The sequence below is a fragment of the Drosophila novamexicana genome, unplaced genomic scaffold (assembly GCF_003285875.2).
Source record: "Drosophila novamexicana strain 15010-1031.04,08,12 unplaced genomic scaffold, DnovRS2.1 tig00000770-arrow-pilon, whole genome shotgun sequence".
Taxonomy (NCBI): domain Eukaryota; kingdom Metazoa; phylum Arthropoda; class Insecta; order Diptera; family Drosophilidae; genus Drosophila; species Drosophila novamexicana.
This window is the reverse complement of record NW_020824821.1, coordinates 422,752-493,017: the sequence shown is the minus strand read 5'-3', so window position 1 is coordinate 493,017 and position 70,266 is coordinate 422,752. Positions and strand designations below refer to the sequence as shown.

The window sequence follows — 70,266 nt, the reverse complement described above, 5'->3', positions numbered from 1 at the left end:
TTATTTTTCTATGCCAAACAGTTGCTTGAGGGTGCCGCTAAATCATTTATTCGTAGCCAGCGGGGTATTAATAACTGGGAAGCGCTAAAGAACGCATTGAAAAATGAACTTGAGGTAAGATTGTCATCAGCAGAAGTTCATAGACATTTGGGAAAGCGACAGCAGAAAAAGGGCGAGACCTTGTTAGAATTTTTATATGCGTTGGTGGAAATAGCAAAATCTATCGATCTCGAGGATGAGAGTTTGATTGACTATTTTATAGAAGGCATACCGGATTCTAAAACTAACAAATCGCTATTGTTTCAAGCTCGAACAATCAAACAGTTGAAAGCTCAGATAGAAACCTATCAGAAAGTTCGTGGTTCTTGCGCACCGCCCAGTAAACCTGGATCGACAATTGCAAAAAGAGAGCCTACCGTGGGTCAATACTTTCAAGAAAATACTTTCACATGTAATAAAGGACTGTCCCAAAAATACTTTTTCTTGTTTTAAATGCGGTAAGCCAGGACACCGTGCCGTGCAGTGTAATGGTGAGAGCCAATATAAAGAAAAGTGGACGAAAAGTGGATGTTAAAGTCATTAAGCACATTCACTTCTTCTGGCTTAGAATAAAAAGATGTCGTTTGTGGCGCAGTGATTTGCAAAGGTTTAGTGGATACCGGAGCGGACCTGTGTCTTATGCGTAGGTGTGTCTATCGGAAGTTAGGAATCAGACAGTTAACCGGATGTTCTAAGACTCTAACGGGGATAGCTGACAGCCAAATTCTGACGTTTGGAAGCTTTGTAACACCCGTCAAGATTGATTACATTCAAATGGAAATAGAATTTCATGTCGTACCAGATGAGGATATAAGTTTGGAGGCAATTCATGGCAGAACCATTTTGGATTATGTTGACTTGCAAGTGACTAAAAAGGGGACTTTATTAAAACCAGTATTTCAGCATCCGAGACGTATAGCCGTGTGTGATCAGAAAATTGTTGTTGAGCAAGTGAAAGAATGGCTAGCGGAGAAAATTATCAAGCCCAGCATGTCAGAGTACGCCTCACCACTTGTTTTAGTGGCCAAAAAGAATGGCAAAAAGCGTTTGTGCTGCGACTACCGTAAGCTAAACGAAAAGGTGATTCGTGATAATTTTCCTATGCCTCAAATGGATAATGTAATTGAGAAGTTGCAAGGTGCGTCAATTTTCACTACACTAGATTTGACAAATGGATTTTTCCATGTACCAGTTGAAACAGGCTCGCAAAAATATACTTCATTTGTGACTCAAAATGGGCAGTATGAATTTTTATACGTGCCTTTCGGAATTTCAAACTCTCCAGCAGTGTTTACTAGATTTATAATGGCAGTTATGCGAGAATTAATCCAAAATAATGATGCGGTCGTTTATATGGACGACGTCATAATTCCAAGCAGCAATGTTGAAGAGGGCCTGGTGAAGCTCAAAAGACTGTTGCACGTTACAGGAAAGAATGGTCTACGCATAAATTGGTCGAAGTGTCAACTGTTGCAAGGGAAAGTTAGCTTCTTAGGGTATATAGTGCAAAAGGGCACTATAACTGCGGACAAGGAAAAGACCCAGGCTGTTGCAAATTTTCCGATACCCCGGGATAAAAAGGATATTCAGCGATTTTTGGGGCTAACATCCTATTTTCGTAGGCTTGTAGAGGGGTACGCAGTAATTGCAAAACCGTTGTCCGACATTTTGCGAAAGGATGCAATGTTTGAATTTAAAGACTTGCAGCATGTCGCATTTGAGCAATTGAAAGCAGCTTTGACCAGTGGACCTGTATTAAAATTGTATAATCCCAAGTTACAAACGGAAATTCACACAGATGCTAACAAGTTTGGTTTTGGTGGAGTATTGTTGCAGAAAGACCCAGAAGACTGTTTGTTTCATCCTGTTCAGTATATGAGCCGTAAGACAAATGCAGGTGAAGAAAAGTACGATTCATACGAATTAGAAGTTCTTGCCGTCATGTCTGCTCGAATAAAATGGCGTGTGTACGTATTAGGCATAAAGTTTAAAATCATAACTGATTGCAATGCGTTTACAATGACGATGAGGAAAAAAAAGTGCCTTTGCGTGTAGCCAGATGGGCAATGTACTTGCAAAACTTCGACTATGACATTGAGCATCGTTCGGGTTCCAAAATGCGTCATGTTGACGCCTTGAGTCGTGTTTCCTGCTATGTGTTGACCGATTGCTTGGTACATCGCTTAAGAGAAGCACAGTTAGGGGATGAATGGACAAAGATAATTGGCCAAATTGTTGAGGAAAAGGGGTATGAAGATTTCTATATTGAAAACAAAATCTTGTATAAAGACCCTAATCGGGAGTTAATTGTTGTGCTGTGTCAAATGGAAATGGAAATCATTCGTATTGCACACAAGCAGGGTCATTTTTCGGCTAAAAGACTCAGGATCTCGTGGAGAAAAACTATTTTATACCAAAACTAAAGGAGAATGTGGCCCGAACTGTAGATAGTTGCATAGAATACATTATTATGAATGCTAAAACTGGGAAAAAGGAAGGATTTCTGACCCCGATAGATAAAGGAAACAAACCGTTGTGTCGATCACGTAGGGACAATGGAGCTAACCAGCAAACGTTATAACCACATTCTAGTGGTGGTAGATGGGTTCTCCAAATTTGTGTGGTTGTACCCCACCCGCAGCACTGGTGTTAATGAAGTTTTAAGCTGCTTAGAAAGGCAATCCGTCACATCTTTTTAAAGACTATTGCAAAAAACAAAGCATAGCGTATCTGCTTATAGCTATCGGAGTACCGCGAGGAAATGGTCAGGTGGAGCGAATGCATAAAATAGTCGTACCAATGCTTTGTAAGTTAAGCTATGATAGTCCTGGCAGTTGGCATAAACATCTGGGAAGAGTTCAGCAAGTGATCAACCGGACTGCACCCAGGAGCACAAAAGTATCCCCTTTTAATATTCTAACAGGTCTGGAAATGCGTATACCAGACGATCTAGAGTTAAATAAACTAGTGAAAGAAAGTTTGATCGACGAGTTGGAAGACGAACGAAGGGTAACGCGTGAGCAGGCGCGGGAAAATATCCAAAAGTTGCAAGATGAAAACAGAAGGCAATTTGATCGAAAAAGGAAAAAGGACATTCAGGACAAAATAAACGATTTGGTAGCTATAAAGTGCACTCAGTATGGTACGGGATTAAAATTAAAGGGAAAATTTTTGGGGCCATATAAGGTGGTAGACGTTAAGAATCATGGTAGATATGAAGTTGAGAAACTAGGCAGTGGAGAAGGACCGTGTAAGACGACAACAGTTTCAGAGTATATGAAGTTGTGGGATTCCTTCGGGTCGAAGGACGTGTCAGGAGGGCCGAATGTGGGAACCCTAGAAGGCGAGAGACAGAGAACAACGCGCAGCGGTCGTTGTTTCTGATCGTTCTCTCTTCGCTCATTTGTAGCTTGGCAGTTTTGCGCAACGCGAAAAAAAAGCAGACACTTTGCATTTGGGAGTTGACTGAAGAACTAAAATCGTCCCATAATAACTATAAAATAATATTAATCAATAATCTTATAATATTAAACATATTTGTAAAAGTTAACCACTTTGAAGCAAATTATAATAAGAAACTTTGTAATTCTATAGTAATAAAGAATCTACATATATATGCATTTGATGTTGGAAGAAGAGGGTTCAGGGTATCCCCTATTCGGGAGCTCCCGACTAGAACCTCTTACTTGTTTAGTCTTTAGTCAGTTCGCATAGTCAGTAAATGCACAAATCTGAACATGTTTTCATGAACACTTTAATTACTTTCCCCAACGCTGCTATTAACATTTTAATGTGTGGATTTTTCCCTCGTATAGCTACATTGACAGCTCCGAGTGGCTGCAATTTGAAACAGAAACATTTGATGAATGTTCCACGGCACGTTACACGGCTTTTTATTTAACACTCGTTGCGATTATGTTGACAGAAGTGCTCTAGTGTTCGAAATGAATAAAATTAGGAACCGGAACTCCGAACTCAGTCATTGGGCACTCGACAACAATTTGGATTTGAAATTAAAACTATGTGGGCTGTTTGCTGGCTGGCTGCTTGGGTTCGAACTGGTGCCTGGGGTTAAATCGTAAATTTTGGCTCTCGTTTAATTAGCAAAGTTGACTCATTGACCGACAATTTAATTAGCTTGATGTGTGAGGAGCTTTTAGAGTGCTGCATTTATGAGATCTGAATTATTTGAGACTTCTTAACTCCTTTTGTTATGGTAATTGAAAAGAGTTACACACAAAATATTAATAGTATTAAAATCATACTGTTATTTTTATATGGGGATAAAAGGTTTCCATGTGGAAAAAAAAAATTATAGTATTTATTGTTCCGTAAACCTGGGGAATCATTTCTAAATAATTCAAAAAAATCAGAGGCAAGCTTTTAAATAAACGCATACTTATATAAAATGCAAATATAATTATATTGTATATTGTTAAATAGTTTTTTGGAATAGTTTATTTCTTAGTGTGAGAATAATATTATACATATTATTTTTATTTGTTTGTTTTTTATACCCTGAACCCATTAAAAATGGGTATAAGGGTATATTGTATTTGTTCAAAATCCAAATGTATATAGCAGGCAGAAGTAAGCTTCTCCGACCCCATAAAGTATATATATTCTTGAACAGCATCAATAGCCGAGTCGATCTAGCCATGTCCGCCTGTCTGTCCGTCCGTCCGTTTGTATGAACGCAAGGATCTCAGAACCTATAAGAGCTAGAGACTTAAAATTTTAGATGTAGATGCTCCTAGTTACTGCGCAGATCGAGTTTGTTTCCGATAATTTATAACTTACTTCGTTTCCAAGCAATCAATAAAAATCGATATCGACATCCTGTTTTTTTTTAGCAAATTGGGTAAATAATAAGAGCTAGAGCCACCAAACATGATATGTTGCTTCTAGAATATTATTGATACTTCAAGTATCTTTCATTTCATACCTATCGCCACATCCCCGCTACCACCACAGAGCTATAAATCAAGTTCATAAACCCAACTTTTATTGCCAACCAATTTAAACCACAATTTGAATGCAATTGACTTTTTAGAATACACAATTATTCTATGGTACAATAAGATATACTGTAGAAAATTTCATAAAGATCGGTAGAAAAACCAAAGTTATATGCAACTACGCAATTGAATGGGGCAGCAGCTTTAAGAATTTCTGTATACATGTACACACACATTCATGCGTGTCTGCTTCGTATTCTAACAGCATGGTAATTGCGACTTTTCTCTGTAATGTTATTTAAGTTCCTTTTTTTATCATAAGTACTTAATTGTTGGTGTGGCTGTTGAGTAGAGGCATAGCAAGTGGTGCGGTCTGTCGCGAGTTCGAGCCCTGCCAAGGGAACATTTTATACCCTGAACCCATTAAAAATGGGTATAAGGGTATATTGTATTTGTGCAAAATCCAAATGTATGTAACAGGCAGAAGGAAGCATCTCGGACCCCATAAAGTATATATATTCTTGATCAGCATCAATAGCCGAGTCGATCTAGCCATGTCCGTCTGTCTGTCCGTCCGTCCATACGTCCGTATGTATGAACGCAAGGATCTCAGAACCCATAAAAGCTAGAGACTTAAAATTTTAGATGTAGATGCTCCTAGCTTCCGCGCAGATCGAGTATGTTTCCGATAATCGATAACTTACTCCGTTTCCAAGCAATCGATAAAAATCTATATCCTGTTATTTGGGCAATTTTGGTAAATAATAAAAGCTAGAGTCACCAAACTTGACATATAGCTTCTAAAATAGAACATATATATACATTTGATGTTGGAAGAAGAGGGTTCAGGGTATCCCCTAGTCGGGAGCTCCCGACTAGAACCTTTTACTTGTTTCAAATTGTCTCTTTCAAAAACTGGGAACAGTTAAATGCATCGAATCGGTTAACAGTGGGCTCTAAATGGGAACAGTCATGCGCAGAGCTGAGGCCATGCAACAGTTTGCCCTTTCATAAAACAAACAAAAAATCGCTAACTTGGGCGCGTGGGCAAAATGGAATACGCTCGGAATCAAAAGTGAGTCCCGCCAGGGAACACGGCCAAGTGAAACAGATTCAATCTCAATAAAACCTTTGGCTGCTGCTGCTACTAGTTGCAGTTACATCATGCGGACTAGGATGACTAAGCCAAAAGTGGGTCTTAGCGAATGGGGATTGAGATTAAGCCATGTCAAATGACGAATGCATGTTCTTTTGAGGTTCTTGTCGGACAACTTAGTTGAGCCACGAATTTTAAATGTCATACCAAATTTGGCAGGCTTCGGTGAAAGCAGAGAAGGTTCTAACGATTACGAAAGCGGGTGAGGGAGGGCGAGGGCGACTAGTAAATGACGCCAAGGGCGTCGCCCAGCTGCGGATAAGGTAGTTGCCGTCAACAACAAGCCTCAAAGCTGGCGCCAATTTTCGCACAAAACACAAGTAAATCCTCGCCATAAAAGGGCTGAATCGACCTGGTAATCAGATCAAGTTTATTTATTTTGGGGACCAAGTCACATTTATTTGCATGCAAAGCTTTTAACCGCAGCATGCGAAGCAGATTAAACGTTTTTTAATTGCCAACATTATAATTAATAGCGCGTCCAATTAAACTGTTACCCAATCAAATTTGTAAAACATTTAATTCAGCTTCATAAAAACGAGTTAAACATATTTTTTTAAGTGTCTCCGCGTTATTTTGCTTTTTGGTTTTTTATTAGACATCAGAACAGCATATGTGCCTGGCTAATGAAAGACGAAGCAAAGTCCTTGACTATATAATTTGCGGGGCGCGGGCAGCAAAGGGTTAGGCAGTATCTGTGACGCATAAAAAATGTGGCAACACTGTCATTCTCTGAAAAGTTTTTGCACTTTTGTTTGAATTTCCTTGGCTTTTTCATGCTTCTGTGGCCGCCAAAGTTTTTTGGCCCCTGTGACATTTTAAGAGCGGTTTCCCGCACTCTTTACAAGAAACGTTTGAAAACTTTTATGCACTCCCCATATAAGCATATATATATAGATATATATATATATATATATATATGTGTGTGTGTAGACGTATATATGTACATGTGTTAGGGTGTAAGCACACATGTAAGTGTGTTCTTAGAGCACCGCAGGGCAAAGTCATGTCTGCGTCTGGCCTGTCTGTCAAAGTTTGTGTCGTTTGACTGGCTAATTTCCTGTGAAAGCTGATTTTCACATTATGGAAACGATTCGCAGCTCTTTTATTTTATCCTAATTGAGGTTAAAGGTTCGAACAAAAGCCTCTTAATTGCCATTAAAAACTTCAGTTTTTTTTTCTATTAATTGCCCATAAATATTAGCTTATAAATGATGATAAAAACGCGCATAAATTTGCTTAAATGCTATTTAAAAACATTGTAGCATAGTTTAATCGGATGATTTCATTTTCCATTCATTCAAACACTTATTTCTATGTATATGTTCGCATTTGTTTGCTTTTGGTAAGAGACGAAAATATAAAAATATTTCAGAATTAAAAACTAAATTATTAACAAAAATATGTTAAAAGTGTATTAAAATATGAGAAACATAAGGTATTTAAGCTTCGAACATAGGATTGAGAGGTTGCCGTTTCAAATCTAGCAGCAGTTTGAAGTTTTTGTATATTTTTATCAATTTTGTTGTTTATGTTAAAAGCAAAGGGAAATTCTTATGATCCTTTTACTTAATAAATTATTTACAAAACGCTGTAAAATGTGCTTGGAAATACCCAAAAAATCGATGGCTTATGTTACTTTTTGGTCTAAAGTCAAAGTGTTCCCCCGCAACCAAATGTTCTTATTTTTGTTTTAATTGAATAAAGAATTATTTGGTTTTAGTATTGAAATTGATGTTGTGCAAAGGAGATTCAATTTATTAACGAAACTCCGACATACTAGAAGATATTTTTGCTTCTATTGGAGTACAGCACATATTTGACTGAGATATATGAATCGAAAATGCGTGAGCGATCAGAAGAAGATTTTGTGCATGCGATGAAATTCAAATTCAATGAAATCAACATCCATCACAACGAGCAGCCCCAACAGCTCAGCTCAGCTCAGTCCAGCTGTTGCTTATTATGGTTATGATGATGCTGATGATGATGCTCTAAGAGTTGAGTATTTGAATGTGTGGTAACTTCTACAGACTCATGGATTTGCATGACGGTGACATATTTGGATGAATCGATGGTTGAGAAGTGCGTGGAAAATAACGTGTATTGAATAATTTATCGCAATGTAAAATATGTGTTTACCCGTAATCATTGCACTGCCAGATTGTTAATGTGCAGGTGTACAAAGTATTAATATGCATAATTTTGTAGGCAGGCGACCTTGCTGGATTTTCGCATTAAAAAAGATATGAACTGGGGGCCCATTGCTCTGGTAACGGAAGTCGATTTGCGCACGCATAAATAATATGAGAACTGTAATAAATTCAATGGGCAACAACAAGACTGCCTGACGACAACTCGGATTATTAATATTTTCCATACTGCTTTTCAGCTTTGCTTGTGCTTTGTTTGAGCACTTGAAATGTGAGCTCCGGCAGCAGCAGGAGCAGGGGCAGGTACAATGGCCAGAGCCCAGGGCGAAGGCAGCAAAATAAATCAGCTCAAGTATAAAAATTCACGTCAACATGCTGCACACATAAAACCCTGCCGCCCACCCGCTGCCTTCTTTTCATTTTGTGCAAGAGTTGGTAGCTGGCAATCGGGCAGGCAACTGGCCAATGCTCCAGGGGGATTTTCGGGGTGGCAAACATTGCTCAGGCATGTTGGCTTAATGAGTGCCGGCCACAATCACGAGTCAAATCTTGTAAAACTGCACAAAAGTCAACCATATATGCCTGCAGCATTAGCCCTCCAGTTCTCTTCTTTCCAAACTCTGCCTACAAACTGTCGACTCTTTTTGTTTGTACAAATTGCTTGCAACTAAAGCTGGTCTCCAAATTTGAGCTAGTGCTAAACAGCCACATTTTTCAATAAACATCGTCCTTTTACACATTCAGATATACCTTAAACTTAGTTTTATGCGTTCCAAATATGAAAATATGAAATATTGATATGGGAATTATTTTGATGTACAAAGCGAACAACTCATTAGCTGACAGCACAATTCATCAGAAATTCGTTTATTATAGTTAAATTAAAATTAATTAAAACCTTTTTTCCGACAACTCGGTTGACAGTTTTCGCAATGGATACTATTATATCTGAATTATTAAGTTGTTCAATTAAAATCATAAAATAGGTCCAATAGTGTTTTTCGTTTTAACGTTAATTTTTTCATAAGTTGCTTTGAAAAGTTTAAAAGGTAAATAAAATTGTATTTTTGTCTGTTAAAAAACAAAAATAATATACATTTTTCCATTTTCCTTAATATCAGGCAAATTTGTCTTGTTATCTTTTAATGTGATAAGTAAAGAATAAACTCATTATAATAAACAAACTCGTTTGCGGCGGCGTTCGCGTTATTTATGATGACTATTTTTATCATAATCCGAATGGCAATTGTTAATAAAGCTTGACATTTAAAGTGAAATCAATTTGTCAATTACATTAAATGCTTTTTTTATTTTTATTTTTTATTTCCTGTTAAAGCACAAACGCGGCATAGTATGTTAAACTTTTAATTCCATTTGGGCATGAAAACCAACAAATAAATCAAAGTCACGCTGTGACCCGCTCTGTCCGGGCCTGGGATATGGGTCTGCAATTGCGGCAGCTGCACTGTCCAATGAATTAAAAGTATAAACAAATATACATCCCACGTTACATACACATATATATATATATATATATATATATATATATGGGAATAGGAATATAACAAAAGTTTTCAATTTTGCTACAGTTGCGACTGTGATTTAAGTGTCGGGGATGCCGTTGGGACGCCGCAGATACTAAAAATAAATTCGTTAAATAAAACAAATGCGAAACAAGTGCGAAGGTTGCTGGCAAATGTCAACGACTTCGTGATTCTCTGTTGAACAATTCCAACAAGTAAGAGGTTCTAGTCGGGAGCATATACATATTCTATTTTAGAAGCTATATTTCAAGTTTGGTGACTCTAGCTCTTATTATTTATCAAAATTTCCCAAAAAAACAGGATATCGATATCGCTTTATCGATATCGATTGCTTGGAGACGGAGAAAGTTATCGATTATCGGAAACAAACTCGATCTGCGCAGGCACTAGGAGCACCTTCATCTAAAATTTCAAGTCTCTAGCTCTTATAGGCTATGAGATTCTTGCGTTCATACATACGGACGGACGGAGAGACAGACGGACATGGCTAGATCGACTCGGGTATTGGTGCTGATCAAGAATATGGGGTCGGAGATGCTTCCTTCTGTCTGTTACATACATTTGGATTTTGCACAAATACAATATACCCTTATACCTATTTTTAATGGCTCTTTTAATAAGTCCAAGGAGTATAGGGAATATAGATAGACCATGCTTATGCCAGAGTATTTTTGTCCAAACTTTATTTTTTATGTTGTTATTATTTTCTTATCTCATATACATACCCTCTCTTCGCTTTGTGCACAGTGTATGCAAAAGAAAATTCATAAATTGTAACCGTGTTGCAGTCGCGCAATCATTTAATCATAAGCATAAATATCAAAAGTATTTATAAAAATTGTTTGCTAGCATCTTATTTGAATATAAACCCAATCGCATTCAATTGATTTCCATTTACGATCAACAATTTAGTTTCAGCTTTTTCACTGCATTTGCGAGCATTGCTTGCATTCGAGTTTAGAAGCGGTTTAATAGCCCAATGCCTGCCAAATTTTTGATACGATGCCATATAGCTAGCACGCTTGGTTTGTTGTGCATTTTTTTTTTTAATCTCTGGGTCGAACATATTTATCATCAAGCGCATTTACAATGGGACTGGTTTTAAATTAATATGCACAGAATTTCTATTGTGCTACAAATATTCGCATTTATTTAAGCTTTGCCAAAGAGTAAATCATCTGTCTCAAAGAGCTTTGACATACTGTCAATTTTTAAGATCGAATCATTTTGCAACACTCGTCCGTTTGTCATATATAAGTAACAGTTTCATGCAATATCAGCAATACATTATATATTTTTATCAATTATTGTACTAGGAACTTTTCAAATTAGTATTATTATTATTATTCACAACAAAGATTCTACTACAGGCAAGGTTGTCATTAATTGTTAAAAAAAATACAATTTACAATATAAATTTTGCAGAACTCATATTCATGGTCAAAATGCGTCGCATAATGTTTTCCCGGAAAAGTAGGCAACATAAATTAACAATTTATTTGAACTCTGAATGTTATTTGCACACTTATGTGGGCCAAGTAACACATACTTTGTTGACAAAATATGTGATTTAATTAGTAAAATATATATAACAAAATATCAAACTTTATAAATATAAATGCATATAACATATATATAAATGTGACTGGCAAGAAAACACTCAACTGATGCCATGGTGCCATGGTGCATGACAGGGAGCGTTATTTATATGCGCAAGTTTACTGCTGCTGCTGTTCGCCTGTTTGTTTGCTGGGCCAAAACACAACACAACAAAAAAAAGAGGAGAATCAAAAATGAGGGTTAAAAAATCGGTGCGGAACACATTTCATAAATCTTGCCCAAGATTGAGCACAACCGCTATTTTTTTTTTACTACTTTGTTTTAATTGTCGTTATTTTTGGCTGCGTTCTTTGGATTTGGTTCTGATTGGGATTCCATTTTTGTTCCATTTTGGTCGCACGGCTGGTTAGCGCGTCCTGTGATGTGTCTGCTGTCAATGGTCAAGGGTGTGTGTGTGTGTGGCGCTATCGTGTGGCTGCGCAGCAGGCGCCACCCGGAACTATAATTCTGTTGGTCCGATAGGGGCCGAGGTATGCCTGAGGATGGCAGGGCTTGCTGAAGGAGATGAATGATCTAGGCGTGGCATTTCTGCATTTTCTTCTGCCACGACCTTGACGCTCGTTATCCTTAAACCTGGGATTCGCAGCGCGTTGCAGCATGCTGTTCAACAGCCAGACCATGGAGCCGACGATGCACAGTGCCAAGCATACGACAAATACAAACAAAACCACACGCCAGGTGGAGTTCAGGTCATTCAATTGCAAGCGAATTTCGGGCGACAAGCTGGCAGCGGAAGTTAACTCGCGTTCGATCTGCTTCCTTAATTTCTGGCAGTCATAGGCGGACATTAGATGCGGCACCTGATAGGCTGGCACTGTTGGCTCGTGCAGCCACCAATCATCCCAGAACTCCAGCTGTTTGTCGACCAACAGCCGATTGCAGTGGGCGAAGACTTCGCTTATCCACTGTTGGCACTCGGCGCTGTTAATGTTTTGCTTGCATATTGGATTCATTGTCGTGTATTTAACGAATATTTATATAAATATTTACATATATAAAATAATAACTAGATTAATGGACGCCTACTTGACTAGACTTGATAATCGTCCCGTTTGCCCCGTCTGAGCCAATTTGCCCAGCGTATTTTTCCGCGGCTTTGAGCATTCGATTGATTCGTAGTCGCCGTTGGCCCATAAGAAGTTGGCATTTTGCCAATGGCTGGATGGCATTTGCGTGCTTCCTGTTGTATATCCATGGTTATTGAGGTCTGATCCTCAGCAGCTGTGCTCCGCTCGGACAGCTGCTCGCCAGTTGAGCTTGTTGTCTCCTCGGACGAATCGGACATGGCCTCGTCTGAGGTTTTTAATACATCAGTTACTAAACTCTCGCTCGATTCAATATCGCTGGATTCATCCGATGCTTCAGTTTCCAGTTCTTTATCAATGTCCAGCTTTGTTTCAGCCTGTGTGTGTTGATCCAAGCTCTTAGATTTCTTACCGAAGCCATTCATCGGAAAAGTATCCCAAAACCTTGTCGGCACATATAGTTCCGCATCCGTCTTGCCGGCCGCAGAGCTGAGCATCTTGGCTGAAGCGCTGCACTTTTCGCGCAGCTGTTGCACGATGTCGTCCACTGAGGCTTGTCCGCCCGACTGCCGATCCTGGCATACTTCAATGCGCTTTGCTGGATGTTTGGGCGGCTTTTTGAACACAAACGCCTTTGCCAGAAGCCAGACGATAATACACATGCAGAAGACCATGAAAAACAATAGCAGCAGCAAGGTCATGGGATTTATGCCGCCGTTGACCCTGAAGAGCGAAGCCTGTAGTTCTCGCTTCAGTCGCTGGCATTCATCGTTTGTCATTAGCTTGTGGGCGGTGCTGCCCTGTTTGTGATCGCCATCGAATTGCCAGTCTGGACACCGGCCGCACACCTCGCGCTGCCAATGATTGCAGGCGGCGCTCTCCGGATTTATTTTGCACATCGAGCTCAGACCCCTCATTTTCAGAGATTATGAGTTTTCAATATATATATATATATGCTATAAATGATAAATATTTCAATTCGAAATGTTTCAGGGAATCATGACATATTGAATTTTATTGAATTCCAGCATGTGGCTGTTCAGATATTCAATTTGTATTTGAGGCATTAAATATTAAATGAATAATGCTTGGCGCAAGGCTGGCAACTCTAGCAACAAGCAACTGCTCATAAATTTTCTTTTTCCGCTTCATGTAGCTGCAAAACTTTGTACACACACACACAGACATATATATCTGTACACATCGTATTCACAAAAAAAAAAACAAAAACTAACCCAACATTATCTGCGCTAGTTCGTAGGCAAGCCTTCCGATGCCCATTAAAATGTATAAAGAGAGTGCTTGGGCATTAAAGAATTGCTTTCCAAAAGTCAGCAGCTCCAACCTTATAAAGTATAATATAGTAGTAAAGTATAGTATAGTAAAGTATAGCTAAGATCTTATTACTCTGAAAGGTAATACAAAATGGATTTGGAAAAGGTTGGTGTAATTCCTCAGCTAACACTAGTTACTAGATTAAAATTGTAAACAATGCCTGAATAGTTAATTAAGATGAAAATTAATTTTTTTTAAATATAAATATTGTTTATTTACAAAACTGAGATTAAGAACCAAGTTGTGCCGGCAGCAAAGCTACAGGGTATATGATAGTTTTTCACTTACAACTTTTGCTTGCTTGTGCTGCCGACTTTGTGGTGGTAAGTGGAAAACTACTTCAACTAAATGTGCAACTAAATTCGCGGCAAAGTTAATGGCAACATTCAGGAAGCAAGTATTTTTCCTCATGGGCAAAGTCTCGACTCTTTGACGTGTCAAAAACTGACATGGAAAAATGGAATTTGCGCTCTCGCCGAGATCCTAATTTCGGGTAACATGCTCGCAACTGACACGCAGTCAGCTTTTTTAAGGGACGGACAGCCCACCAGTCCCCTGCTCAACACCGATGATAATAACCTGTAAACGTGACGCGATGACTTGCCAGATAGCATTGAAATATTATCAGGCACCAGACGCCTCGTTGGTACCGGCAACTGCCAGAAGGACGCATCGGAAATTATAATTAGATATGTGGAGCGCTTTGGGCTAAATTAAAAAGCACGTGGCTGGACGAGCAGCGTACATGGCCAAAAATTGGGTTAAAATGCACCGCAGGCCATGGCGGTCGCTTCAAATTGTTTCTCTTTCAATTGCGCGTTGCATTTTTGGCCACCGCGGCGGCGGCTGCATCTCATTTTGCCCATATTGAAATTTATGCTTCCGACTTGAATTCGCACATCGCACATTTAAGCAACTTTTGGGCGCCCGAACTTTACATTTCAGTGCCAAAATTAAGCGACGTAACTTTTACATCCGCGCCTGCCTGCGGCTGCCGGTCCATCCACAAAACCCGGCAGGAAATTGGTTTATATTATTCCTATAGACTCTCGGTTGGTCGGTCGGTTGGTGTGCGGCTGTCGGCAACATTTGGCAATTTGAAATTCACATGCAATGCGATTTGTTTAGAATTCCAATTAAAAACCATTTTATTGCTCATTTTCGTCGACTGCTGCGCTCAGAATTTAACAATTTCAGTCGAAAAGTTCGTTTTGCGTGGAACATACTTTCGTGGGTTAAGTTGAGCTAGAAGTATCTAACAGATAATGCTAAAGTATCTTAAGTGCGCTATTAAAAAATATAAAGAATATTGAAGATGGTGAAATGAATCAATATAGCACGAAACATTTTATAAAATTTAATAAGGCATAAATGCAACTACTTAAAGAGAACATATTTTCAGCGGCTCATTTGGGGAACAAAGTGAAATAAGAATATGAATTATGCAACCTTAAAGATAGAATGGCCATAAATTCACAAACATAACGAGAAAGAAAGGCTATCTTCGGCACGCCGCAGATCTAATACCCTTGCAGACCCAACCTTTTCATAATGCTTATAGTGCTTTGCTCGTATCTAAGAAGCACCGGGAAAATAGTTAATGCCGAGTTTGGTCAAGATATCTTGATAAACAAAATGTTTTTTCATACAAAAACTAAATTTTCGACCGATCGTTCCTATGGCAGCTATATGATATAGTGGTCCGATCTTAATAGGAATTTGCATATATATGAGGAGCTTAGTAAAACTAATAAATGCCGAGTTTGTTCAAGATATCTTGACAAACAAAATGTTTTTTCATACAAAAACTTAATTTTCAACCGATCGTCCCTATATGATATAGTGGTCCGATCTTAAAAGGATTTTGCATATATATGAGGAGCTTACTAAAACTTATAATTGCCGAGTTTGGTCAAGATATCTTGATAAAGAAAATGTTTTTTCATACAAAAACTTAATTTTCGACCGATCGTTCCTATGGCAACTATATAATATAGTGGTCCGATCTAATAGGATTTTGCATATATATGAGGAGCTTAGTAAAACTAATAATTGCCGAGTTTGGTCAAGACATCTTGATAAACAAAATGTATTTTCATACAAAAACTTAATTTTCGACCGATCGTTCCTATGGCAGCTATATGATGTAGTGGACCGATATTATAGGATTTTGCATATATATGAGGAGTAAAGTAAAACTAATAAATGCCGAGTTTGGTCAAGATATCTTGATAAACAATATGTTTTTTCATACAAAAACTTAATTTTCGACCGATCGTTCCTATGGCAGCTATATGATATAGTGGTCCGATCTTAATAGGATTTTGCGTATATATGAGGAGTAAAGTAAAACTAAAAAATGCCGAGTTTGATCAAGATATCTTGATAAACAAAATGTCTTTTAATACAAAAACTTAATTTTCGACCGATCGTTCCTATGGCAGCTATATGATATAGTAATCCGATCCAGCTGGTTTTCACATATGTGTTGCGTGCAACCGAAAGACGGACTTCTGCAAAATTTCATTAAGATAGCTTTAAAACTGAGAGACTAGTTGGCATAGAAACAGACAGACGGACAGACGGACATGGCTAGATCGACTCGGCTATTGGTGCTAATCAAGAATATATATACTTTATGGGGTCGGAGATGCTTCCTTCTGCCTGTTACATACATTTGGCTTTCGCACAAATACAAAAGAAACCCCTATTCCAAGAATACAAACAAGTAAGAGGTTGTAGTCGCGAGCTCCCGACTAGGGGATACTCTGAACCCTCTTCTTCCAACATGAAATGCACATATATATTATATTTTAGAAGCTATATGTCAAGTTTGGTGACTCTAGCTCTTATTATTTACCAAAATTGCCCAATAAACAGGATATGAATGTCGATTTGTATCGATTGCTTGGAAACGGAGTAAGTTATCAATTATCGGAAACAAACTCGATCTGCGCGGGAACTAGGAGCACCTACATCTAAAATTTTAAGTCTCTAGCTCTTATAGGTTCTGAGATCCTTGCGTTCATGCATACGGACGGACGGACGGGCGGACGGACGGACAGACAGACGGACATAGCTAGATCGACTCGACTATTGATGCTGATCAAGAATATATATAATTTATGGGGTCGGAGATGCTTCCTTCTGCCTGTTACATACATTTGGCTTTCGCACAAATACAATATACCCTTGTACCCATTTTTAATGGGTTCAGGGTATAAAAAGATGCCCAATATTTAAATTCTTCTACTTATTACGTCAAACAGGTAGAAACAAATTGAATCAACCTTTGCAACTTCGATTATTACCTGCAATTGCTTGCATTCGGCATTTGTGCCTGTTATTTGTGCGTTGATTGAGCAATTTCCTGTTAACTGTTCAATCGACCGACAGCAGATGCCATCCAGTGGCTATGGTTAGCTGCTAGTTAGCTGCAGTACATCTGCAGTTGATGATAGCTTTTGGCCGAAATCAGATATGGCCAACACCTAATATGCGAGTATGCCCAAATGTAGCAGCACTCGCTGCCCCGAAGCCACGGGGCCATGGCCCTAATGAAAACGGAAAACACGAGCGCACACCACATGAACTTGGGCAATGCATGTGGTTAGTCCTTTGCCAGAGTCCAGTGCGGGTGTTGCGTCTGTTTTGGAGCACATATATTTTGAATGCAATGAGACAGAGCTAGGGTAAGAACGAGTGAACGCGAAGAATGAATGAACTGGAGTCATGAATGGCGAGCAACAGCATCTAGTCTCAAAAACCTAAACAAAAATGGGGTGAAATGAGCTCGTTAGTGGCATATCCAAGTTCCCTTTATATCTGTGTGTCTGTGTGTGTGTGCGCATATGAATGCCATAAATTGTGCCACAGACTCCACTTTTGCACCCAAAATCCCATGCCTATAATCATAAAATCCTGTGAGTATTTGATGCATGACTGCATTATAAAATTTCAGCTACCAGGCCGAAACCCAAACAGTTGGCCAAAAGTACGCCTCCATACCATGGAATGCCATTGTTTTTCGCTGTAAATACATTTCCCATTTCCAAAATTTTAAATTACAGCTGGTTTTGTGCGTAGTAAAAGCTTTCATAATCAGCGCATTTGACTACGATAAAATTCAGTTTTTAGTTTTTATTTTAAGTTATTCTAGAAATCCTTTTAGCTAGTTAATTATTGAGTTAATAAATATTATAGGTAACGAGCGACAAGGTAAAATCAGCAAAAGATAACATATTCTATATATTTTTAGCACACTTTCTTAATAATTGAAACACATAAATACTTTTCTTTAAAAAAGTACTTGACTTAACAGCACAACATCCAAGTAGTACTATAGCATATTTCATTTAAAATATGTTGTGATGGCATAGAGTAAATTCAGCAGAAAGGATAATCAGAGCTGTAAAAGTTCCCTTTACTGTTGATATCTGGTGCAACCCCCGTAGAAGTGAGTTCTTTATCCGATTCACCCCTAAGCGAAGTACTGTTAATGCCAACACATTTTCGCATATTTCTCCAGCTTGGCAAATTTAAGCATCCTTCTGATGGCAAAGCGGTGGAGCGGTTGAGCGTGGGGTCTGGCTAAGACATGTTTTAGCATTCACGCCCAGTTGCGCCATCTTCTTTGGCGCCAAGGCACTTTGCGAGCTCGGGCAAATCCATTTGAAGCGAGGGATTTTCATCTTTCAGGTTGCGCTTGATGTGGTTCTAGCTTCACGGCGCACCGGGTCGAAGCGTTGCCAGACCGTTTCCGACTGCAGCGTGTTTACGTGGCAGGACTTATCGGAGTTGTCTGGACTTATGTGGAGGGCAAAATGTGCTGATTACAATGGCAATGTCCAGGCCCTGTCCAAGCCCTGTGCAGGCCGTGTCCACGCCCGGCCTTTGCTCGACTTAGCGGATTAAGAGCGTCGCTTATTCAACCTTAATTTATGGTGACACATAGAAAACGAGATACACGGAATGCGGAATACGGAATGCGGAATAGAAGATTCAAAGGAGCACAGCTGCATATAAATTGAGAACGTCTCGAACTTAAAATTTGGCAACTGATGGGCATCATTTAATTTAAGCAGACTGCTTCTTCTAAACCTTGATTATTGGCGACATAGATTCCCCTTTTCTGCTACGGCGTCTTCAATTCTCTGTTCCGGCTAGACCAACTAGAAATTATCGCCCCTTATTCCTATCTACGTGCACAACAGACTACGCTATGCACAATACTTTTCGCGTGCTATGTAAAAATTATAATAGTTTGCATCACGTTTTCTCTACCGAACTGTCTCTAAACCTAATAAAATCGTTGCTTTCAGGATACCTTCGGGAAGTCGCTGACCATTCCCAGCTATGAGCAGGGGCATAGCTTGCCGGACAGGCTGAAAAATTTTCCCCCACCGGGTCGGTGATTTCCCATTACTTTTCTCTTTGTCCTATCACTCTTTATCTAACTAACATTGCTTTACTTTATTAACAATCTTCTTACTTTCTTTTTTTCCTATTTATTGTATTTTCTTTATTAATATATCAAATTAAGATTGTTTTAATTTTACTTGGGAACACTTTTTTCCTACTTACAACCTTCCGCTTAGATGTAGGCTCTGACAAAATTAGCTGTGAAAAGGGGCACAGCTGGCCGGACTGGCAAATAAAACACCTCCATCGGTCGGTGATGCTATTTAGAAAATTGTATTCTTTAACTAGGCTTTTAGCATATAATTCTATTATCTATTGTATAACCTATTGAATAATGAGAAAGACACTCGGTTTGTCGACCATTAATAAATAATAAATAAATACACAAAAAAAAAAAAATAGAAACTTTCACAGGCCGCAAGCACCGCAAACGTATTGACTTGACTTCTCTCTTTCTCTCTCTATTTTGTCTGTTGAATTTTTATAGATATATTGCCGGTGTCAATACACAGCTGTTTGTATTTCCAGGGCGCGACATTTTCACGCTGCACAAAAAAGAATAGGGAAATTTAATGAAATTTCAAATTGCCATTCGCTTCTATCTCAAGCTGTCAAGCTTCTGTCTGCGTGTCTGTCTCGTTTATGCGTGTGTGTGTGTGCTTGCGTGTCCTGGCCTGTCTGCTCAATGTCATTTGTGCTCCAGTGACAGCTGCTCATTTCACGCTTAGTAATTTCAATGAATTTTTCTAGCGCTATTCGAGCCACATCTCCATCTTATTTGTACGGCGCTGTATTAATTAAATTTTCGTATTTAATTTTGTTTATATAGATAAATGCATAGTTTATGCAGATGCGCCCTTAGACAAAAATGTCGGCCAATGTTTATAAATAGATTGCATAATAAAAACCCTCCTTCCCTTCCCCCTCTCAAGCAAAACTATCGCAAGAATTTTATTATATTTTCGATAATCATAATTAGATAATAAGATTATGTACGTCTCGTATTTGCTTAGAAATCTTCTCATATTTGCTTGAAATCAATAATGTTTTTTAGGAAAATTTCCATTTTATAGCGATTTTTTTATGAACCCTGAACCCATTAAAAATGGAAATAAGGGTATATTGTATTTGTGCAATAGCCAAATGTATGTAACAGGCAGAAGGAAGCATCTCCGACCCCATAAAGAATATATATATTTGATCAGCACCAGTAGCCGAGTCGATCTAGCCACGTCCGTCTGTCTGTCTGTCCGTCTGTCCGTATGTATGAACGCAAGGATCTCAGAACCTGTAAGAGCTAGAGACTTGAAATTTTAGATATAGGTGCTCCTAGTGCCTGCGCAGATCGAGTTTGTTTCCGATAATCGATAACTTACTCCGTTTAAAATCAATCGGTACAAATCGATATCGATAAGGATAACACAGGGATAAACAGGATTTGGGCAATTTTGATAAATAATAAGAGCTACAGTCACCAAACTTGACATATAGCTTATAAAATAGAATATACTTATACATATATGCATTTGATGTTGGAAGAGGGTTCAGGGTTCGGGGGCTCCCGACTAGAACCACTTACTTGTTTAAATTAAAGTAATTTAATTAATTGCGAATTTCAAGCGTCATAAATGGTTAATGTATTTATTTATATCTGTCTTTGGTTTGACTAACAATGAGCTTAGGACTATTATTTGAATCAAGTTGAAATAACGTTCCTAAGCTTATTGTTTGTTCAATCTCAATGCATATATTTAATAGATAATTTTAGCATATAACTTCCATTGTCCTTTACAGCTACTTCTTTTTCCTTTGTGTCCTCAATAACTTACTATATCGAGCGGCTTGATAATGCCTTCTTTTAAGAATCGATTTGCGCCATGCGCGCCAATAGATTTGAATTTTGCGTGCGGCTCGATTCATCCTGTACAACATGATTGCTTGCTGCCTTTTGCGTTCATCTTCTTGTTCGCGTTTTATAACAATATTATTGTAAACTTTTTCTTCTTCTTTGTAGGTCAGGATAAATGCATCGAACAACTTTTTTTTCTCTACCAATTCATTCTCCAAATCCAAATGCTCAATCATTTTTTCGCCGATTACGCGATCGTATTTTTTTATTGCGGCCTCTAACTGGATTTGCAGCTTGTTTCTGTTAATTGGGGATATATTTGTTAAGAGTTTTACTGATATCGTCATTTTCCACTTACCTTTCTTCACGTGCCGATTTCTCCAGCAGCATATTACTCTTGGTTTGATTCTCGTATTCCACACGCAGTTTTTCCAGCTCTATCTCCAGCAGTTTTTGTTTTTCCAAGCTGTTCTTCTGATTCTCATGGATTTGGCGCTGGCAAGCTTCACTGCGAAAAATTAGCGCTTATTTAAACTGAGATATATCAAGCACACATGCACTCGTACCTTTCGTTTTGCATGCGCAACACATTTTTCATTTTCCTCTCTTCCAGCTTCAGTTCGCATTTTTGAAGATAGGCGCCTTTTGCAGCCATTTTCCAGCGCAGCTTCAATTTTTGGCTTTCAAAATAGGCCCTTAGGTGCTTTATGGTATCTTTGATGTGCTCATTTTCTTGGTATATCTTGTGCAACGCATGCTCATTGCTGATCTCCTTCTTTGCGCTACGTTGCAAGTGGTGCTTAGAGATGCCGAACAGCTGCTCAAAGGCGATCAGCAGCCTGCGATCCTCCGGTGTCATGTGATAGTCGGGAAACAGTGTGCATATATCCGGATGGCACTGAAAGTAGTCAATCAGCTTGATCATGCCATGATCCATCAACGGATGTCGTTGCTCCTTCACAATAATGTCACGCCGGCGTATGTAGTCCTCCACCAGCCGTATGGCTGGCTGGTATTCGGTGCCGTGCAAGATCTTTGCCACACTGCTCGGCCTCCTGAGCAGTTTTGGCAATAGGAGCGCACTCTTCACACAATCTACCGAGTCCTGCAGCACACGTATGACACAGCGTATTTGCGTAGAGCGCGCTGTAGATAAATCTGTCAATCAGTTCAGATTTAAGTTAGAAATCAATATTCTATGCTTGTCTAGAGAGATTGTGTTACCCACCAGCACCGACATCTCTTGCCATGCTTGGATGCTTCTCATGCCATTTGCTTGGCAGCACATGGTCCACTTTTCCCGACGATGATGCCCTTAACAAATTCATTTTTTGAAAAAATATAATAACTATTCTGTGCTATAAAAAGTATGTGTGTCTGTCTGTGTAATAAAAACAGATCTGTATTAAGGCATAGCCTGTGATTGCTAGGAACATTATTTATTTGGAAAGGAATACTTAGGAACTATGTGGTTAAGTAAAAAAGTTCAGTTTCTTGAACTGGGAAGCTACTAATATTTCTGGAAAGGTTTAGTTGAAGGAATGCGAATTCTTATTAGTATTTAATGACTAATCTTATCGTGTTTTTCTTAATCCCTAATTTAAGAACATTAGAGGCAATTTTATAAACTCTGTGGAAAATCTACTACGTAGCTTAAAACTCAATTTCCATTAAAATATACGACTATATATTATTGGCTTGCTTTGATTAATTTATTTTTTATTTTGCTAGGCATATAATTTTTGTTAGATTTTGCTGACAAAGTTGCCATTCATGAAAGACGGGCCATTATTTACGTGTGCCACGTTTTTTTTTCTTTTGCAGATGCTTACGCCATGCGCGCCAATATCTTTGAATTTTGCAAGCGGCTCGATGCATCATATAATGTAGAATGGCCTGTTGCTTTTTGCGTTCTTCTTCTTTTTCGCGCTTAACCACAATTTCTTTGTAAATGGCCTGTTCTTTGCGATAGGTTACCATATATTCATTGAGCTTTTGCTTGGCCTCATTCATTAGATCCGTCAGCTCCAGATTCTCGACCAATTTCTCACCGATCACCGTATCATATTTTCGTATAATGCCCTGCAGCTGTATTTGCAATTTATTTCTGTGTAGAAATTTTGTTTGTTAATATATAAAATTATATATTTAAAATTTGATTATTAATTCGTACATACTTTTCATCACGGCCCTCCTTTTCCATTTTTTTGTGATCTCTGTCCAATTTTTCACTTTCGAACCTGACTTTTTCCAACTCTTCAGCCAGTTCAAATTGTTTGTCCAGGCTGTTCTTGACATTAGCTAGCACAGCGCGCCGATAAAGCTCTCTGGAGAAAATGTTGAGTAATATACTAAAAATATTATATATATATTTATTTTTTAGCCCGTCTGACTTACGTTTCCCGTTCGATTTTCTCTTCGTGCAGTTCTTTTTTCACTCTCAACTCTTCAGCGATTTTGGCCATATGTGACGCCTTGGCGACTGCCTTCCAACGCTGCTCGATCCTGTGTGCGGCGATTTTCTCCTCAATTTGTTTTATGTTCTCCTTGAGTTTCTCCTTTTCTGTGTATACACCCTGCAAATAACGTTCCTGCTGTATCTGCGTCTTCGCATCGCGTTTTAAATGAGCCGTGGCCATGTCGATCAGCTTCTGGAAGGCGAAGAGAAGTTTACGCTCATTATCGGACATCGAGTTCATTAATCCGGGAAACAAGGTATAAATCGTTTGGTGACGTTGAAAGTAGTCAATGATCTTAATCATGCCATGATCCATTAGTGGCGATCGGTGTTCCTTCAATATAATATCACGCCTGCGCACAAAGGCATTTATCAGCGGTATGGCCCCCTCAAATTGTGTGCCGGTCACAGCCTTAGCCAACAGTCGACGGTCCTCTATAAGTTTTGGCAATATCAATGAGATCTTAACGCGCTCGTAGGCATCATTCATGGCTCGCAGCACATTTTCTATGATCGTGCTGCGCAGCGAGGAGAAATCTAGGTTGATCTGTGTTAGCTATCGATCTATCCAATATAGTATTTGATTTCTTTTGTACCCACCTAGCTGAGCCATTTGTATGGCTTCGCGCTGTGTCGCATGATCGGCTTCCTTGTTGGTATTCGGCATTTTGAAAATTAAAAATCATAAAACTTTAAAGGATCCTTTAGCTTGTATCTGTCTGTAATTTGTAATCTGTATGTTAATACTAAACAAATAAACGTATCAAATCTAAATATTTCATTAGGTTACTCGGTTGTTTTACAAAAAACAAGTAAGAGCTTCTAGTCGGGAGCTCCCGACTAGGGGATACCCTGAACCCTCTTCTTCCAACATCAAATGAATATATATATTCTATTTTAGAAGCTGTATATCAAGTTTGGTGACTAGCTCTTATTATTTACCAAAATTGCCCAATAAACAGGATATCGATATCAATTTTTATCGATTGCTTGGAAACAGAGTAAGTTATCGGTTACCAGAAACAAACTCGATCTGCGCGGGAACTAGGAGCATCTACATCTAATATTTCAAGTCTCTAGCTCTTACAGGTTCTGAGATCCTTGCGTTCATACATACGGACAGACGGACAGACAGACAGACGGACGTGGCTAGATCGACTCGGCTACTGGTGCTGATCAAGAATATATATACTTTATGGGGTGGGAGATGCTTCCTTCTGCCTGTTACATACATTTGGCTTTCGCACAAATACAATATACCCTTATACCCATTTTTAATGGGTGCAGGGTATAAATAATAATAAGATATACTATAGAAAATTTCATAAAGATCGGTTAAGAAAAACCAAAGTTATATATAACTGCTCAATTGAATGCTCATTCATGCGCGTCTGCTTCGCATTCTAATAGCATGATAATTGCATCGTTTTTATGTAATGTTATTTTAGTTCCTTTTTTATTATAAGTACTTAATTGTTGGTGTGGCTGCTGAGTAGAGGCATAGCAAGTGGTGCGGTCTGTCGCGAGTTCGAGCCCTACCGGGTAAAGTATTATTATTTTTTTTTTTTGCTGGTGTGGCTGTTAAGTTGAGTCGACAGTAAGTAATGCGGTCAGTTGCAAATTCGAGCCCTGCCAAGGGAACTTTTTTTTATTAATTTATTTGGTGTTGGAATAAGAGGTTTCAGGGTATCCCCTAGTCGGGAGCTCCCGACTAGAACCTCTTACTTGTTTATTATTTGCAATGGTAAATAATAAAAGTTGTCATACTGAGCACGAAGTTGAACGAAATATGTCTTAAGTTGCATGTCTTGCATTATTCATCCGAACCGGGCGACGCCAGGCTATTGATACTCGTTTCAGGTGGTCACCTCCTTGAATATCTATTTTAATTATTATCAATTAGATTTTATCAATTTACTATAAGAAACTACATTTTTTTTTTAAATTTCTATTTTTATTTACGATCTATCTTATCGATTATGGGTAAATTATGTGGTTATGAGGTTTTGTGTGTATTGGCATTGTTACATATGTTTGTCGTTAATTGTCGTTTATTTTCTTCAATTAGATTTTATCAATTTACTCTAAATAGCTAAATAATTATAACACTTTTCCTGTTGCCCTTTTTGAAGTCCCCTTTGTCCTTTTGCTGCTTCTTCATGCATTCGTTGGGGTTCTTATGCCCCTAGCTTAGTCAATGCGGTAATATATGTTGTTGTGCGCTTCGATGTAGCCATATTCCATTACAAATGCTGACAATGACGGATTAGTTTAGTCTGATGACATTCATTTAGTCAGTTCATGAAATTTGTTCATATGCTGCGGTCGGGCGTTCCCTGTGGACTAATAACTTTGTGCCCCATCACAGAATGTTGCCCATTCGACTCCAAAACATAATAGAGTCATTTTCTATGTGACTCGACGAGCCAATTGGCTGTCTATCTGCCTGCCTGCATGCTTGCCTGCTGACCATATGTCGCTGCATTTGCACTGAGGAAGGGAAAATCACATAAATTACTTTATGATGGCATCGCATGAATCTGGCAGCGGGTGAGCAAAAAAAAAAGAAAAATGAAGTAAAGAAGAAACTTTTGGAATCACACATGTGGTCACTGAGTGAAAAAGTTAGAAGCTGCCACTGCCGTACAATGCATTATGAGGAAGCAACAGAAGTCATTCCCAAGTTATTACATCCCCATGCAGAACCCACTCCGCCCCCCCCCCCCCCCCCCCCCCCCCCCCCCCGCCCCCGTGCAGGACTCTCCATTGTCTTTTGTGAGTTGCCATTTGCGTGTCGCTTCAAAAAATGAAAAGCGAAAAAAGGAGGCGAGAAAACAAAAGTTTTCAGTTTTTCGACTGCCAACTTTAAGCAACTTTCAGTGACATCCTTATTTTTTTCTGACCTCCACCTCTCTCCTGGACATTTTTGACCATTGCGTATTTTCTTTATAATGTTCTTGTACCCTATGCCGATGCCGGGGCCTACAAATGGGTAGTATGCACAGCTGCGTTCGGCTACAATCTGCAGGCTTGCATATACAAAGCATCCTAAAGGGCAACTCATAGTCGAGTCCACTGCAGTCGGGCATTCTTCTTTGTTTTCCTAAAGTTTGGCATTCTGTGAAATTGTCCAAAATGCAATTGCATATAAATCTAAAAGTTTGCAGTTACTTTTCTCCAAATGTTGTGCAAACTTGTAGGCGTAAGCTGCGTTTCAAGCACAAACGGCAAACTACTTTAATCTTGCAAAATAAGCTCAATGAGATTAAAAATAATAAAAGAGTTTGCCCTAACTGACTGGTTTTTAATGCACAGCCTAAACAAGCGGCAAGTCGCCGGTTCAAATTTGACAGTAATCTTACATAATTTCTATATGTTGTCCGGTTATCTTGTAGCATAGCAAAAAAAAAATAGTATTTGTTGTATCATTTTTCTAATCAATAACTCTAAGATTTGTTAAGCATACACGACTTTTTTTCAATCTTTAATAGTCAGCTGCAAAATTTTCCGTTAGAGCACACCGTAACTCACGCTACCAGGAAATGACAGATAAACAGAGATTAGCCAATGAAGATGATGATGGCGTGGAAGTACCTAAACGCAGAGAGGGAAGGAAACATATTCAAACAAGTAATTGTTTCATAGCTGGAACCTATATGATCCCATACTAAGGAATGTTCGTCTTCGATTGCCTTGTAGGTGAGAGCCATAAAAATACGACGTCTGAAATAGTAGCAATAGCTGTTTCGTGGCTTCTTGTATTGGTCACCTTTCCCATCTCCTTGTTCTTTTGTTTCGCTACGATCGCGGAATTTCATCGGGCGATATTCTTCCGTCTAGGACGTGTCAGGTAATACCTGATGGACAGATTGATTTATTCTTTCGCAAGACCATTTCCTTTCATTTAGACGAGGCGCTCGTGGGCCGGGTCTGATCTGGTATTTGCCGTGCATCGACTCCTACTCTCTAGTGGATCTGCGCACTAGAGTGGAGGTGATTCCAACCCAGGAGATGATAACTAAAGACTCTGTGACGATCAGCGTCGATGCAGTCCTGTTCTATTACATCACAGGCTCATTGCACGCGACAATCCAAATTTCGAATTTGCACGAATCAACTCTTTTTATAGCTCAGACAACGCTGCGTAACGCTGTGGGTTCCAAAACCCTTCATGACCTTCTGATATCCAGGGAAGCTCTGTCTGAGGAAATTGGGCTAGCTGTAGACCGCGCAACCGAGAAGTGGGGTGTGAGGATCGAAAGAGTCGCAATGTAAGATTCAAAATTTCTTGGCTTGAAGTGGATTTCTTTATATATGGTACTTTTTCAGTAAGGATATAAACTTACCAGAAAGTCTTCAGCGAACTATGGCTAGCGAAGCGGAGGCAATGAGGGAAGCTCGTGCCAAAATCATATCTGCGGAGGGAGAGCTCTTGGCCTCAAGGGCTTTGAAGGAGGCATCTGATGTGATGGCTCAAAATAAAATTACCTTACAGGCACGTATTATCCTAAAATCTATAAATATTCATTTAATTTCACTTTTACTTTCACTTTCATGTCGCTCTGAATTATATAGTTGCGACATTTGCAGATCCTTACATCGATTGCTCATGAGCGCTTTGTTAAGATAATATATCCTTTCCCTATGGAGATATTGTCACCATTTGAGGGCCGTAAAAAGGGTGGTGAGGCTGGTTTCGAACCCTTATTAGAATTGTGTGGTATTACAACGGTAAAGGGTTCTGAGGCTGAGTACAGAACAACTTCTAGAGCTACTGAAAATAATATCAATGAAGAACAGAGTCAACCTCAGCTTGAATACCAATGTTAGGAATTGGACGCATATGCTATAGTAGGTATTAAACGAGGATGGAAACACGAATACCTTTTTATTAGTATTTAATATAAATGAAGCTGAATACAATTAAAAAAAAAATTTACAGTTGAAAATATTGGTTTGTGTGGTGAAACATTAAAATATTTTGTACAAGTTTTGTTTTTTTTGAATCAAGATCTCTAAGAATTGTTAAGCATTTAATAGTCTAGTAAATATGTGCTTCCAAATTCACATAAACTACAAAATTTGTCGTTATGGATATTCAACCGAATTCACGTGACCAGACAAATGCAGAGAGGAAAAGTGCTGAAAATGTTAAAAATGGCAACGGAGAAAGATCACCCAATAATAATGAATCCAAGAAACTAAACAGCCGCAGAGAAGGAAGGTCATATATTAAAACAAGTAATTGTAACATAGCTTCGAGTCTATTGGCTCTTATACTAAGGTCCGTTTTGTCTTCGATTCTCTTGTAGGTGAGAGCCAGAAAAACACGACGTCTGAAGTAGTAGCAATAGCTGTTTCATGGTTCTTTGTATTGATCACCTTTCCCATCTCCATACTCTTCTGTTTCATTACGATCGCGGAATTTCATCGGGCGATATTCTTTCGCCTGGGGCGTGTTAGGTAATACTTGATGGAGAGATTACATTTATTCTTTTACACGAACATTTCTTTTCGTTTAGACGAGGCGCACGTGGGCCGGGTCTGGTCTGGTATTTGCCGTGCATCGACTCCTACTCTCTAGTGGATCTGCGCACTAGAGTGGAGGTGATTCCAACCCAGGAGATGATCACTAAAGACTCTGTGACGATCAGCGTCGATGCAGTCCTGTTCTATTACATCACAGGCTCATTGCATGCGACAATCCAAATTTCGAATTTGCACGAATCAACTCTTTTTATAGCTCAGACAACGCTGCGTAACGCTGTGGGTTCCAAAACACTTCATGACCTTCTGATATCCAGGGAAGCTCTGTCAGAAGAAATTGGGCTAGCTGTAGACCGCACAACAGAGAAGTGGGGTGTGAGGATCGAAAGAGTCGCAATGTAAGATTCGCATCTAATTGGCTTTAAGCAGGCATCTTATACTTATTTTCAGTAAGGACATACACCTTCCAGAAAGTCTTCAGAGGTCGTTGGCTAGCGAAGCGGAGGCAATGAGGGAAGCTCGTGCCAAAATCATATCTGCGGAGGGAGAGCTCTTGGCCTCAAGGGCTTTGAAGGAGGCATCTGATGTGATGGCTGAAAATAAAATAACCTTACAGGTAAATACGATGAGAATAGGGCATGAGTATAAGTGAAATATATATTGCATTTTCAGTTGCGGCACTTGCAGATCTTAACATCGATTTCGCATGAACGTCACCTTAAAATATACTATCCCATGCCAATCGAGATGTTGTCAGCGTTTACAGAAACCGGCGGTGGTCAGCGTAAGATACCTGGAAACCCAGATGACGATGACTTGCAAAGAGATTCTTTAAAATCACTTTTCACTGCCATGTTTGAGCCATTCGTTAAAAATCCCGGCGAGCCCGTGACGTCGGACGGTGAATCCTATATGGGCCTGGATAAAGTAAATGAAACCATTTACAAAGACTTTATGAGTATGCACACTGGTCTTCCAGATGCCACAGAAGAGAAACCAAATCCGGGTCAGCAGAAACAAAATCTGTCTGAATCGCAAACTAATTTAACCGATTCCAATTCAAATTACCGTATGTTCTTAATATTAGTTATTGTCCTGCCTATTTATGCCTTATTATTCCTACATTTTAGAAGATCTGAATTCGACAGATGGTAAGGATTCGTCTGCAACAGGATTAGTGCTTTCCGAATCCAAACCCGAACCAAGTAATGATAGTGTGTTTCGATTTTGTTGCAGCCCGACTTATGAATCCTTACTGAAATTCCTCTCTGTTTTTAGAATTTGTAGCCAGTACAGCAACGGGCGAAAATCAGTCTGAAGCGAAACCAGAGACACCCGCTTCTGTACCAGGTAATAAAGGTATAATGCGTATTCCTATTTATTACTTCCTCAACTGTATATGCTCTAAATTATTCTATATTGTTTAAAGATGCTCCAAATACAACCCCACAGCCGCCTGAAGCGCAATCACAGCATATCAGTCCCAGTCGAAATAGTGAGCTCTGAATTCACAGAAAAGATCTTAACTTTCTTTAATTTTGTATTAATTTGTTTTTGAAGATGTTCCCGGTACAGAGGCAACTCAAACATACCGGCGCGCCCATAAGTGAATATCAGGAGCTGCTAAGTAAAAAATTAAAAATTTAATTAATTTACTAGCTGCAAGCAAGAAGTAGTCTAATGAAGTGTCACGAGTTGTTTCCATATTTACTGTAGTGAAAGCAAATTTTCAATGTGCCTTAAACTCAAGTAACCTTTTTATGTAGCTGCTCGAACCTTATAACATGGATATTTTTCTTCAAGTGTCTACAACATGTACAAATTATTGCGTATATTGTGCTTTATTTGTTTTATTTCTGTTTTATTAAATTGTTATACCTTAGTTTTGTTGTGAATGTTATATATTTTGCTTTTAATTTTTATTTGTTGGTATTATTTCCTTTTGTATTGTAAATCCCCCAATTGCACATACTTACTAAATCTTCCCTTCAAACATTACATTACTCTATGCATCACAAATGTACACAAAAGCTTCTTTCTCTCTCTCTTTCTCTCTCTCTCTCTGAAAAAGGCAGGCTAGAGGCCGGGCACAGACTGGCGTGTAACATAAATTGAACTAACGCGTAAGAGACACGACAAATGTGTTTTTAACAATATTAACTTAAATTAATGTTATGTTAAATTTGTATAATTCACAAATATCGGTTGCATCAAAATGTTGCCGCATACTTGTCGCACGTCTCGCACTCGCATGGTTTAATGTAATTATAATACGTTTTTTTTTTGTGTGCATCGTAAATTAGCAAAGAAAGTTTAATCATAACGTGCCAGTCAGTGCAAAGAATACGCCGAGGAAATCACCCAACAAAAATGTCAACACATATATGGGAAATAAAAAACGCAATTTGACAAAATGTGTTAACCGGTTAGTAATAATATTGTAATATTCAATATTTTTTATACCCATTTATACGTGAACCCATTAAAAATGGGTAAAAGGGTACATTGTATTTGTGCGAAATGCAAATGTATGTAACAGAAGGAAGCATCTCCGACCCCATAAAGTATATATATTCTTGATCAGCATCAATAGCCGAGTCGAACTAGCCATGCCCGTCTTTCCGTCCGTCCGGCTCTCAGTTTGTCCGTCCGTCCGTCCGTATGTATGAACGCAAGGAACTCTAAATCTATAAGAGCTAGAGAAATTTTAGATGTAGGTCCTCCTAGTACCTGCGCAGATCGAGTTTGTTTCCGATAATCGATAACTTACTCCGTTTCCAAGCAATCGATAAATATCTATATCGACATCCTGTTTTTTTTTAGCAATTTTTGTAAATTTAAGAGCTAGAGTCACCAAACTTGATATGTTGCTTCTAGAGTATTGTATATATATATATCAAGTATCTTTCATTTTATAACTATTGGCACCTCCCCGCTTATACCACAGTGCTTTAGTCAAGCTAATAACCCAACTTTTATTGCCAACCAATCTAAGCCACAATTTAAATGCAATTGACTTTTTTAGAATACACAAGTATTATATGTGAAAATTTCATTTAGATCGGTTAAGAGAAAACCAAAGTAATATGTAGCTGCTCAGTTGGATGGCACAGATAGCGAAAACATCAAGAATTTGTGTATACATGTACACACACACATTCATGCGCGTCTGCTTCGCATTCTATCGCCTTCTTACATCATTGTAATTACGACTTGTTTCTGTAATGCTATTTAAGTTCGTTTTTTTCTCAATAATATTTAATTTTGGTGTAGCTGTTGAGTAGAAGTATAGCAAGGGTTGAGGTCTGTCGAGAGTTCTAGCCCTACCTGGGAAGCTATTTTTTTTTGTTTTGCTGGTTTGTCTGTTGAGTAGTGTCGTCAGCAAGTAATACGGTCAGTTGCGAGCTCGAACTTTATTTGTTTAATTTATCTTTATGACTTCAAACAAGCGGCGTTGCGCGAACTGCATTTGGTGTCGGAATAAAATTAAATTAATCTATTCAATATGTCGTGAAACGTTATATAAAAATCGAAAAATATTTTTAAAGCTAGATAACGTTTAGTTACGTTTTGTCGGGTGTCTGAATTGTACAGTTTGCTGCTTTGTATTCGCACACACTTTAGCGTTTGCTTGTGTGTGAGCGCGCGAGTGTCCGTAAGTTTGGTGCGTGCTTTTCATATCGTGCGTGTTAGAGGACAGGTGCAGCACAACACCCGCACACACGCACAACACACTCATCCGCGCGCACACACATGTACTTTTGCTGCATGTACGTGTTTGTGCAGCTGTTTTGAGCTTGTAGTCCCGCATCCACCCCCTACATTCGGAACTGGCGCTGCCTGTGTCAGCCAGCGATGCATATTCAAATTTGATTTATGCAAATGGCAAATGCAGCAAGTGGCGAGTGGCGAGTGGCGCTCTCTAAACCAATGTTTGCACATTTGATGCCGCACCGAACCCTTGACTCCCCATAAGAGGCCAACTAGTAGCAAATAAGCCATCTTTCATGTGCCATGCAGCTGTGGACCTTTGGGGAATTCTTTAATTCACATTTAAATCCGGAGAACGAGCAAGCTGTTTCCTTTGCCGGAGAGTTGGTGTGGAGGTATATGTGTGCACTTGACGTTTGGTCATTTCAGTTGTCATTTGGTTTTCTCCATTTTTTACACCCTAGAAAGTGGGCCAAAAGGGTATACTTGTTTTAAAGAATTTAATGAAGCAAACCCATCAAGGTTACTCTAACCCAATAAGCAATAGCTCGAGGTAACGGACACGTCAGATTTTTCGATTCTTTCGTTTTACATGTCCTTTTTCAGGAGCATCTGCTAGTCGTGCGCACTTGAGTGGAGCTCTCGTGCTTGCACAGGAAGACTTATCTAACCCCATAAGATATGGCTGTTGTAGATCATGCATGTTCCAAAAATATCGATAACTATCGGTAATCGATTAAATATCGATAACAACACTCGGTATTGAAAGGATGAGACGTCAGATCTAAGGAATTATTTTCGCTTCTTCTGTTTCAATTATTTCTTTTATGCTCTGCTTATGTAGCATGTGCTAGTCGTGCACACTAGAGTGGAGCACTCTTACTTGTTTTTCCTCCTGCTCTTTGGAATCATTGGTCACCAGATGACACACGGCCACAGTGGCCGTAAATGTTCTGCCATCTGTAAACCTAGACGCTCAGCTCAGCTGTCACTCTGTTGGGTTCATTTTGTTTTAAGGTCTTTTGGTTATCGTTGGGGTTTTGATTTTTTTTTCGCCCACTTTGTTTGGCATTTGACCTCAGCACGATTTCATTTTTCAGCTTTATTTTTATACCCTGAACCCATTAAAAATGGGTATAAGGGTATATTGTATTTGTGCAAAATCCAAATTAATGTAACAGGCAGAAGGAAACATCTCCAACCCCATAAAGAATATATATTCTTGATCAGCATCAAAAGCCGAGTCGATCTAGCCATGTCCGTCTGTCTGTCCGTCCGTCCGTCCGTCCGTATGTTTGAACGCAAGGATCTAAGAACCTATAAGAGCTAGAGACTTGAAATTTTAGATGTAGATGCTCCTAACTCCCGGGCAGATCGAGTTTGTTTCCGATAATTGATAACTTACTTCGTTTCCAAGCAATCGATAAAAATCGATATCGACATCCTGTTTTGTTTTAGCAATTTTGGTAAATAATAAGAGTTAGAGCCGCCAAATATGATATGTTGCTTCTAGAATATTATAGATATTTCAAGTATCTTTAATTTCATACATATCGCCACCTCCCCGCTACCACCCTAGAACTATAAATCAAGTTAATAACCGAACTTTTATTGCCAACCAATTTAAGCCACAATTTAAATGCAATTGACTTTTTCAGAATACACAAATATTCTATAGTACAATAAGATATACTGTAGAAAATTTCATAAAGATCGGTTAAGAAAAACCAAAGTTATATTCAACTGCGCAATTGAATGGGGCAGCAGCTTTAAGAATTTCTGTATACATGTACACACACACATTCATGCGCGTCTACTTCACAATCTAATAGCATGGTAATTGCTTTTTTTTTTCTTTTTATTCTTTTTTTGTAATTTTATTTGAGTTCCTTTTTTTTCATAAGTAATTAATTGTTGGTGTGGCTGTTGAGTAGAGGCATAGCAAGTGGTGCGGTCTGTCGCAAGTTCGATCCCTGCCAAGGGAACATTTCTTATTAATTTATATGGTGTTGGAATAAGAGGGTTCAGGGTATCCCCTAGTCGGGTGCTCCCGATTAGAACCTCTTACTTGTTTGTATTGTGTCCGGAATTGGCATTTTTTCATCATTTTGTTAACCTTACTGCATTCGATTTCATGTTTGTCATTGTCAATCGCATTTATTGACATCCGTTTTATTGCCCGCCCCTAACAATTTGAATGGTAACTGGGCATATTTCTCCCCTTTGTCCCGCCTCGTTTGTTGCCTGATTTATTCAAGGTCGCAGTTCGTCTCTTGGCACTGAAAACTAGTTTCACAAAGTGGATTTATACCAAATTATTTTTTTTCTGTTGTTATTTCAAGCCCCCTTTTGGCAATTACATTGAAAATCTTTTTTGTTGAACGTTTGCCCTGACAAATCTGGAACAATAAGCGCCTCCGGTTAAATATCCTCTGACGTTTGTTTATTGCATTTTGAGAGCCTTAGATGGACACAATGTTAATAAATCTGATGTATTTTTCATCATGTTTGGCTAAATTATATAAGCTATAAAAAAGAAATAAATGAATGCTCATAATTGTCAAAAACGAAAACATATTTGCAGCAAAATATCAAATTAAAGGCAATATCTTGGTCTTCAAATTTTAATTTGAATACATATATACATATAAGCATGAGCATGAATATAAAAAGGAAGAATATGCATCTAATCTTTGTTTTTAATTTTTAAATATTGAACCATTGATTATGTACTTAAAGAAACGGGTCATAATTGATTGGCTTCAGAAACGTTTGGCTATAAAATTCGGAGATTTATTGTCTAGAACTCTGCATAAGAAGCTTAGATTTAGTTTATTTACAAAGCAATCAGCAATTAGCTTTAATAAACCCTCCAGTCTCTTCAGTATGTCTCATTGATGTGCGACACTCAGCTCTTGGCCACACTGTCTGGTAATTGAAGCTGCTATACAGCTGACACAATACCTGTTGTGCATTCCATGCCAAATGGATATCATTGAGCACTCTCCGACACAAAGTAAGCATTGTCGCAGCTTGTCTAAGCCAACAATGGATATGCTGCTGTGCAGTGTTAAGGGGTCGGCCTAGGGGTGGAGCTCAAAGCAGTCGAATGCTAATTGTGTGCTGTCGAATTGTGGAAGCGCATGTTATTAACAAGACAGTTATGCAGGCGCACACAAAGGTGGTCGGCTTTCAGCCAATCTCGGGCTTAGTTCTATGCGGCATAAATTAGCTGCCGCATTGTGTCAGCAGCAGATCCCAACGACTCTGAAAACATGTGTCGTCGCTTGTCAGACACACAGCCAGACAGACAATCGTACCCAGACCTCGACTGAAATAACTTACAAACACTCAAACTTTATTCGTGACAAAGTGCCAGTCGGACGAATGGACTTGGCTGGGGCAGGGGGCTTGGCTCAAAAGGGGCTAAAAGATAACAGGGCGTATACGCAACGCAATCTGTTTACCAGACGTAAGGCAAATGCAAATTGTCTGTATGCTAGTGTGCGCGTATGTGTGTGTGTGTGTATCTGCGCGTTTGCCTGAAAGTTTTGTAGCTGTAACTCGACTTCTGCTGCTGTTACTGTAGCAGCCATAAGAGTTAGTAAAAAATTTGTTTGCCAACAAAATCTCAAGCCTGTTACTTTTGTCGTTTCTTAATGAATGTGGGCGCCACCCAGCCACCACTAGACTCCCACACACGCCCCACACACGCTCACCCTAACACGCACTAAGAATGAGACTTACGAATGTTGTGTCGTCTTAAAATTATGTTGGCTTCCTGTGACTCTTGTTAAAAGTTTATATTAAGCCTCATTTTTTGTAGCTGCACTTTAGGGTTGAGCGCGTGACACGAAATATTATTAAATTATAACTTCAATAAGTTAAGAAATATACATAGATATTTATTTATTCAAAGAAATCAGTAAGATTTAACTAAATTTAATTCAAGTATTTTACACAGTCGATGCTTACATTTAAAAATATAATTTGGTATAATTTCCCATAATCATCAATATCTAGTTTTAATAATAATTACGGTATTTCTTTAATGTTTTTGGTCATTCTTTTTCTTATAAAATATTATATTTAAAGAATAATTATTTATTATTGATTCATGGGTCGTGTTGTGTCTTTCAAACATATATTTCGTGTTCGTGCTCCTGTTCGTGTTCGAGCTGTGTCTGTCACGTACCCATCTCTAGTGCAGACTGTCAACGGGCTCTCCTGCCCGCTGGAAATTGTCATTGACAGCCGTATAAAGTTTGGGAATCGCATGGTCCGGAGTTGAACTACAATTTCATTAACTAAGTGGTCGTAGCAATTAAGTTTGTGCATTTTGGAATAATATAAATTAATTAGAATATGCTAATAAGTTGCTTTTCGCAATATCAACGTGCCTAGCAGCATAAAGAGAGCCCCCGGCCTTCGGACCATCAGCATCTTTGTTGCTAAGACCAACCTCTATTGGGCGCTTGAGTTAATTTACTTGAATAAATTAGTGAGCGATGCAGGCGAATCCTCTGAACCATTTAAAGTTCTCAGTGCTCGACTGTCGTCTGTCGCCTTAGAATCTCTCCAAGTAGTTGGAGCTCTCCCACTTGAATCGAATGGTTCTACAAGCAATCAGCATTCTGCTTGAGAGAATCTCTAGACAAGCAAATGGACTTCAAGTATTTTTGCGCCTCTGTTGGGCAAACTTTTGCGCAACGTACTCAATTAGAATATTTATTACTTGTACACCTAAGTTAATTTCCACTGTGCATGGTCTAGCTTAGAAATGAATGCCGTAGCGTTTATATAGTGAGTGTTCCTTAGCTTGAAGGACATGCTTCCTGGGGTGCTAAGAGATAGATATAGAAGATGCGCAATAAAATAAATAAACTGAATTTGTTGGCTACTCATGTGGGCCAGATGGAGGACGCCAAGGACATGTCAGAAGGAATAAGTAATAGCAAAAGATAAGCGTTAAAATCTATACTTGAAGCAATGTGAATGGAATGCCAACTAGCAGGATATATTTTACATACATACTAAGCGAAAGTTAAAGCTATACATCGTTAATTGAAAGAAGAACAAGGACATGAAGTACGTCAAGAACAGTTTTATACAAATATATTTAACTGGAGACGTTTTAAGTATACCGACAAACTGATTTATGTCCCTTGTTATATTATCTTTATACATTAAAGAGTTTGTACTGACTGTTAATCAGGCCACAGTCCAAACCGTAAGAATTAAGAGACTGAAAATTATACTAAATCTCAATCTTGAGGGTTGAAAATGAACACTAAGTTGAGGCTTAATATTTAAAATCAAACTCATTTGCAAGGAACATCAACATCAATTTGAGTGCTTCGGAAACGTGTGTGCGTCGGACGAATGAATGTGTAATCGCCAGTTCTAATCCAGCAGAGATATAAATATTTTATTATTTAAATTAACTTTATTAGTTAATCCAACAGTAAATGCAGTTCGCGCAACGCGCTCGTTTGTAGTAATAAAAGTTTATTAAAAAAGTTTCCTTGGCAGGACTCGAACTCGCAACTGACCGTGTTACTTGCTGACTACTTTACCAGCCAAAAAAAAGAGACCGAACCACTTCCTATGCCTTTTCTCAACAGCCACAGCAATAATTAAGAATTATTGAAAACCAATTTTAATAGCGGCACAGTCGCAATAACCATGCTATTAGAATGCGATAGAATGCGAAGCAGATGCGCACGAATACACAAATTCTTGATGTTTTCGCCAGCTGTGCCATCCAACTAAGCAGTTACATATAACAAAATTCAATTGCATTCAAATTGTGTCTTAAATTGGTGGTCAATATAAATTGGGTTATTAACTTTATTTATAGCTCTGCGGTGGCAGCTGGGAGGTGGCGGTAGGTATAAAATGAAAGATTCTTGATATATATATAATATTCTTGAAGCAACATATCAAATTTGGTGACTCTAGCTTTGGTGACCCTAATTTTGCCTAATTTGCTCAAAAAATAGGATGCCGATATCGATTCTTATCGATTGCTTGGAAACGGAGTAAGCTATCGATTATCGGAAAACAAACTTGATCTGCGCAGGCACTAGGAGGACCTACATCTAAAATTACAAGGCTCTATCTCTTAAAGGTTCTGAGATCCTTGAGTTCATACATACGGACAGACGGACAGACGGACGGACGGACAGACAGACAGGCGAACATGGCTAGATCGACTCGGCTATTGGTGCTGATCAAGAATATAAAGACTTTATGGGGTCGGAGATGCTTCTTCTGCCTGTTACCCTTATACCCATTTTTAATGGGTTCAGGGTATAACAAGTAAGAGGTTCTAGTCGGGAGCTCCCGACTAGGGGATACCCTGAACCCTCTTCTTCCAACATCAAATGCATACATATATTCTATTTTAGAAGCTATATGTCAAGGTTGGTGACATAGCTCGTATTATTTACCAAAATTGCCCAAAAAACAGGATATCGATATCGATTTTCTGAAACAAACTCGATTTGATAGGAGCACCTACATCTAAAATTTCTCTAGCTCTTATAGGTTCTGAGATCCTTGCGCTCATACATACGGACAGACGGACGGACGGACGAACGGACGGACAGACGGACAGACAGACAGACGGACATGGCCAGATCGACTCGGCTATTGGTGCTGATCAAGAATATATATATTTTATGGGGTCGGAGATGCTTCCTTCTGCCTGTTACATACATTTGCATTTTGCACAAATACAATATACCCTTATACCCATTTTTAATGGGTTCAGGGTATAAAAAGCACAAGAATGGAAACCGGTTAAATGTATTCAACTTAAATGGCTAAGAGCGAAAGCCTCAACTGATGAATGTTATGAATAGCTCGAATAATTGTTCAAGAAACACAACACGTTCTCATGCTCACAGACAAATATTATATTGACACTTTCTCCGTCCTTTTGCGAGTTGAATGCTCCATTCATTTAGGCGATAACCTATCTGATCATAGATGCCAACATGTTGCATCTCATTTGATGCGGGTGTACAATTCATTAGACTCTTGTCGTTTGCATTCCATATTCTATGGAACCTTCCACTAACGGCATCATTTTGATGTCGACATCTATGTCGATGTCGAAAAAGTCATTTGACAAACACGAAATTCTATAAAATTCGCTTGGCTTTTTTTTCTGGCCCCTTTTCCCTATTGCTACACGTGCAGCCCATCAACTCGCTGACTGGCTGACTGGCTGTCCCACTCGTGGTTGCCCCATTGTTGTTGCCGGCGCATCAGTGTGGAACGTTGCACAGCGACGTCATTGGTATTAGCAAGCGAAAAGTGGCAACTGGCAGGGGTGATGGAGTGAGGGCTGCTGGCGGATTGGAAAATGCGAATACTCCTTTAACGATTTAAATCAATTTCAGGCAACTGACGAATTTCATTTCATCTTGTTTTTGCTGGGCCCTAGTTGTTTATCCTTGAGTATTGATTTGCCTGCTGTTGAATTTTGGTATATACTTAGTATATATAAAAAGAAAAGAGAGGAAACGATAGAATACCCCTTATGACAATGGAACTAAGCAAACAGTTGCAAAAATTGACAATCAGGCTTAAAGATTAAAGTGGTAGCTGTTTGATGGAATTTCCACCCTTCTCATTAGCTTCTGGCTTTCATTATGCTTCAGTAGTCGACGCGCCATTTCTTTGGCTAATTATGTGGCAGTCGGAGAATTTTAATAGGAATATTTGCGATAAAGTTATGCGAACTAACTGGTAACAGGAGCGGTTGACGTTGAAAAATGGACGAGACGAGGAATTTGAATTTAATTAAGTCGTTGGGCAGCTACTGAGAAATTATAACAATGTCTGAGTGTTTAAAAAGCAGTGAATGTCTAAAACAGAACAAAATGATTAAAAATTAATTATATTCTATTTCTAGTTAAAATAAATTTAACAAGTACCTAAAAATAGACAAATATATTCAATTGCTGCTAATTGCCGGCTGTGCTTTTAAAGTATCACTTAAAATTATTTATTTTCCATTTGGCTTTAGGCAAGTTGACACTCGCAGGACTTTTTGGCATTAAACGCATTTGTGACTTGGCAATTAAGGCATTCAAATCGCAATTTCCACATGATTTCCACGCATTAAAAATTTGTTTCTCTGCACTTTGACCCCTTTGTTTGACAATCTTAAATTTATGGGACGAACCCAAGTGACAATTAGCTGCGATATGCGTGGACCTTAAGCCTTCGAGAATATTCAATGAATTTTAAGAGGTTGTCAATATTGAATGCTGCTTTTAGGGGTATTAAATCGGTTGCTTTGTAAATTACCCAGAAACTTATCTTAATTAAAAGCGAGTAGAGCAAACAATATATGAATTATTTCTAGTAATCTACAGAAGTGTACACAAATACTCCATTTTGTTATATGAGGTTGATCTTAAGATATGTACATTTATAATTTATAAATTAAATTTTTGCCATTCCAAAGTTGAAACTCAGAAAAAAGTTGTATGCGTAGAAGTCATCAAAGACATTTTTTTTGTATTAACCTAATTATACATTTTTTTTTCCTGATTAAACTACTTTTCAGCTGAGCAAATTCTTGAATTGTAATTTTTGTCTGTTACGTTTTGTTTATTAGACTATAAGACTTTCGAATACTTTGTTAAATACATTTTCAATACTAATCCTGATCAAAAGAAAAAAAATATAGCATTTGGTAGTTCAATGGAAATGCACACTACTAAAAAAAAAAACAAAAGACCAGCCAACAGTTAATCGTCATCATCATCGGTTAGCAGGTCGGATAAACTTAAATCCGAGGACCGTTTCTCGAGGTTGTCATTATCCTTTGATTGCCCTGGCAAGACAATCGGTAGGGCGTACATCCGAAGAAACATGGATACAGTATCACGAAAGTCCTGGTCGGAACGCTTCATAATGGCTGCCGCATGATGATTGAGCGGATCGTGGGGATTCGGATGCCGCAACAATTGCGGCAAGAATGTCTCAAATATATTCACCAGATCATAATTGGCCGACCAGGCCTGCTTAAAGACATTCATGCATACAAGCCCGGTGGTGAACTCAATATTCGGATGCAAAATCTTGGTAACGAAACGTACGCGCGGCGCCTTCAATGGATATTCCTGAGGCATTGACACATTCACCGTCCAGACGCCACCCTCGTAAGCGGTGCCCATCGGTCCCTCAAGGCGCACGTCCAAATTGGTCATGTCGTCGTCAACGGTTGTATGATACCCCGCAGCCAACAGCCTGTTTACGTCGCGGTTCAGACGGCGTCCAGCCATGGGCGAGGTTGTGTTCACGACTACATTGGCCATTTGGTCTCCTGTTATTCTACGTGTGTCTCCGTATCGGAACTACTGAGATTTTGAGTGCACTCGTCTGTTCCCAGCGGTACCTTCAAAAGCATTCATCTGGCAATGATTCGGTTATTCAAATCGACTCTCATTTAGCGCACTTGCATGCGCCACAAGACAACAAAAATATATATAAAAAAAACTAATTAAAAAAAAATATTCCAATACTTACATATAAAAGAAACGAAAATTTTGTTACTAATACATTATAATTTTATTAAACTAAATATCAGTGCCTACTTTGAAAATGTACGTCTACTTAAATGTCAATTGAATATTCCGATTAGAATCAAATCTATTTTTCAGACATTTTCTGGAGTATCCCAAATATTGTTTTTCATAGTTCTCTGCGAAAATCGCGTAACACCCTTTTTAGTTTGTGGTTTATTGGTGTTTTCGTGTTTTTAGCATTGGCGCATTGCGCACAGAAAACGCTTTAGATGCTGTTGCTCGACTCCCGAATACCCTAAGCTTTTGAAGTGGTGGGGTGGGTAATAACTCAAGATTTTCAACTTAATATAATATAAAATTATCTAGATACAACTATGTTATCATTTTATTGTTAAACTTGGAAATGTATAGTAAATTTGAGCTTCATGTGAAACTAATGTATCCAAAACCCTATATACGAAATTGAGCCGTAAAAGCTTCCTCGAAGTCTGATATTATGCTGCTTTTATGATGTAAAAATCAGCTCTAATGCCTTAGCCGTAAATTTTAATAAAATATATAGAATTTATGGAGATTCGTAAACATCTTCTCTCATGTGTCACATGCATTTTCACTCGTTATACATACCCCTTCTACACATATTATAATTACAGGGTGTAGAAAACATTTTGTCAACGCGCCAAAAGTGAATTTCATTAATTGCGCGTGGGTCAGATGCAAATATTTTTGGCTGCCTTGACAAATTATTGTCGCGAGCTCCCAGGGTCAGCAAATAATTACGTATGCATTGCTGGGCTGGCGGGCTGTGGGATGCTGGGATGCTGGGGTATTGTTTTCCAGCCATGTCCGTTATCTATTCTATATTCTAGGAGTACTCACTCAAGCTTGAATCCATTTCTGATTGTCGCCCATAGATAAACATTTCTTCCGACTGCACTTGTGTATCTAAAAGATTGCGAGATAACTTCAAGTGCAGTGCATTAAAGTTAAATGGACTTTGCACTAAATGCTGCAAATTGCTGCCATAGCAAACAGCATACGACGGCCATGTGTACACTCGCACGAAAGTATCTGCAGCTGCCGCTACTGCTGCAGCTGCTACTACAACTGCATTTGTATCTGTGTTCCACTCGCGCTCTCTCTCTGTTCCATTCGCGCTCTCTCTCTGTTTCTGTCTCTCTCTCTCTCTCTCTCTCTCTCTCTCTCTCTCTCTCTATCTCCTCTCTCGTTTTCGCTCTGTCTCTACCCCCACCTCCCCCCCCCCTCCACGGTCTGCAGCTAAAACAATGGTAAATAACGACTAGAAAATTGTTAAAAATGTCAACGATTCTTCCCATTGCTCAAATCCTTGCCCATGACGCGCACCATTCAACCTAGCTCCCCCCAATCCCGTCCCCTTGATGCCATACCCCAAATTCACAACCCTATCGCACCCGTCTGTAATTTCTGCTCGGCTGTTTGTATGCGTCTGGGTCTGAGTCTGGAATGCGCATTGTTGCAGTTTTCACAGTTGAGTGCGTTCATTGTTTTCGCTGTCAGCGCTCTGCGCGTTTACAATGAATAATTAGAATTTGTATACGTATATACCTCGCCATGCCTCCAGCGGGCATGTTAAAAGGAAGAGTACATTAAAATCTAAACAAAATAATTGGTCTTCAGGAATTAAACATAAGAGTATATATAAGTCTTTCTTTTCTTATCTGTTTCTAACGAATTATTGATTATTTTATTTTAGCTCGAAATTAAATATAAATGCATACTAGTTCCATGTTGCAAAACTTTTTTTTATAAGAAATTAACAGGTAGTTCAACAACATCACGGTTCAATCAAAATTTTCAAAACGTTGACTAGTTGAGAATAACAAGCGTCAAGCAATGAAAAAAGTATAGCGTATTTATCAGAGTCCATTATCTATTTGCAACAAATTTTTCCTCTTTGTGAACCAAACAGCGGCCAATTCCAGTAAGGGTATTTTGAAGCTTGGCACTTCCATAAGCAACACTCTTACTTGTTTATCAATTTGTTGACTTGGTTCATGCTACATTTAATTTGAGTGCATGAGTACCAAATAAACATTTCCCCTTTTATATTTTTCGACTCCCATGCCTATATATATACAATATCTTTTATTGGGCAGATTGTAAAATTTAATTTCTTATAAATTGTTGATTCAGTGAAAACTATAACTGTGTAATACAGCTTGTGGAATTGGGTTGTAATCAAATTAAAGTTGATAATCAAATAAAATACGATTCTTTAAGCAGTTAACTGGCAACATTTTAGCACTTGCTGTAAGTGATGCCGACGCGAGCCTAATGTGATTTTCAAGTGTATAAATTAAATGTTTAATAGATGCCATTAAGGACGTTATCCGCCATTAAAACAATATGGAAGCCCAGACTGCGGCAATTATCTGGCCCCGTCCGCCGCGCCAAAGATGGGACGTGAAATGCGATTATCGCGCGAAATAAACGTGAAATTAATGCAAACTACGCGCCAGCCCCGAAGCCAAGCCGAAAACCGATTCGCAAACTGTGAATTGAATGAAACAGAAACTGCGATTGAGACTGAGACTGAAGCGGAAGCTGAGGTTGCCGTCGGCTGGCAATGGCATTAAGAAATAAGCCCACCATGAACGTCAATTTTCGGTATTCTTTTTTATGCCACATTGTTAACTCTCGGTAATGAAGTTGTTTCTGTGTTTAACCAGCGCCGACCATGCAAAAGGCGACCACAAAACCGACAACCAACACTTCAAAACTAAAACAGAAAATAATAAAGTGGGAACTGCTCGCCGAACATTGAATACTCTTTTAGACATATGTCTTGGGGGTTCTTAAATGTGTGCGCGGATTTGTTGCGCTCGTCAGGGTTGAGCGTGCTTTAACTTGTTCTTCCGATTCTTTCTAAAAATATATGTGATGTCTAAGCCAAGGTTTGATTAGAACTTCTTTATAAAATAATTTAGTTCTCGACTAATATGCCTGCGACAGGGACCTTGGGAAAGTTATCGGCTGTTGTTACTGATCAAGAAAACATAGATACATTGATGGCATCGCAGATGACTCCTTCTTAGCGTGACGCTCTACATGGCAAATACATAATACACCCTACAAGTGTATACAAAACGCGAACAAAATTTTCCACTTACCTGCAACAATAGCTTATGGCAAAGAGCAAACAACGCCCAGCAATCCGTTAAACAATGGCCCGAAATACAAAAGGCGAACGTCAAAAGGAAAACTAACAGTGGGGCCTACGAGATGCAGAGACTACTAAAACGTAAATAAAAGCAATGACCACTGTCCATTGCCACCTGGCGTCGGCAGTTTTAATTACTGCAACACACGGAACGACAAATTTGAATACTGCAGAGAAAATTATAAGGAAGTTAACGGAGAAAGATTGAGCTTGAGCAAGTAACCAGCTCATACACTCAGAGAAATATTAGCGAAAAAGAATATTATATAATAATAATATGCATATATTATCCTTTATTTAAAAGTTAATAGAACCCTTGACTTACTTGACATAACAAAAAGCAATGTATTAAGTATTGCAATGGGTGCTGCATAAACCATTTAAAGAACAAACTTTTAGATCTTAGGTTTAAAATTAGAATTTTCTAAAATGTGTCCTTGATTGCAATAGCAAACTTATTTTGAAGCTAATGTTTTCAGCGCAAAGAGCTGAAAGCTAAAAAGCGATATTTATTGCTTGCGCTCAATTTAAATAAGCTCAATTACAGCTTTTGAGAGCTTTAAGAGTTCCTTTCAATTAAAGTGCATGTTTGACCTTGTTGTCAAACTTAAGTTAACCTTTCTAAAACCGTTTCAAAGGGGATTCGCTACAGATTATGCTAAAAACATTGAATAATTAAATATTATTGAATATTTACCAGTTGCAGAGCAGAGTTTGTTACCTTTTTAAGATTTTGTTAGAATAATTTCGTGGGCATAATTAAAGTATGGAATTTAACGGGGCTTAAAATCGGTGGGCGCTGGGCGCAGCATACAAAGTCAATTTGTTGCTGTTCGCTGGTAATAAAATATTTGTCGAGCGCCATTTACAAAGTCATTTGCAAGCTCAATGTGCTTTCACAGTAATGCGCTCCACCTGCTCTTTTAGCGTCAGCCTCCCTATTGCCTCCCAACCCCTCTTCTTTTCGATGGGTATCCAAAGCAGTTGTTGTAGTCTTTATTGCTTACGCTTTTTGGCAGCGCCAGCAAAAGCGTTTACAATTTTATGGTCTCGTTTCAGGTTTTGGTTTTCCTTGGAACCCCAGGAAGCAAAAAATGGTTGAGGTGTGAGTGGTGGGTGCTGCAGCTGCAGGTGGAGATTCAGATGCTGTGCCTTGGGTTTATTTAAAATGTCGTAAATATTTGGCTACTGCTCGCATGGCATAACATAATCTTTCTCATTTAAAATGATCAAATTTCTGGAAATCAGCGTAACAAGAAAAACGCAATAATATAAATAAATTGTTTTTTATAGTCTCCATGCAAGCTCCTTCTGTTACATTATTATTCCAGAGTTTAGTTGTTGTAATCGAAGCCTGTGCTATCGATAAGCATACGTCGTTATATAAATAACAATCATATTTCAGAGTTAACCAGCACTGGTTGCCTGCTTACATTTCAGATTAAATTTAAATCTCAAACAGCCTAAAGGGAATGCATATCGTGAGCTTCACATAATTCTCCCAATTCAATTTTAACAATGCTGACAGTCCAGTAATAAGCGTCGTTCCCACATATCGCATTCAGCTATTTGAGCACAAATGTGCCAAACTTTTATAATAAATCAGAAAATTTGCTACGCATTACAAGCAGGCGAAAACTTTTTGCCACGCCAAATAGAAATTTGTTTACAATGCTGTTTGCAGACAGCTGCCTAAAACTAACTCTGACTGCAGTTCGGATTATTTTTGCAAACTGAAGTATGATATTGAAGTCTTCAGCCAGCTCGATGTTTGTATTTTCTATGAAGTCGGTCATTTGAGGAATCTCCTTTGTTCACATGCGTCTAACAGCAGTAAAGTGCTTCTGTTTTTATACCTTGAACCCTAATGGGTATAAGGGTATATTGCATTTGTGCAAAATCCAAATGTATGTAACAGGCAGAAGGAAGTATCTCCGACCCCATAAAGTATATATATTCTTGATCAGCATCAATAGCCGAGTCGATCTAGCCATGTCCGTCTGTCTGTCCGTCCGTCCGTATGTATGAACGCAAGGATCAGAGAACCTATAAGAGCCAGAGATGTAGGTGCTCCTAGTGCCTGCGCAGATCGAATTTGTTACCGATAATCGATAGCTTACTGCGTTTATAAGCAATCGATAAAAATCGATATCGAAATCCTGTTTTTTGGTCAATTTTGGTAAATAATAGGAGCTAGAGTTACCAAACTTGACACTTGCATTTGATGTTGGAAGAAGAGGGTTTAGGGTATCCCTAGTCGGAAGCTCCCGACTAGAAGTTCTTACTTGTTTTATACACCTGTCGAATATCCTATAATATTTTGGTTCGTTAATCGGGTAAGTTCGACTAAGACTGTTCCTGTTCTCTGCTTGAACAAATTGGCTGTTTTTTGTACAATCCTTATGCAATTTGAAGCTTAGTTGTATATTATAATAATATTCTAATATTTATTATAGACATTAATCTATATAGTTTTGCAGTCGGGATAAATGTGATAAGCTATCGAATACTTTACGCAGTTCCGCAAAAGATTCTTGCATACATATTCAATTGGCTACCTTTGCCTCAAGATACCCTATTCACTTGATAATATTCCCACTAAAGGGCATTAAAACATCAATATTGTATTACTCTGCAAGAGCAGCTTATTGTCAGCTTATTTCACACATTCTACACTCACTCACTCGAGCAGGAGAATCGAAGAATTGTCTGCTTAATGTACACATGTTTAAATTTACAGATTTAAGCAACTAAGACGGATATTTATGTGTCCAAAGTGTTCGTTTAATCAATTATTAAATTGTTTGTTTGCTTGTATACAATTTGTCATGTACACACTGTTCGCATTACACTCAACTGCACACTGTGCACGGCATGTTGGTTACGGTCTGGGGTGGTCGGGGGCTTTTCTGGCCAGGGGGACTCCGTGTGGCAATTCGGTAAGGGAACTCGCCAATAAGTACTGAACCAATGAACACATTCAGTGCGTTCAGCTATAATAAAAACAATGCCCCAGTAGCCAATGCTGAAGGCAGCTTGGGCTAATACAGTGGAATAAATTTGAGCAAATATTAGCTTAAAGTATTTAATAAAATAGAAATTTAGGAAATATTTTTCAGAATGCGAAAAATATATAAAAGGCATTTGCCTTAAAATAAATAATAGAAATTATGATGTGACATAATTTTTGAGTTTGAACAGCAGACTGACGAGAGAGAACACCGGCTCAAACCCAGTAGCAACTAATTTCTTCTAGTATTGCGTAAAAATTGAAATATGTTTAAAGGACTAAAATGTGTGGAGCTGCATATTTGTGCCACGGTGCACATTAGCTTCCAGGTTTTGCTTCAACATTCGCTGGTGGAGCAATCAAAGTCCGTGACGAATGAACTTTAACGATTATGGCGATAAAGAGATTTATCGATGAACAAATAAACTGAAACAATACACACGCACACACTCGGCGCACCGCTGCGCTGAGTGTGTTGCTATTTTACCCTTCCGGCTTTATGTGCCGCCGCCAAAGCTCGTGTGCCTAAGAGTACTCGAGAAGATTGAGAGGACGACAGACTCACCCGTTGCCTGCTGCCCGCACCCCGCACTCAGCAATCGGATTCGCGTGTGTTTTATTGAACTCTTCAGTGCGCACACTTATGGGACGATTAAAATCGATTTAATCCATGCAAGGCATAAATCAGTTGCAAACGAGCCAAAGCCAAAATCCGAGCCAAGCCAAAGCAATCGAACACACTTTGTATCTAACACTTGCCAAGGTCAGTTGGCCATTAATGCGAGTGATGGATGGCCAAGGCCGGAATTAATTTATACCGCAATACTGGACATTACATTAGAATCATCTCTGGCGTCTATTGTGCGGGTTAGGCTATTCAAATTCAAAACTCATTCATCATTTATTTTGATGCATTCACCTACAGCTTAGCGCGGGACATGAAAGTATTTATTGTTGCCAAACTGAATAAATTGAACAATATGCACACGATAAAAGCCTTTTAAATGTGAATATTGTATTTATATTGATGCAAAAATTGTTTATTGATTCACAACATACACAAGCTCGCAAAAAACAGCGTAAACTGCAAAATTGTTGCAATCGGCACGAGCTGTCGAATGAATACAGTTTCAGGCACAAAACATAACAAAGGACTTATCGAACGCCGTAAGATAAATAGATCTACAATGCGAATAGTGTGAAATGTTTACCTTTTTCACAAATAAATATTTAAAATGCAGTTATTATATATGTATATATACTATACCACATACTCTATCGTTTATAACTCAGTGATAGCAAAACAAATAGATATCTGAATGATGAACTGCGCATCGTTTGGTTTATTTTGTTAATCTTTGTTATGGGTGCTTACATAAACAATAAATTCATGTCATATATTTATTTAGAGTATACGCATGGTTTGATTCTGGAATTTTTGTTTTCAATCTCTAATTTAATTAATTAGCATGTGTTTAAAAATTCAGTACAAAGAAAATAGGCATTATTTGCTAGATTAAAAGCGTGCAGCCTTGTTATACCCTGAACCCATTAAAAATGAAATTTTAGATGTAGATGCTCCTAGTTCCCGCGCAGATCGAGTTAGTTTCCGATAACCGATAACTTACTCCGTTTCCAAGCAATCGATAAAAACCAAAAAATCGATAACGACATCCTGTTTTTTTTTAGCAAATTGGGTAAATAATAAGAGCTAGAGCCACCAAACATGATATGTTGCTTCTAGAATATTATAGATATTTCAAGTATCTTTCATTTCATACCTACCTCCCCGCTACCACCCCAGAGCTATAAATCAAGTTAATAACCCAACTTTTATTGCCAACCAATTTAAACCACAATTTAAATGCAATTGAATTTTTTAGAATACATAAATATTTTATGGTACAATAAGATATACTGTAGAAAATTTCATAAAGATCGGTTAAGAAAAACCAAAGTTATATATAACTGCGCAATTGAATGGGGCAGCAGCTTTAGGAATTTCTGTATACATGTACACACACACATTCATGCGCGTCTGTTTCGCATTCTAATAGCATGGTAATTGCATCTTTTTTTTTGTAATGTTATTTTAGTTCCTTTTTTTATCATAAGTACTTAATTGTTGGTGTGGCTGCTGAGTAGAGGCATACCAAGTGGTGCGGTCTGTCGCGAGTTCGAGCCCTACCGGGGCTTTTATTTTTTTTTTTTTGCTGGTGTGGCTGTTGAGTAGAGTCGACAGTAAGTAATGCAGTGAGTTGCAAATTCGAGCCCTGCCAAGGGAACTTTATTTTTATTAATTTATTTGGTGTTGGAATAAGAGGGTTCAGGGTATCCCCTAGTCGGGAGCTACCGACTAGAACCTCTTACTTGTTTTTTTTATTTGTGCTTTGTCTTAGTTTATATAATCCATTAAATGAAATTAATGTAGTAATGGGTTCTGTACTTCAGAAATATACTTTCAGTAGGAAATACAACAGAATTGATAACATAGTAAAACTCTCACAATTAATGGTAAATAACATTAATGGGCTCTGTACGATCTTTTCGATCTTATTTGAGAAAGATACTTACAGTGACAGGCATAACATTTATGGTTTCAGCAGAATGCTTAACATAATTGTAATACTGTTATCATCCCTGTTAAACAATACAACACTACAAGCAGAACTGTATTTCAGACGAATACTTCTAAGCACTATGGTTGCTGTTGAAATTTTAACACAATAATAAACCTTTTACATTAAATGTTAAATAACAGTGTTTCGATCTAAACAAGCTATAGTGATAGTTTTTGTATGTCATAGCGCTGTCTTAAAACTGTAATCAAATCCCCTTTCTATTTGTTCTATACCAAAAATTTCCCTTTATACCCAGTAAATGCCAGAATGTCCTTACTCTAAATTTCCATATCTTAAATAATGAAGTTATCGTTATGACCAACTCATCTAGTAGTTGTGTCCTTCTGCTTGTTGCATGACCCCAAATGAGCATTCAAGGCAGCTGCTGGGTCGCGCTAAAAGCATTAATATTCATATGACCTAATCGGTTTATGGCTGGCAAAAATCGTTTGCATTTGCACTTGGCACGTCTTCTGGACATGCAATTTTCCAGCTTTACCGCATTTGCAACATTTCAGCAACTTTTGCCGTTCGTTGCCATATGGGTGAGTATTTGCATACCGAAACATTTGGAATTCAACAGCTACAAAAAAATAATAATAATAATTTCGGGTGCGTAATATCTATATGCAAATGGGCAGTCACATGTCTAACATGCTTATTCCAGAGTGCATACAGTGAAGCGTCATTAAAGCGACGCCGCTGCAACTTATTAAAGTGTTCGTTTCAATTAACCGCAATTATGCAAATTAACGCCGACAGCGCTTCAGCTTCAGTAAAGCTTGTAAACTTTGTTGCTGGTCGCAAACATTTTTAACCTGTTTGGCTGGTTGCCAATTTCATGTACTCGTGAGTGCGTGTGTGTGACGGTGCGTGTTTGTGTGCTTACCTATATGCGCAGTGTTGATTTCGGAATACTTCCACAAATTTTCACATGCGAAACTAAACCACTGGCCTGATTAATGTACGGACTACACAATGGACGTTAATTGGAAATTTAATATGATACATTCTAGATTTAGTTTATGTCAGAAAATTGATCAATTTCCAATTGCAGCCAACTATTGAACCAACTGAATCTTTCTTTGAATTAAAGTATTATTTTCTCTGCCTTCTTGATTAGAGCCCTGACTTTTAATTGACGGTTATTTCAATATTTAATATTGCTGCATTTTATTTTTTATGAAACTCTGTTGCCTTAAAAGTTAAGCATTAAATTTGTAATAGCCATTCAAAAAAAATTTGTTTTACTTAACAGTTTTTTATTGTCAGTATAAAGAATCTCAAGTTGAGCCTGAGCTCTCAATTTATGTAAACAAGCTTTATAAAAGTAAGGTCACAATTTAAAAGATTAAACTTGAAATATATGAAGCATTTTATATTTATTTAATAGCCTTAAAGAAATACAGTATATTAATTAACAGAATGCAGTTTTTATACATTTTCTCGCCTTTTGAGCTTAAATCAAAAAATCAAATATATTATATATTTGCATGTTTTTTAGTTTTTTTACTTTTAGCTAAAATAATAGTACAATTTCCTCACTTCCTTTTCAATTTTAATATAATTGCGCTCAATAAATACGCCAACCATCAATTGTATCATAGCAAAACTTTAAGGAATTATATAAAAAGCTTCGAATTTAAGCTTGATAGAAGAATTATTGACAAACAAGAACTTGATTTGTTTGCAAAGAGAAAAAGTATTTGCAGCAGTTGGTAATGATTTTTCTTGATAACAAAAAGGAAGAATAAATTGAAGTGTTTTTAATTTTAATTTCGGCTTTACTTTGCTTTGCCTCATCTCTAGATGAATAAATTGAAACAAATAGCAGCACATAGATCACTTCCAGCTGTTGCCGTCTGCGATTTGTGGTGCATGGCATAAAATAGAGGAGGGGTAAGGTGGGGGTACGGATTGGAGCTGTTGAAAACATCACAACCATCACACTGCCCATACAAACACATTTTGTTTTGACGAGCAGTATCTACGGCTGGTCGAACAACCAGGATATTGATTTTGCAGATAGCTTAGAGTCAAGTATTGTTGAGTTGAATTTTGTGTATTGTGTGTTTGTGTGCTTGGTTATGGGACTAAGTAGGTTCATAAGTGGCAGCTGTTGAGGCTATTTATCAAATTTTAGCCACTTACACGTAATAGAAAAGTTGGTATTGTTGCATTGTTAATGATATAAGCCAAGTGTGGAAAAGCAGGCGCAGCAAACGGAAAGTTTCTGTGTATGTACGACAAAATCTTTTGGGCCAAACACAATGATAAATTAATTAATTTTCCGGGGTGGCCGACACGGAACACAAGACGTGCATAGAAATGTGTTAAGTTAATTAAATCGAGCCGAGTGCTAGGGCTGAATCTTTAAGTCAAACATATTGTAGTTGGTTAATTTTGGGCACAGGCTCTGCATTTAATTAGCATATTTAAAGGCTGCTGAAAATCATAATTCGCGGCATTCCAGTAGCCGCAAACAAAAGCCTTTGGGCTTAAGGATAAGCACGGCCAAGCAGGAGGTATTGTTGTAAAGCTAAAGGTTCGGCCTGTAGGCAGATAATTAAGCGCAAATGCCGAGAATAACAACAACTGCAGTCTAATCAAAACTGATTCCGCGAACAATGGCCAACGCGCCGGGACAATGCCACACGGACGGGGGGAATGCCACAGTTTGATATTGGTTTGTTGAGCAGTTTAAATATTCAATTTGCAGCTTTAAGCTGATAGTTTCGTGCCATTCTTAGGACTCATACGCCACGTGGTACGCGCGGCCGTGATGTGCAGCCAACACCTAACATCCGTATTGGCATGCGGGCGCTTTCGGCACGTCTATCGAGCTGTCAGAACGTTTATCACTTGCCATCATCCGATTTGAGCTATTGGCCAAAGTGAGATCCCATCTCACGCACACTCACATACATAGATAATTCATGCAACAGCAAGAAACAGAAAGGGAAGAAATGAAACAACGGACTCATCACTCATCACTCACAATGGGCCTCATCGATTGGGCATCGCCATTTTCATAGATTTTCTGCTGGAAAGCCAAAAGCTAAAAAGTTTTTGCCAGTAAGGTTGTAAGGTTTTCAAGTTTTTATTAAATTTGCAATTCGTTTAAAGAAGGGAAATGAATACTAGAGTATTTAAACCCGATGGGCTCAAAACATAGACGGCGAGCAACAAAATGTTTGTTAAGCACGCTCGACTAACATGCATGCAGCCGAGGCGAACCACCGCGATTCTCAGTCCGCAAATTGCAGTGCATAAAATGGTTTGAGTAATCGCAATTATTTTATCTTTCGGCGCTTTTAGTGCGTTTTGCAAATATTTGTAGGGCTTTAAAATGCAATAAACATGAGTTAGAAATAGCAGAAAAGCAAGTGCAAGAAAACTTAAATAGTTGAGTTTAAAGTCACATTGTGTTCTGTGTCTGTGTCATTTCAGCCGAAAATGAATTCATTAAAAACATAAACAATAATTATATATTTGCAACATCTGCTGCTTGTACGCTGCATTAGCTTATGTCAACATTCGATTATTTTTTAATTAAACTGATATTCAGTTTGATTTCATGAAACGTGTTTTTTTTTAGTAATAAACATTACACATTTAATTAAACAATTAATAAAAGTTATCATCATTTCAACTGGTACGTTTTTAATTGCTTTTAACATAGTTAATCTGTATGATAGCTTTTCCAATTATAAATATCAAACTGACATTGTTCAGCAACAAATGTGTATTTAATTAGTGTCATTGTAAAGCATTGTTTACAAGATTAACAAGGGACAATAGGGATATATAAATATTGCAAAGAGTTTACACACATTGAGAGGGTGTTACTATTGTCAACTTATTGTAAGGTTTGATTGTTAAATTGGCCAAGCCGTAAAGCCTTTGAGGAAACTGCAAACACAAGTCCCCTGTTTCGTATCCCAAGCTGCAGTACGCATGTTTAAGCCGAAGGCCACAGGCAGTTCGACTTTCAATAGTAATTTTCTAAAACGCTTCCTTATGACTTTATTACAGCATTAAACAAATTGCTTGTAAGCTCAGCTCTTAACTGCATGTTAAGAAACACGCCGTTTACAATATTTGCCGGTTATACAAAATATTTTAAATACATTTGAAGTGCTCGGTACTCTGAACTCAATAGTCACTTGAGATACATATATTCTCTGAGATCTGCTAGTAAGTCAATTGCTTTTCCTTCAATAAGTTTACATATTTTTATAAATATTAAAAAAAAATAACTAAAAGGGAACTGGCACTCGTATCTGTCTGCAATCGCGAGTGTAACTGTGTCTGTGCCAAGCCGAAATCATTTCCATAAGGAAAATATAACAAAATGTGGCACTTGAATAGCTGCTTACTTTATATGTGGCCTGAGTATTGAGACCGGGTGGCAGCAAGCCAACTTTTTGAAGGATGAGACGGGGTGCTGCCAACTGTGAACCCGGTTGCTTCGGCTACAGCTTAAAGATCTTTGGCCTTTGTTTAGAGAGGAAGAAATATAATTTTCCTGCGTACTGCAAAACTTTGGCTGCCATTTTTTATATATATATATATATATATATATACATTTTTTTTTTCTTGCTGAACAATATATTGCACATTGTATCTGGTTGTGTGGGGGTTGGAAGACTTCTTGCTAAAGCAACTCAAGTTATTTTGCATATCTTAAAAATAGAGAACATACGCATTTTTCTTCTGAAACCACAACAATGATAACTGCTACTGCGTGCAGAGACGGCGACGCGGCAGCAGAAGCTACTGCTGGCAGAGGCTATTATATAAAAATAACAGACTCTTGGGGGAGACCCATTATCATGAAAACAGCAGCTGCTACAATAAAGTTTGACTACGCGAAAGCTATTGCAGTTATCCTGCCACGGAATTGTGCAATCAGATAAAATATTCTGAAATTTAAGCACTATGTCTACGTAAAAGTGCACTGGCTAAAAGTGGTGGATCTATGAGATCAAGAAAATCATATACAAATTATAAAACTATAAAATAAATACGATGTATTTACCTTATACATAGAAGGTCGTTGGTTCAAATCAAGTACACTTGTCAAGGCTGGACTGTTACGCTCTAATGGTCCAGAACTGTAAATGCAAATCATAAATAATAAATCCCTTAATTGGTTAATTTATTTTGTGAAGAGTTGGCCAGCCCATTTCTCTCAGTGTATGACAGTAGTTACATTGTGTAATATGCGCACTTTTTCAAATTGGCTGAAGTGAGGCACATTAAATGGCCAAAGGCAAACGGCTTGTTGATTGTTTAAAGCCACTTTGTCTAGTTGCTGTTGCTTTCGCTGTTGCAGCTGTTGTTTTATGTGTGTCGCATCTCGTATTTAAATGAAAATGCAGCCGAAAAATTCTCGTTAGCCACATATTTTTTCACAATTTTTAATCTACGAGCGGTCTGGCGAAATGAAACTGAAAACGAATATAAAAAATATGAAAGAAAAAACTGAAAAGATTTTTGCATTACTTTTGTTTTAATATTGCAGCAAATGGTTGAAAGCAAACTTGGCATATGTGCGAAAATTTTATATGAGCTAACACACAAACACAGACATAAGCTCACGCACATATAAAAATCGTCTATTGTTTTTGTGAAAAACGGGACACAAACCACATGAGCGAACCAGAGTGAGGCGGATGTGTTATATTCCCACACTCACAAACATCCTGCCAAACATATTCAACTTTGTATTCCTCTGTTCGACTGTGCGTGCGTGCTTGAGTGTGTGCTAGCTCTGTGTGTATGCGTGTTTGTGTGTACTCTCTCTGTGTATTTGGGCGTTCCTCTGCTGCCCCACAACCAACCGTTAGTCAGACAAGGCCAAAGCCAAAGCGTGCCGTTGCATTTTCAACCAAAACAATTTCAAATTATGTTTAAAAAGCAACAACAACAAACAAGCACACATACACACACACGCACACACACACAGCTGCAATGAAAAAGTTTGTGAGCAATAAAATAACTGTGCGGAAAATAAGTAAGTACCATAGTTGATGCTTTTATTAAAACGTTTTCCAGCATATTTTTTACAGTTTTACAGTTTGTAAAAAATATTATTTTTTCTCTCAACTTTTACCACTCGACGCTCGCTCTCAATGCAATTACTTTATAATGACACAAAATGTAAACCAAATTTAGTTACTGTATGAATATTTAAGAAATAATTATAGAAATATATGCATTAAAACAGCACAAAAAATCAATTGAAAACTTTTAAAGTGTGTTACCCCCTACTACACTCAAGCAAACCAGCATAAAAAAACTTTGCTGTCGAGTAAAAAGTGCGGTTGAAAAGAAGTAAAGGATATATAGGACATATATATTTACTGCATAGAGAAAACTGTAGAAACTTATTATTGTTGTTGTTGATAAGTCCAGTATAGAAATAGTTTCAAACTATCAATCAAACTTTTTTAATAGAACTAGCAGTAAAGGCCTTTCGCTGATTCATGCAAAGCCTTACCTGGAATTTGAACCAGCACCCGCACAAAAACAAGAATCAAGAGCTATTTTATCTAGACACATGCACGTTCTGAAAAGTGGTTTACGTATAATTTCCCTAACTCATATTTCATTACTGTTTGATACTAATTCGTTTTCTAGTTTTTGATATAAAACCTAATCAGAGCAAATGCAACAACATAGTTTTCTATGCCATTTAATAGCTGTGTAGTTTAATTTAGCCATCCCATTGCAATCTAATATAGTTGGGAAATCATTAGTGAAGTGATTTGAATGCTTTTTAGCTGGTAACTGGGTCAACGAAAACTGATTGTGAATTAAAATGTAAGTGCATGGGGTGTATAAGCCCCAATGGTAAGAGATTCAGAACAATCGAAATAAATAGAAATACAGTTTTTTTTTTTGCTTTAGTGAAACGATATGAATATTATACGCTGTTAAGTATATGGATAAATATCGAAATGGAAAGCAATCGCACAAAGGATTCGAAGAGGCATCAATCAGTTGATGGAATGCTTTTAAAAATATGAAAATAATGAGAACTCCGCAATATATTGTTTCTGCACTGGCCATCAGTAGGGGCTGTGTGGGGCAAGGGGCGTGACAATATTAATGTCTTTGATTCGTGGCCCACACTGGGAGTTTGGGGCTGCCGATGGTAATGTGCCAACAGATACAAAACGTCAGCTATGTGCCGCAATTTGATGCATAATTAAATTGATTTCTATTTATTGTTTATCAAGCATAATTGCTATCAAATTTCGCCCATTTTATTTATAACAATGCATTGTTTCATTTTGTTTATCGCCATAATATGGCAGTTTACTGGCAATAATATCTATTAAATTCTAATGGAATTTCGTTGAAATTCGCTCGAATATATTTTAGTTGCTCGTATCTTATACACATTTTACGTAAACATGTTGGTATATTCAGAATTTATTGTTTTAGTCAAATTGATTTTTATTGGAGCTATTTTAAGGTTTCATTGTTAAAAATAATCATGAATAAGTACGCTGGCAATTTTTATGGCATTTACCCAAAAATGGAAAACTAAAATATATTTTCCAAACTCACTATGTAAATTTCTAGGCCGAGAATTTATGAGAATCAAATCAATCTTAATGTTAAGCCGAGTCCCAAAAGGTAATTCATAACCCAAATTCGTTTGACTTTTGACATATACAACTTTGATTTAGGATACAAAAGTATTCTTGGAATTGCTTTAATAATTCGTAGAATAATATTAATTCGAATTCTCGCCCCAATATTCTGTTTAATTTGTATATCAAAGGAAGTTCTGCAAATAGAAAGTTAACATTAGATTAATTACATAAATAAAAATACTAATTAGAGATTGTTAAATATGCCATTACATGCGTGTGCTTGTCTGTGTACTTAACTAACAAATCCCAAGAGCTGGTTGGTAAATATGAACTGTGTTTATAAAGAAATTAAATATGTTTCGTGCAAATGCCCAGAATTATTTAGAAGTTATGCTTATTATTAAAGTAACAGAAATATATAAGCCACACAGGATAGAGAGGCCTTTCCCAAGAGCACTGCTCGAATAAAGCCCAAAAATTCATATAAAATATTTGGGCTAAATTTTTATTTTGGCTGATAAATACTAAATATTTATTAATGCTCAATTATTTTTAAGAAAACTGGAAAATTTTTTTAAAATTAAAATTTATTCAAAATGTTTTTTAACAAAACATATTTTTAACAAATTTGTAAAATTTGATTTTAGTTTGTTTAGTTGAAAAAGTATCTCAGCTTCAGAAGTGTGTCCATGGCACATTTACGAGCTAAGGGCGCGTTGGTGTGTGTGAGTGTGTGTGTGTGTGTGTGTGTGTGTGCGCGTGCTAGTGTGCGTGTTTGTGTGGGCTGTAAAAGTTTTAGAGCAAACAAATTTAAATCATATTTGTTTTCGGCTGGCAAAATTGTTGAGGGGCAGTTGTGGGTGCATGTTGCACGCGGCCCAGGGGGGCGCCTTGGCGGGACAACTATGCATGAAATTGCAAAAATTAAATATCTATTTGTGCACAGCCATTGAGCCTTGCTGCCGTTCATATAACAGGGATATTTTATATTTTTTGTAGTTGTATGTTTGTTTGTTTGCAGTTGGGATTTTGGCACAGTTTTGGACGCATCCTCTTCATATTTGGCGCAATCAAAAAAGTTTGCTTTTAATTAAAATATATTTCAGAACAATTTTTTCGCTTCACTAACAGCCATCAAATGTAAATGAAAGCTCGCCGGGGATTAGCCCAGCAAATGGCCATTCATTCAACTGTGTTTCGCTCTTTGAAATCTGCCTTTTTTGCATTTTATTTTATGTTTTTGTATATTTTAATCCCCATTTACATAGTTTGTATGGTTTTTATGAGCTTTTCGTTTCATTAATTAACATTCAATTAGTCGAAAAATGAATGCGCCTGCAGGCGCATTCAAGTGCCATTTAAGTCATTCATAATAAAATGAGTCAAGTGCATCTTATTCACATCTCTCTGTCAATAGTTTTTGTTAAAATTTCAATCCCATCGCTGAAGGTTGTACTGTACTTATACTGCATCTCCCGCCCATATATCACAGTCAGATAAATTGGGCGGCAGTCTGTTTTTTCTCTTGTCTGCTTTTTTCTGTATCTCGCAACTTTTTCTTTGGTTCATTAGAGCTTAGCGCAAGGTCCTTGAATATCAAATCGAATTTCGCACTGTAGCAGCTGTTGGTGTGAGATATCTGCTCTCCATCTTCTCACTCACTTGCTGCTTTGTTGTGCTCTGTGAATGTTGGGTAATGGGTATTTATCGCGACTTTTCGTGGAAACTTAAATTTTTAATTATTATTATTCCTATTAACTCAATCTATTTAATTATGTCAAGTCGTCAAGCCTAAATTTCTTAATAATTAAATTTTTGTATAGCCAGAATTTTATTAAATTTAAATAAATACATAAGTGTCGAACTCAATTTGCATATTCAATTTATACTATGCAAAGCAACAGAGTTGTCAGCCTGCCTGATTATTTCAGCTCATTTTTGTTTGCGTTACGACTTTTGAAAGTTTCTGTACAATAAAAGTGAAATGTCACATGCAAATGCAATACTCGCATATCCTTGTCTGACTTGTACTTAGGTTTTAAGGATATCCTAGGCAAAAGTTTACTTTGCTGTCAGCTTGAAAAACCAATCGATTCTTCGTATTCCTAAGTAGTTGTCTCCAAAATGTCGCCTGCAACAAACAGCAGCAGCCCCCTTAAAAGAGAAGTACATACATGTTTGCTTCAGGTGTGCGTGTGAGTGTGTGTGTCACATCACAACTTTCGACATTTCGACTAATGAAATTTTTTTGCACTGCGAGATGGCAGCCCTGCACACATGCGTAAGTTTGTGTAAGCAACAGCTAAGAGTTATATTACGAATTCTATCCCTCGCTCTCTTTCTCTCTCTCTCGCTCTATCGCTGTATTTCTCCTGTGTTAAATAGATGTCTGTTCGAACTTTTTGGCGCAAAGCTATTGGTGGCTTTTGTTGACATCACGTCGAACTTGTTACTGGTGTCATTGCGATATTGGCAAATAACCTGGCAACGCCCAAGCAGCACACGTCACACTGGCAGAGGTCAAAGTTTGTCCTCCCGGACAAATGTGTGATGTCGCCAGGTGCACCGAAAATGTGCAGCTTAAAGCCAGCTGCATTGATGTATCCTATCATTTTTACCTGTTTTATTTTGTGAATTGATTGTTAAATTTCAGCTGGCTGCGAGGCGAACATTAACTGCTGGCTGTACGGCTGAGTGTACTCTGTGCAGCCTGGCGTGTAATTCAAGTGTCAGTACCAATTACGCATGCAGCTCTATAAAAACATTCGCGAATGCTGTGCTATGCACTCTCTGCACACGCATTTAACGTAAGATACATTGGATAAATGATAAAGTGGCCGTTAAGCAGGCTATCAAATTGTTTAATTAAGCAGCCGTAGCACAGTTAAATACTCGAGTGTTCTCAATGGGTAAATTTATGGCGCAGGCTCTGAATCAGTGCCAATGAGTTAAAAAAAAAATAAATCAATTCGAATGCATTCAAGCTTCGTTTGCCCGCCAAGTGAATTTTTTGTGCCTTTTTTTCTGTTTGCAACCAACAAGTGCGCTTTTATCTTACAATTGCAGAAGAACTCAGCTGCGTCTGACAAGGAAATGCGACCTACTGCCGAACAGTTAACACAACACAACGTTCCACACAGACTCGCATACACACAAACACACACACACATACGCACACATACGCACACCCCCCTCTGGCAGTGTCGAAATAACATTTCGCAACGGAGCAAATTGAGTATTAAGTATTTTTCGAATTCTTTACTGAAAGCGGAAGTAGCTGGCATAGCAGGCGGAAGCGGAAGCACTCACATTACTCAGCTTAAGAGTAGCCAAGCCAATGCCAAAGCTAGAGCCAAATGCTTCGCTCCTGCCCCTCCTACCTCAACCGGGTTCAACCAGTTGCTGCCACATCGCCTGCCTTGTATCTGATGATGCTGCCACCGCCTCAGCCTTTTCAGATTTTTCAATGTCGTTGATTTTAGCAGGTGATTTGCTTTTCTCTTATCCAACTGCAAATTGTGCAAATGTTTTGCGTTGCTTTTTAGCTCTGTTCTAGCTAAAAAGATGCACACATATATGCCAATGTTTGTATAAAGAATGTATTTTGTGTATACAGAGTGTTGTTTTCTCCATGGAAATAAAACACTTGTGAATGCAATAAAATTATCTGGCATTTGATTTCAATTCTTGAACAGTTACAAAATGTTTTTACTGTTTGCCACAAATCAATCAACTAATTGATTTGATTTTGATTGACCGAATTAGCATAAATTTACTGGCCATAAATCGATTACATTCGCTGCAGCTTTAAAATTATGTTACTTTAAGTAACTCCAAGTAATGATATATTTGCAAAAGTTGGTAAGCAACTGCTTAATCTGTTAAACTTAACAGTCTTGTTCTTAAAGCTGCTGATAAATAACACCTAAATAAGCTTTCAGATTAAGGCGAGGTACGATGCATCTTATTACGATATAAATCTTAAAGAAAGGACAGAGCTGTAAATGTGTGTAACCTGCAGAAGGAAGCATCTCCGACCCCAAAAGTATATATATTTGTGATCAGCAACAATAGCCGAGTCGATCTGTCTGTCGTGCCGTCCCTCTGTCCGTCTGTATGTATGAACGCAAGGATATCAGAACCTATAACAGCTAGAGACTTGAACTTTTAGTTGTAGGTCCTTCTAGTGCCTGCGCAGATCGAGTTTGTTTTCCGACAAACGATAACTTACTCCGTTTCCAAGCAATCGATAAAAATCGATATCGATATTCTGTTTTTTGGTCAATTTTGGTAAATAATAAGAGCTAGAGTCACCAAACTTGACATATAGCTTCCAAAATAGAATATATATATATATATATATATATATATATATATATATTTGATATTGGAAGAACAGGGTTCAGGGTATCCCCTAGTTGTGAGCTCCCGACTAGAACCTCTTACTTGTTTATTTGTCAACTGCATCTGGAATGAGAGGGTTCAGGGTGTACCCTAATCGGGAGCTCCCAACTATAACTTCTTGTTTTATTCATAATTATTCAATTTGTGCTGTGAATAATGATAAATTAAATACAAGTATAATTATATTAATATTTACTGCTAGTTTTGATCCGGCGACCTGCCGCTTCTTATTCCAATGAATAAATGAATATCATTTGGCAGTAAATTTTGTTGCTCTTTATAAATATTGCTGCTTAAAATTAGCATTTACTTCCGCATAGCAATCAGAATTTTAATACTGCACATGAAATTGTTGAATTATAGAAAAATTTAAGTTATTTAAATGTATTTAATATAGCTTTAATAAAATTTATAGTAAGCTTCCATATTTATTTAGTTTCTCTGGCCTTCTTGCTGCTGCATTAAATTGTTGAGCTCTGCAGTATTCGTGCTATTAGTAAAAATGAGTGGCTTTAAGTTATTTGCACAGCAAATGCTTCACTTTGGCAGCTTTGTTAAGCCATTTTCTTGACTCTCGACTCAAAGTTTGTTTGCCAGTTTCTATCGTTATTGTTGTTGGCCTTTTTGTGGCCGCACTTATTGCTCAGTTTAAAGCTCAACATTCTGGCGCGCAAATTAAAATAAATGACATCAATTTTTTTTTGGGTACATCCCTTTTTTTCCCACTTTCCTTCCGCCTGCAGTGTAACAAAGTGGATATTCGAGGGCGAAATTAAGTATCTTATTTGCTATTTTGGCAGAGTTTCTGGCCAGATACAAGCCTGTGCCAGATTTAATTAGCAGCTAAGGTCAGCTCGTGTCTGTGCCCCAAATTTGCTGAGACTTGATGGAACACAGCTCATAAGAAATCATTTGATGAATGTCAACAAATGGCTCGTAAATGTTGCCGCAGTCTAGTTGTTAACGAGCTTCCAACCTTGAAGTGTACTTTTGGAGCGTTGCTCAAATCTTATATGAATTGACTGCAATTTGTTACGTGCATTCTGCACTTGTCCGAAAACAACCCAAAAGCCAATTAATTTAGCCACACGGCACTTCACCCCCGAATGGAGGGGAAAAGGTTGGCGGTTAAAGGCAGCGTGTTGCAGCTATTATAAAACACAAAATTTATATTAATATTACAGTTATGATTATGAGCCGCAATTTGCACTAATTAGACACACAACGAGCATTAAGCAACGTCTCCGGCGAGTTCCTGCAACGGGCTCGACCTAAAGCGATTCCCGTTCGGCACAGGACATGGCAACAGGGCGTCATTAACTGCATGGTCATGGTGTCAGGGGGTTGCATGGGAAAGGGCACAGTAATTATATTTACCGTTAATTCCCGCAATTTCAACTCTATTGGCAGCGAAGGCCTTGCACAAAGCATACCGACAAATAGCGACAAACAACCAAAGTAGAAAGAATACGCAACAAAAGGATACAAAGGACTCGCCCCTGAACTACAGCAAGTGTGGCAGCATTTCCGACACAATTGTCAACTGTCAATTGTCATTTGAATGGCATTCGATTACGCGTTTTGTTTGCTTTTAATTGCAGCGTTCATCCATTTGGCTTAACAGTTGTTAGCTAGCAGCTCGCTTTTCCCAATGAAAAGCGTTTCCCCTTCTCTCTCTCACACACCCCCTCGCTTTCTCTTTCTCTCCCTTTCTTTGATTCACCTAGAATAAGTATTCAGACGTAAAAGCACTCCCTCAGCTGGTGTGCACTCAGCCATTGAATCGCTTGCCTTAACACAGATTGCCTGCATTCAAGCACATCTGCAATTCCTATTTTACAGGAGAAGTAAGCGAAAAAGTGCAATGGATACTAAATGCACGCATAAAGAAAGACACGAGAGTCTAGTGAAAGTGTGCACATATTTGGGTTACATTTGCATTTACCTTTCATGTGCTGCAGATAGTCGCCCAAAGTATTCTACGTAATTGCAGCTATTCGTGCGTGGACATCATAATGATATGTGTACTTTTTCATTTGTTTACAACCGATTGTTGTATATAAATCTTGAAAGCAGCCAGATTTAGTAAAAGGAGCTATTATTGTCTCTGAAAGCGGCATATTTAGAGGCTTTAATTAACAGGCGTTTGGCAATAAGTGTTTATCGTTAGCATATATAATCATTTAGATTAAAGAGAACCCACATACCAAACTCGACTTGTCCGGTTTACGAACAACAAAATACTTGTACTTCAATTTATTCATATTTTATCAGCTAACAATGATAAGTAACAGATACCAACTTTTGGTACTCTCGATCATTAAGACAGTAATTGAATTACTACCCCTTCAATTGTTATACCCTGTAAGCTTCACAACCTGGTTAATACACTCTGCTTTTAAAGTATTTCGCTAGACAGAGATAAGAAAGTACGATGTTCAATATACTCAAATTTGATGAACGGAATACTGATTTGCAAAAATAAGAAAATATATTGAAGAAAAAAGAAATAAATATTAACATTATTATTATATTAACATTAAATCGAGGATCACGTGCGTGATAATGACCTATTTATGGTGTTAGGTGACTTTAATTTGCCGAACATCTCTTGGTCATTATTTACTGATAAAAATTATCTAGTGCCCTCAGCACAGCACGATTTTATAGACTGCATGCTTGAGCTTTCGTTGTTACAAATCAAGTCAGTTTCTAATTATTTGAATAGAACACTTGACCTTGTATTTGTTAACGACTACCTTATTTCTAATGTGTCTAGGTCCCCTCCTTTATCTCTTACTGAGGATGTCTATCATCCTACTTTAGAGATTGCAATGCTCAATTGTAATCATTTCATTTCGTGCTCATCAGCCAATATGCCCCGATGTTGCTTTCGCAAAGGAAATTTTTCTTTGCTGAATCAGCTTATTTATGCAACCGATTGGTCTTTCTTATATGACTCGGTTGATATAAATACTGCCATTAATTTTTTTTTATAACACCCTAAACTCCCTCTTAGATGTGTGTATTCCTAAGTCAATTCCTTCGACTACTTTTTCCCAACCATCCTGGTGTACTCCCAGATTATCACATCTAAAAAATGTAAAATCTAAATATTTTAAAAAGTTTAAAAAGTCTGGTTCGTGTACAGACTTGGCTAAATATTCCATAGCCAAGTCGAACTTCTTTCTTCTTAATTCTCAATGTTATGAGAATTATCTAACTCGTTGTAAAGGCAATTTGCCCAAAATCCGAGACAGTTTTATAATTTTGTAAACTTGAAGCGTAAATCCAAGTTTGCCATCTTCTTTTTTCTTGGCTTGGATAAAGCTAGCAATGACACTGATTCTGCTAACCTCTTTGCTAATTTTTTCCAATCAACTTACTCTTCAGTCTGTCCTAATACTAATTCTTACCTTACACTATTTCTTCCGCTAGTTCCATACCTCCTCCCATTATTTCACACTCCTCTCTCCTATTAGCTATTAACTCTTTAAAATCATCTTACTCTCCTGGGCCGGACAATATTCCTAGCTGTCTACTTATGGAGTTAAATTCTTCCCTTCTTTATCCATTGCTAAAGCTTTTTAATCTATCCCTTGAAACTTCTGTCTTTCCATCTCTTTGGGAAGAATTTAATATCATTCCTCTTCAGAAGAAAGATGGAAAGTCTGATATACAAAATTACAGGGGCATTGAAAAACTGTCCGCTATTCCTAAATTATTTGAAAAAATAATCACTTCAAATTTGTAGCATTTCTGCAAATCAGTTGTTTCCCCTTTTCAACATAGATTCGTAAAGAATCGGTCAACTACTACCAATCTGCTTGAGTTAACTTCCTTGGTAAATTATGCTTTCCTTTCGAAAATGCAAACTGATGAACCATGACATTTTACTTTTTAAACTTGACCGAATAGGTTTCCCTCTGTCTCTTTTGCTTTGGATTAATTCTTATTTAAAAGGTAGGACCCAAAGAGTAATGCTGAGGCTGACTACCTCTAAACGGGTTCACATTACTTCTGGTGTTCCTCAAAGTAGTAATCTTGGACCTTTACTCTTTACTCTATTTATAAATGATCTCCCCTCTGTTATATCACATGCCCGTGTACTCATGTGTACTCATGTGTACCGTGAACTCACTAATCCCCTACATCATTTTCGTCTACAAGACGATTTGAAGGCTATGGAACTTTGGTGTTCGGCCAATCAATTGCATCTAAATTGTTCAGTGTATGTTAATGACATTTAATCGTACTACACCTTATCTTGTCAGTTATACAATCGACAATATCCCTTTGCAACGTATACTAACAGTTAAGGATCTAGGCGTTATTTTTGATTCTAAGCTCTGTTTCAATCTTCACATAGATACCATCGTTAATGAGGCAAAAGGTGTACTTGGATTCATTAAACGATGGTCTAAAGAGTTTAACGATCCTTTTATAACAAAAGTACTGTATATCTCTCTTGTTCGCCCTATCATTGAATACTGCTCTTGCATCTGGTCTCAACAGTATAACAATAGCCAGGATCGTATTGAATCTGTTCAGAAGCAATTTCTGCTTTTTGCCTTACGAGGCTTAAATTGGGACCCTAATCTTCGGTTGCCATCCTACTCCAGCAGACTACTTCTTCTCAACCTTCCGTCGTTAACCAACCGTAGGACAATTCTCGGTGTTGTCCTTCTACATAAGTTGATTATTGGCGACATAGATTCTCCTTTTCTGCTAGGGCGTCTTCAATTCTCTGTACCGGCTAGACCAACTAGAAATTATCGCCCCTTATTCCTATCTACGTGCACAACAGACTACGCTATGCACAATCCTTTTCGCGTGCTATGTTAAATTTATAATAGTTTGCATCACGTTTTCTCTACCGAACTGTCTCTAACCCTAATAAAATCGTTGCTTTCAGGATACCTTCGGGAAGTCGCTGACCATTCCCAGCTATGAGCAGGGGCATAGCTTGCCGGACAGGCTGAAAAATTTTCCCCCACCGGGTCGGTGATTTCCCATTACTTTTCTCTTTGTCCTATCTACTAAACACTCTTTATCTAACTTACATTGCTTTACTTTATTAACAATCTTCTTACTTTCTTTTTTTCCTATTTATTGTATTTTCTTTATTAATATAGCAATTAAGATTATTTTTAATTTTACTTGGGAACACTTTTATCCTACTTACAACCTTCTGCTTAGATGTAGGCTCTAATAGCGTCACTGACAAAATTAGCTGTGAAAAGGGGCACAGCTCGCCGGACTGGCAAATAATACACCTCCATCGGTCGGTGATGCTGTTTAGAAAATTTTATTCTTTAACTAGGCTTTTAGCATATAATTCTATTATCTATTGTATAACCTATTAATAAATAATAAATAAGCTTAATCCAGCTTAAATTATAAATACAATTGGAACAAGTAAGAGGTTCTAGTCGGGAGCTCCCGACTAGGTGATACCCTCTTCTACCAACATCAAATGCATATATATATTCTATTTTAGAAGCTATATGTCAAGTTTGGTGACTCTAGCTTTTATTATTTACCAAAATTGCCCAAAAAACAGGATATCGATATCGATATTTTTATCGATTGCTTGGAAACGGAGTAAGTTATCGATTATCGGTAACAATGTCGATCTGCGCGGGAGCTAGGAGCACCTACATCTAAAATTTCAAGTCTCTAGCTCTTATAAGTTATAAGATCCTTGCGTTCATACATACGGACGGACGGACGGACGGACGGACAGACAGACGGACATGGCTAGATCGACTCTGCTATTTATGCTGATCAAGAATATATATACTTTATGGGGTCGGAGATGCTTCCTTCTGCCTGTTACGTTCATTTGGATTTCACACAAATACAATATACCCTTATACCCATTTTTAATGGGTTCAGGGTATAAAAAAAATGAACTCTTTAAGAACTCAAGGAACTTATAGTTCTATTGGGAATTCCTATAGTTCACATTTCCACTCAAAAAAGTCTTTTGATTTAATGTAAAAGCTATTAATTTTGGAATGCTTGAGTTCAATATTTTCAGGGAATATCTAAGTTGTTTGAGCTGCAAATAGAGCGGAAGCAATCACATTTCGAGATTTACAAGCATGAATTTTTAATGTGTTTTTATAGAAATTTAGTTGTTATGCTCGGAACCAGACGACCAGCAGCGACACAAGCATTTACAATTTACGAGTGAGTCACATAATGCGAAACACTCAAATTAACAGCTGTGAAAATGTGTGTGAGTGTGTGTGTTTTGGATGGTAAGGTGTGAGGTGGGAGGTGTGGTGTGGGGCATGTCTGACACATGTGCTGCCTGAGGGGCTGCGAATTCACGAGCCTTGGCAGCAAGTCGGCTGTGCGACATATAATATATTTTGATTATTTGTTGAACCAAGAGTTGACAATTTTCAGGCCTGGTCGGTCCGGACAATGCCGGCATTTGCATTTCAAATTCGGTTTTTAATGGCGCTACTGCCGCAGGATCTTTCAGCCAAGAGGCAAGTGGCAAGTTGCGACTGGGGCATGGAGTCGACTGGAAATGCCACAATTGGCGTGTTAACACAACAAAGAGGTAATAACAATAGCTGCCACCCCGATATCTGTGTGTGCGTGTGTGTCTGTGTGTGTGTGTTTGCGGCATTCCTGCTGGATCCGTTACCAGAACATGCGCCCGCCGCCCGCACTTTGTAAACATTTTTAGTAGCTGCTTTTGCTGTTGTTGTTGTTGTTTCTTTATTTTTGTTTTTTATGCGGAAGCTGTGTCAATACACGATAAATTGAACTGTGCAAGAATTTATGTTGGCACTTTGTGCGAGAGCAACATACGACCATCCCCCGCCATCCAACCGCACCGCACTTGCCTTTTCTGGCGGCAGAAACAGGCCTCGCCCGCGTCCTCTGGGGACTTAAAAAGTTCAATAATATTTATTTATTTGTTACTTGCTCTTTGACAAAAGCACACAAGATTAGGACCGAAGCCCTATATATCACGCCTCGCATATTGGGTCAGATTTAATGGCGCTGCGTAGTTTTATTGTCACACAGAGCACAGGCATGCACACAAACACACACAGAGACCAACAATGAGCAGCATCCTCCTTGTGGCAGGA

The 70,266-nt window shown here is 38.1% G+C and overlaps 6 protein-coding genes across 14 annotated transcripts; 2 read left to right on the top strand and 4 right to left on the bottom strand.

Moving 5' to 3' along the window:
* Positions 1 to 11,874: 11,874 nt before the first annotated feature.
* Positions 11,875 to 12,423, bottom strand: LOC115763881. The gene has a single exon (XM_030706657.1). It carries the CDS (start codon positions 12,421 to 12,423, stop codon positions 11,875 to 11,877), a length of 549 nt encoding a protein of 182 aa, XP_030562517.1.
* Positions 12,424 to 20,882: 8,459 nt separating this feature from the next.
* LOC115763730 (dynein regulatory complex protein 9-like) lies at positions 20,883 to 22,712 on the bottom strand. Of its 2 annotated transcripts, XM_030706425.1 has the most exons (4): positions 22,329 to 22,707; positions 21,667 to 22,258; positions 21,459 to 21,608; positions 20,883 to 21,400 (listed from the first exon to the last, which is right to left on the bottom strand). In XM_030706425.1, the coding sequence occupies exons 1-4, from the start codon at positions 22,426 to 22,428 to the stop codon at positions 21,046 to 21,048; spliced, it is 1,197 nt and encodes a 398-aa protein (XP_030562285.1). In that variant the 5' UTR covers positions 22,429 to 22,707; the 3' UTR covers positions 20,883 to 21,045. The 2 variants fall into 2 exon arrangements, with proteins under 2 accessions (XP_030562285.1, XP_030562286.1); XM_030706426.1 differs by lacking the exon at positions 20,883 to 21,400 and having other exon boundaries at positions 21,501 to 21,603; positions 22,329 to 22,712.
* Positions 22,713 to 22,806: 94 nt separating this feature from the next.
* On the bottom strand, positions 22,807 to 24,302 carry LOC115763734 (dynein regulatory complex protein 9-like). Its single transcript, XM_030706433.1, has 4 exons — positions 24,159 to 24,302; positions 23,498 to 24,095; positions 23,278 to 23,427; positions 22,807 to 23,207 (listed from the first exon to the last, which is right to left on the bottom strand). The coding sequence occupies exons 1-4, from the start codon at positions 24,223 to 24,225 to the stop codon at positions 22,889 to 22,891; spliced, it is 1,134 nt and encodes a 377-aa protein (XP_030562293.1). The 5' UTR covers positions 24,226 to 24,302; the 3' UTR covers positions 22,807 to 22,888.
* Positions 24,303 to 26,977: 2,675 nt separating this feature from the next.
* On the top strand, positions 26,978 to 28,581 carry LOC115763786 (band 7 protein AGAP004871-like). Of its 2 annotated transcripts, XM_030706514.1 has the most exons (6): positions 26,978 to 27,188; positions 27,258 to 27,408; positions 27,467 to 27,829; positions 27,888 to 28,053; positions 28,134 to 28,409; positions 28,501 to 28,581. In XM_030706514.1, the coding sequence occupies exons 1-5, from the start codon at positions 27,101 to 27,103 to the stop codon at positions 28,386 to 28,388; spliced, it is 1,023 nt and encodes a 340-aa protein (XP_030562374.1). In that variant the 5' UTR covers positions 26,978 to 27,100; the 3' UTR covers positions 28,389 to 28,409; positions 28,501 to 28,581. The 2 variants fall into 2 exon arrangements, with proteins under 2 accessions (XP_030562374.1, XP_030562373.1); XM_030706513.1 differs by lacking the exon at positions 28,501 to 28,581 and having other exon boundaries at positions 28,134 to 28,487.
* A 47-nt stretch (positions 28,582 to 28,628) lies between these two features.
* On the top strand, positions 28,629 to 30,921 carry LOC115763785 (band 7 protein AGAP004871-like). Of its 7 annotated transcripts, none has more exons than XM_030706506.1 (9): positions 28,629 to 28,799; positions 28,871 to 29,021; positions 29,081 to 29,443; positions 29,496 to 29,661; positions 29,718 to 30,114; positions 30,179 to 30,259; positions 30,324 to 30,404; positions 30,475 to 30,540; positions 30,606 to 30,919. In XM_030706506.1, the coding sequence occupies exons 1-9, from the start codon at positions 28,649 to 28,651 to the stop codon at positions 30,653 to 30,655; spliced, it is 1,506 nt and encodes a 501-aa protein (XP_030562366.1). In that variant the 5' UTR covers positions 28,629 to 28,648; the 3' UTR covers positions 30,656 to 30,919. The 7 variants fall into 7 exon arrangements, with proteins under 7 accessions (XP_030562366.1, XP_030562368.1, XP_030562367.1 ...); XM_030706508.1 differs by having other exon boundaries at positions 30,176 to 30,250; XM_030706507.1 differs by having other exon boundaries at positions 30,176 to 30,259; positions 30,324 to 30,395.
* A 10,443-nt stretch (positions 30,922 to 41,364) lies between these two features.
* LOC115763719 (ubiquitin-conjugating enzyme E2 H) lies at positions 41,365 to 42,384 on the bottom strand. The gene is made up of 2 exons (XM_030706412.1): positions 42,306 to 42,384; positions 41,365 to 42,190 (listed from the first exon to the last, which is right to left on the bottom strand). The coding sequence occupies exon 2, from the start codon at positions 42,092 to 42,094 to the stop codon at positions 41,525 to 41,527; it is 570 nt and encodes a 189-aa protein (XP_030562272.1). The 5' UTR covers positions 42,095 to 42,190; positions 42,306 to 42,384; the 3' UTR covers positions 41,365 to 41,524.
* Positions 42,385 to 70,266: the final 27,882 nt, after the last annotated feature.

Excerpts from the sequence above, each read along its gene's own strand:
- LOC115763881 (XM_030706657.1), bottom strand. The coding sequence starts at position 12,423 with ATGAATCCAATATGCAAGCAAAACATTAACAGCGCCGAGTGCCAACAG.
- LOC115763730 (XM_030706425.1), bottom strand. The coding sequence starts at position 22,428 with ATGAATTTGTTAAGGGCATCATCGTCGGGAAAAGTGGACCATGTGCTG. Across the intron at positions 22,259-22,328 it reads GGCAAGAGATGTCGGTGCTG|ATTTATCTACAGCGCGCTCT; the intron begins GTGGGTAACACA and ends ACTGATTGACAG. Across the intron at positions 21,401-21,458 it reads AAATCGGCACGTGAAGAAAG|AAACAAGCTGCAAATCCAGT; the intron begins GTAAGTGGAAAA and ends CCCAATTAACAG.
- LOC115763734 (XM_030706433.1), bottom strand. The coding sequence starts at position 24,225 with ATGCCGAATACCAACAAGGAAGCCGATCATGCGACACAGCGCGAAGCC. Across the intron at positions 24,096-24,158 it reads CATACAAATGGCTCAGCTAG|ATTTCTCCTCGCTGCGCAGC; the intron begins GTGGGTACAAAA and ends AGATCAACCTAG. Across the intron at positions 23,208-23,277 it reads AAGGAGGGCCGTGATGAAAA|AAATAAATTGCAAATACAGC; the intron begins GTATGTACGAAT and ends ATTTCTACACAG.
- LOC115763786 (XM_030706514.1), top strand. The coding sequence starts at position 27,101 with ATGACAGATAAACAGAGATTAGCCAATGAAGATGATGATGGCGTGGAA. Across the intron at positions 27,830-27,887 it reads AGGATCGAAAGAGTCGCAAT|TAAGGATATAAACTTACCAG; the intron begins GTAAGATTCAAA and ends GTACTTTTTCAG. Across the intron at positions 28,054-28,133 it reads AAAATAAAATTACCTTACAG|TTGCGACATTTGCAGATCCT; the intron begins GCACGTATTATC and ends TGAATTATATAG.
- LOC115763785 (XM_030706505.1), top strand. The coding sequence starts at position 28,649 with ATGGATATTCAACCGAATTCACGTGACCAGACAAATGCAGAGAGGAAA. Across the intron at positions 29,022-29,080 it reads TTTCGCCTGGGGCGTGTTAG|ACGAGGCGCACGTGGGCCGG; the intron begins GTAATACTTGAT and ends CTTTTCGTTTAG. Across the intron at positions 30,405-30,474 it reads TTCTGTACCAGGTAATAAAG|ATGCTCCAAATACAACCCCA; the intron begins GTATAATGCGTA and ends TATTGTTTAAAG.
- LOC115763719 (XM_030706412.1), bottom strand. The coding sequence starts at position 42,094 with ATGGCCAATGTAGTCGTGAACACAACCTCGCCCATGGCTGGACGCCGT.